The 71,393-nt window shown below is 46.7% G+C and overlaps 2 protein-coding genes across 3 annotated transcripts in view; one reads left to right on the top strand and one right to left on the bottom strand.

The window, feature by feature from the left end:
• DRGX (dorsal root ganglia homeobox) overlaps positions 1 to 329 on the top strand; it is a 32,452-nt gene extending 32,123 nt beyond the window's left edge. The window contains exon 7 of the mRNA XM_023230112.2: positions 1 to 329. This exon is cut by the window's left edge and continues 1,994 nt beyond it. The gene's annotated coding sequence lies outside the window, so the exon portion shown is untranslated.
• A 32,320-nt stretch (positions 330 to 32,649) lies between these two features.
• C9H10orf71 (chromosome 9 C10orf71 homolog) lies at positions 32,650 to 60,918 on the bottom strand. Of its 2 annotated transcripts, XM_023230202.1 has the most exons (4): positions 60,826 to 60,867; positions 43,824 to 43,927; positions 33,213 to 37,752; positions 32,650 to 33,180 (listed from the first exon to the last, which is right to left on the bottom strand). In XM_023230202.1, the coding sequence occupies exon 3, from the start codon at positions 37,603 to 37,605 to the stop codon at positions 33,298 to 33,300; it is 4,308 nt and encodes a 1,435-aa protein (XP_023085970.1). In that variant the 5' UTR covers positions 37,606 to 37,752; positions 43,824 to 43,927; positions 60,826 to 60,867; the 3' UTR covers positions 32,650 to 33,180; positions 33,213 to 33,297. The 2 variants fall into 2 exon arrangements, with proteins under 2 accessions (XP_023085970.1, XP_023085969.1); XM_023230201.1 differs by lacking the exon at positions 32,650 to 33,180 and having other exon boundaries at positions 33,298 to 37,752; positions 60,826 to 60,918.
• Between the last annotated feature and the right edge of the window lie 10,475 nt (positions 60,919 to 71,393).

Here is a 71,393-nt window from a genome sequence, read left to right as displayed (position 1 = left end):
GAGGACTTTCAGGAAATTACTTTTGATCGTCAATAACACAATTAAGTAAACTACACACACATTAGCATGAATAATTGATAAGAAATTATGTATTACCACGAAGCACTGATTTAATAATTCATGATGCGACACTCTAGTGACTGTGCAAAACTGGATCATATCGAAAAGTCTGCCTGATGTTACTGAAAGAAAGGAAAAAAAAATGAGCACCAAACCTCTGCAGAGATATTGAGTACTTAGTTTTGTTGTACAAAGGCAAAAAGTAACGATGCATGATGTAGTTTCTGTTTGTTTAAATACCCAAATAAATTTAGAGGAGTTAAAAGAAAGACCGAAAAAGCTCAGGTCCTCTCTTTGTTCCTCCCAGCCCTGAGGCTACAGGGCTGGGTGGAGTCTGCGCTCTTCAATTTTCCACTTTGGCCAATGTGCAAATGGAAACCTGGAAACTTCCAGGAGGAGGGCATTGAGGCCTTGGCTCAGGAACCTTTTAGTGGATGCTGGGACAAGATAGGGTCCTCTGTGCAGATCAGAGTCCTCCCCAAGTCATTGACAAGCACTGTCTTGCAGGGTCGTTCTTCCTGGAGCCCCCCGTAGGTTGCCCTGTCTGCAGGAGTTCATCACGTGACTGTAAAAGGCAGCTGGGCTTCAGTATGGGAAGGATGCTGGGGCCCCAGGGATTGATTAATTAATTATTATTATTCATTTATTAGTTGAGGCACAATGAAGTCCATTCCTTAATGCACTCTAGGCTTGGGTAGAAACCACTGAAGTTGTGACTGTGACTGGGGCAGCAGCCTGGCCTTGTTGGGGATGACAGCCTGCCCAGAGGAGGAGCAACTGTGGCATGGCAGGGAGTCAGGGCAGGCATCCCTGGCATGGGACTTGGGGCACTTGGGGGCTCCTCCTCCATTTCTCGGTGGGTGCCCAGTGTCTGATCTCTCAGTTGGGTGGAAAGAACTTCCTTTGACTCTGCCACTGTCTCATTTCCTGGAAACTTTACATAGGTTAGCATATTTAATTCCAATGATAAACCCACAATGTAAGTCCTACTATTCCCGTTTCACAGTTAAGGAAACCGAGGCATAGTTAGATTGGACAACTTCTGTGAAGCTACATAGTTGATAGCCTTTGATAGGAAGAGGGAAAGCTCGACTTCATTGGCTGTCACACAGAGAGTGGTTAATAAATGACTTGATGAGATCAGCTGGGCTCAGTCTTCAAGGCCAGGAGCACCATGGAGGCATATGAGGACCCGTTGGTCCCAGCAGGTTTCACAGATGGTGAGTCATGGTTTGCCTTTGCTCACTGTCTTTTGGGTTCTGTCCTGGGTGGGCCTGTGGGAGGGGAGGATGAACCACCCCAGCACCCTGTCAGATGTCTCCCTCCCCTGGGTCCAGCCTGGCTGGGGCAGGGGCCAGCCTGCCCCCGTTTTATCTGCACCTGGCCTTCAGGTGTGTGCCTGTCTAAGAGCAGGCCCAGCAACAATCCCTGAACTCAGTGGTGACCAGAGCTTCTGGGCCCCTCCGATGGATATAGCAAGACAGGACACCAAGAAGGTACCTGAGACTCAACCAGTCCACTTAATGGAAACTCTCTTTCTTCCTAATTTTCTGGCTTCACCAGAAAAAGTGAAGCCTTTACAAATTCAGAGCTTGGTTGAAGTTGGTTAAGAGCATGTTTCCCTTGTTCAGAATCCTACCCCTAAGGGCTGTGTGACTCTGGGTGAGTCACCTAACCTCTCTGTGTTTCAGTTATCTCCTACGTAATAATGGCACCAGCCTCCCGGGGCTCTTTGGAGATTAAATGAATGGATAGCTACATGGTGCCTGGCATGGATGAACTGCAGTATAAAAGCCAGCTCTTGTTCCACCAAGCCTCACACATGTCAAAGGCTTGAAGACCTTTTTCAGGTGAAAACCTCACTTTCTCAAGAAGAAAACGATGGAATGGCTCTCAGCTGTGCCTGAGCCGACAGAGGGAGTTGAGGGAGTTGGGATTGCCACACCCTTCCCTGAGCAAATTGTGTGGGCTGTAGGAGGGTTGATTTTCAGGAGGATGCGTGTGCCCAGGCACTTGAGCTTGGAAGGGAATCTGCGGTGGCCAGAGGCAGGGGTGGGCATGAAGGCTGGGGTAGGGGGAATGTCTTAGAGAGAGCTCTTCTAGTGGCAAGTACTGGGAAGCACTGAAGCCAGTTTATGTCAAAAAGTGCCTTTAGGAGGAGGATACCAAGTGATCTCATGGAACTCAGGATGGCTGAGACTCTAGTCCTGGGACCCCAGTGAGACAGGTACCAAGAGGCAGGGGGTTGTCAGGAACCTCCTTCATTTTCCCCTGCAGCGCGGCCTTCTCTGCTCTCTCACAGCCATCAGCCAGGCAGGGATCGCTGTGGCTTTCCAGCCTCAGCCACACCCCTTGGGGACTTGAGCCAGCAGACCCCTCTGGTCTCATCAGGAGTGGTCAATCGTGGCCACTCTGGCCCGGCCCTGCCCTGCCCTGGGGAGTGGACATGGCTCTAAGTCTCTGGGCTGGGGATCTGGGCCGACACCCAGCATATACCCCCATCACCCCCACGGGGATGGCACCAGAGGCAGAGAAGGGCACAGATGTGGAGAACACAGTTCCTGCTGAGGCAAGTTAAACCAAAGGATGATAGGTTTCCCTGAGACAGGGACTGTAAGGGCTTATATTTTTATTATTTTTAACTGATAATGCAGCTTCATTCTGGGCTCCACTCATGAACACTGTCAACCTACTTTACAGAATTCCACATTTGGCTATTTTTCTCATCAAGACTTGGCCAAATACCTTCTACAGAAGCTCCAACAAACTCTTGTAGGAACAGAGCGTGTGCCCGCCGCACCCAGGAAGCTCAAAGGCCCTAAGGCTGTGGAACACCCAGCTGTCCCTTTGAGCCGTTCCCAGCTGCCCGCTTGTGTCCAGATCACACTCCCAATGACAACAAAGCCTTGGACTCCGAATTTGGACACCCTTGGCCCCAGCACCACCAACTGCTGTCTGAGGGGAATGACATAATTAGTGTCGGACTGGCAGGTGCTTGGGGCCTGCAGTCCTTGAGGCCAAGAGCAGTGACCCCAACCTTCCTCCCAGCCTGAGCTGTTCTGGCAGAGCCGGGCCCCCGGCTCTCAGTCCCAAAGCAGAAGGCAGGGTAATGGGTTTGGATAAACCACAATCCATCCCCCAGCCCCCAGGAAGAGCATTTTAGAGAAGGTGGTTGCCTCTGCTCAGATATAGACTTTTCAGCTGCCTCTTTCTGAGCCACCTCAAGGCAAAGCGAGGCATCTCGGTGGAAAGCAGCTTCGACTGGTGTCCTGGAAGTGCCTAGGGCCTCTCCTACCCAGGTGCCCTGGAAGCGCCTAGGGCCTGTCCTGCACCCTGTTGGAGGGACCAAGAAGACTGGCCTGGGTGCCCACCCTGTGCTTGCTGCTCCTGCCTGCCATCTGCTCACCGGCCTCTTAACTGATGGCAGAGCCCCTGCCAGGCAAAGCTGCTTCTTGTCAGAGCCTGGCTGTGTGCAGGATGGGCCATTGCTCTTTAGCACACCTCCTTAGGTCCTGGGCACCACCCCCTCCGTCTTGCTGGGTGCATTGTCGGACAACGCTGGAGTTGTGGCTGCCTGACCCTGGCCTGGTTCAGCTGGGTGCACCAGATGCCACAGCAACCCCTATCTTGGGACCTCTGCTATGGCTGGGAGAGGAGGCTTGCCAGCTGTTGGAGGGCTGCCAACCCTGCCTGGGCCACACAGCGGTGGGGGGTTGAGTGGGAGAGGGCACTCATCCATCCTGAGCCAGGGTCTAGAGAGCAAAGGAGGATGGTGCAGGAGGAAATTACCCAAGCTGGTGGCCCACCAGGTCAAGGGCTGCCTGGCAGCTGCCAAGGGGGCAAGGCATTCCTTGCAGTCTCTGGTGGCCTCATTCCTCCACTCAGCAGAGAGAAGCAGCCCTTGCCCTTGCCCTGGCCCTGGAGACCCTCCTCTGAGGTGGAGTTCCCCATGCATGGTAACACTTCAGCAGGGTTACCGCTGCCTGGGGCGGAGGAAGCATCCCAGGCCTGGGAATCAGAGGCCTGACATTCCTAGCTATGTGACCGTGGGCAAGCCATTTAACCTCTCTGTGCCTCATTTCTTTATCTGTGTCATGGAAAGAATCATCCTAATTTTGAGTACAGAGGGTTATTGTGAGGAGTCAAGGAAATGATGCATGTGAAGGCAGTTTTTGAACCACTCTCAGGAGAACAAGGTCATTGGCAGCACATGGTGCTGTTTGAAGCTGCCTCCTGCTGCATCAGTGTGGCCTGGCAAAATGCAATCTAAGAGCAGAGAGGAGGCAGTGCCAGGAAGTGAATTGTGTGGACTCTCCCCAGGGCTTTGCCTGCCTCAAGGCCCCTCCTCCTCCCAAGGTCTGGATGGGGCAGCGAGAGGGAGCTAAGTGATTGTGTAATGGCCACATCTGTCAGCGCTGGCCAAATGTTTTTTTCAGGAGTCAGGGAGCTAATGGCCCTGCAGCCGGGAGAGGGTTTCTCCTAAGTGCAGCACTTTACCCGGGAACATAAGAGCAGCATGGCCTCAGGCCACAAGGACCCAGAGAACAGCTGCTCTGCTGCAGACTTGAATTAGTGCCCTTTCCCCACTGGCTTCCCTCACACCTGCTGCCAGAGGCCAGCCTGCAGGTGGCAGTCTGAGTGGTGGTGGTGGTGGGGAGCGATGGCAGCCCAGTGCGGGTGTCACCAGACCCAGCCTTGAGTCCAGGATCCCACACAAACCACCTAAGCAACTCTCCTGCCCTCTCCAAGCCTCAGTTTCCTCATCTGTAAAATGGGGGCAGTGAGGATTAGGTGGGATGAGACAGTGAGGGGCACTGTGGCCAGCACTCAGTGAGGTTGCTGCTGCAGAGGAGGGTGTGAGCTGTCCTGAACAATTGCGAGCGGCTTCAAACTGAGGGAACTGGAGAAGAATCCTCTGGGCAGAGAGAAGCCTTGTAAGTGAGAGGGATGCAGAATTCCAGCGACTCTGGGTCACTGAGCATATTGTGCTCCTGTTTTCACCAGGAGTGCACCTGGGATGATATGAAAGTCCTGTGTATAGAAGTCCAACAAGACCTTACACATGGTAAAGTGGCTTCTGTCTCCAAGGAGCTACAGAATATCACAAATTCTCCAACTATCAGATACATATTTTAATTTTTAAGAGTCAGGAAATAGTGGTACATATTTATAGGGTAAATGTGATATTTTAACACAAAAATACAATGTATAATGATCAAATCAGGAATATCCATCACCCCAAATCAACTATTCTTTCTTTGTGTTGAGAACATTCCAAATCCATTCCTCAAGTTATTTTGAAATATACAATAAATTATTGTCAATGATAGCTACCCTATTGTGCTACCAAACACTAGCTCTTACCTCTACCATCTAACTGTATTGTTGTACCCATTAACTAATCTCTCTTAATCCCGCCATCCTCACCACCCTTCTAAGCCTCTAGTAACCTTCATTGTACTCTCTACCTCCATGAGATCAATTTTTTTTTTTTTTTTTAGCTCCCACATATGAGATAATATGCAATATTTACCTTTCTGTGTCTGGCATGTTTAACTTAACATAACGTCCCCCAGTTCCATCCATGTTGATGCAAACAATAGAATTTCATTCTTTTTTATGACTGAATATTATTCCCTTGTGTGTATATACCATGTTTCCTTTATCCATTCATCTGTTGATGGATACTCAAGTTGACTTCATATCTTAGCTATTGTGAATAGTGTTGCAATAAATATGGGAGGACAGATGTCTTTTTTCAATACACTGATGTTTTTTCTTTTGGATATATACCTAGTAGTGAAACTGCTGGATCATATAGTAGCTTCATTTTTCATTTCTTGAGGAAACTCCATACTCTTTTCCTTGGTAGTGGTACTAGTTTATGTTCCCACCAACAGTGTACGAGTGTTCTCCTTTCTCCACATATATGCCATTACCAACTTTAAAAAAAAATCTTTTTGATAAAAGCTACTTTAACTGTGGATATATTTTAGAAGTCTTTTTATTTTGAAATAATTTTAGAATCACTTACAAGTTGCAAAAGTAGTACAGAGTTCTCATGTCCTTTTCACCCAACTTCTCCCAAAGAGAACACTGACATAACAATAGTACAATGATCAAAACTGAAAATGGACATTGCTACAATACTATTAACTAACCTACAGACCTTATTTGGATTTCATAAATTTTTACATATGCTCATTTTGGGGGAGGAAGGTAATGATTGCATGAAATGTCATCACATATACATTTTCCATCAGGATGCAGAACTGTTCCTTCATCTTCGAGAGATTCTCTCATGCTACTCTTTTGTAATCATACCCTCCCCAGATGTAACCCCTGGCAGTACTCATCTGTCTTCCATCATTATCCTTTAAAAAATTTTGAGACTGTTATATACATGAGATCACACAGGGGTGTATGTTTTTTAAAGAAGAGTGTTAAACATGATTGTTATTCATGGTGATTTAAGACATTAACTGTAGAGAGTAAACACTGACTACATATAACATGTATTAGTCATTTTGGGCTGCTATAACAAAATACCACAGACAGGATGGCTTATACAACAGAAATTAATTTTCTCCCACTTCTGGAGGCTGAAGTTTGGGATCATGGCAGCAGCAGTGTTGGTTCCTGGTGAGGGCTCTCTTCCAGGCTTGCAGACAGCAGCCTTCTTGCTGTGTCCTTAAGTAACCTTTCCTCATGGGATAGGGGAGGAGTGAGAGAACTCTCTGGTATCTCCTCTTATAAGGACACAAATCTTGTTGGATCAGGGCCCCAGCCTTATAATGTAATTTAATTTTAATTACTTCCTTTAGGCTACATTTCTAAATATAGCCACACTGGGGGATTGGGGCTTCAGCATATGAAGCCAGTGAATTGGGGGTGGGGACACAAGCATTCAGTCAACACAACATAACTTCTAAAATACTTTTTAAACACCTGAATCTAATTCTGCCAGATAGCATATAGTGACATTTATGAAACAGAAAAAACTTTTAAATTAAAAATATATTTTATTGTGGCAAAATACATATGATATAAAATTTACCATCTTGACCATTTCTAAGTATACCGATCAGTGGCATTAAGTTCATTTGCATTAATGTGCTACTATGACCAACATTCATCTCCAGAATTTCACATCTTGCAAAACTGAAACTCTGCACCCGTTAAATGATAACTCCCCAGTCCCTCCTATCCTTAGCCTTTGGTAACCACTATTCTACTTTCTGTTTCTGTGAGTTTGACTGCTCTAAGTACCTCATCTAAGTGGAATCATTCAGTATTTGCCTTTTTCTAAATGGCATATTTCACTTAGCATCATGTCCTCAAGCCATTCATATTATAGCATGTGTCAGAATTTCCCTCCTTTCTAAGACTGGATAATATTCCACTGTAAGTATACTCCACATTTAGCTTAACAATTCATCCCCCATGGATACTTGGATGAACAACCAAACGAGGGTTGCTTCTGCCTTTGGGCTATTGTCATTTTTGAGACCCTGCTTTCAATTATTTTGGTGTGTTTCCTATTCCCCAAAGTGAGATTACTGGATTATATGGTAGTTCTGTTTTTAATTTTTTGAGGGACTACCATACTGTTTTCCATAGTGGCAGCATCATTTTATATTCCCACCAACAATGCACAAGGATTCTAGTTATTTTTTATTTTTTACAGTGACCCTTCTAAAGGGAGTGAGATGACATCTCATTGTGATGTTGATTTACATTTTCCTCAGGATTAGTGGTGTTGAGCATCTTTTCATGTGCTTATTGGAGGAAATTATTTCTGATGTAGAAAAAGCTTTGCTGATGGGGATTCTTTCAACGTGTACAGGATTGAGTAGGACAATGCAAAATTGACTTTGGTGATGTCTTATCAACTTTTGGGAACAATTTGTCAAGAGGAGATGCAATGCCAGCCTACTTGTCTTGGTAGAGGAGTCTGTGGGAAGCCACAACGTAGCGTATGGACTCATGAATCTTTTCTCCATTTGGATCTGTATACTACAACCTACTCATGTGGTAAGAAAAAAACAAGGAAGCCTGGTGAATTATGTTGGATGTTTTCTCCCCATTGCTAACCTTCTCTCTTCTGGCTTCTCTCCCTAAAGATGTCCTCTGCTACCAGGTTCCTCGTACCCACCCAGAGACAGTGTATATGCATATCTCTCATTCAAACAAATAGTGGCAAGTCACACACACTGTTGGGTCTTTGCTTTTTCCTTCTTAAATACGTATTTTGGAGGGAGTCCTGTATCAGGGCCTAAGCTTCTGCTTCTGGAATGTTCTTTTGCAGTTCATTCTCAATCCATGCATCTCTATTCCCTCCATCCATGCACTTAAACTCTAGAAACTTCCTCTCTGTTTCCTCTTGACATCTGGTCGCTGCTCTTCTGGTTTGTTCCTTGCACAGATGGACACCTAGTGCCCAGACTGTTGCAGTGAACATCAGAGTGAAAGCAGTGGCTTGTTAGTAGCAGTGTGCTTCATGATTTATATTTTTTTCTGCTTTAATTTCTCCTTTCCCACTTTTTAAAAAGGTAATAAGGGCCTCTAAAACATGAGTCCTGCCCTTCAAGGCAAGGAGGACTGGCTAGCTAGGGCTTACAGCCTCAACTTCTGCCATGGACGATTCCCTCCCTACTCTCTTACCAATCAGCCACCTCCTCCAAGCTGTCCCTGAGGGATGTGTCTCGTCTGACCCAAGCACGGACATTCCATCTTTCCCCTATTCCCTATTGTATAGTGGAGCATGGTGGAGACCAGCTGGAATGTTCCATTGCTCTATTGCTGAGTGACAAATTATTTTAGAATCAGTGACTTAAGGCAACGCCAATGCTTTATTATATCTCTTGGGTCTATGGGTCAGGCATTTGGGAATGGTTTGGCTGGTGGCTCTGGCACCAGACCTCTCATGTGGTTGTCCTGGGGTGATGGCTGGAGTTGGAAGGGCAAGGGCTGTGGCAGATCAGGGGAGATCCAGCATTTTGTCATGTAGTCTCAGGGCCTCTCCCTGTGGTCTGACTATGTGAGCTAGTTCAGCTTCCTCACAGCATGGTGGCCTCAGACTTTTTATTTAGCCCTGGGTTACAAAGAGAGAAACAGGTAGAAACTGTATCACCTTTTGTGACCCAGCCTCGGAAGTCACATAGGGTCACTTCCACTGTACTCAATGAATGGAGGCAGTCACAGAGGCCCATCCAGGGGAAGGCAGGGGAAGAAACATAAACTCTGTCTCTTACTGTGGGAATGAAAAATTTCCAGGAGAGTATGTGGGATGGGAAATAATTTTGTAGCATTTTGGAAAATACAATCTGTCACATTCATCCTACAGGGAAGTGGACTGCAAAGAGACCTATGACCCAGGGCCATCAGAATACAGGGTACTACACCTTCAGTTTGGAGGCCACCATGGCTGCATCCTTCCTCTTTTTGCTCCACTTCTAACCTCCACCAGAGGCAGCAGCTCAGCAATCCCCACTGAGGACAGTCTGTGTCCTCAGTCAAGGTCCCAGGAAATGAGATCTGAGACCCAGGCTGACCTGTCTCTCTGTCCCAAGCCTTCCTTTCAAGGTCACTTCCTGTCTAGGGATCCACCCCTTTTGCTATGATTGACACCAGGATCCCCCTCTACCCGTGCCCCTAGGAAAACCTGCTCTAGCCACAACCTTATGTACTGACACTGTGTTCCACGTCCAGGGAGTGCTGGTCCAGCAGCAGAGGCAGCTTCATCCTGGGGCCTACAGAGTGTGCTGACCCTCTTGCCTAACAAGTCCACAAGCAGTGAGCAGGGAGAAAAAATTCTTATTCCTTTGTTGTTCTGAGAGTTTCCCCAGTGACGTCCATTTTCTTCCCCCTCCCACCTGGCTCTGACTGTGAACTTCCTCACTAGCTCAGGGCATGTATCGGTGGGGGCATGACTGGCATGCCAAGCTGCTCCTTGGTTTCTTCATGAGCTCCAAGGGGCCTTGAACCCTGTTTTGTGACCGGTGGTCTACCATCTGATGCTAATCCACACTCCTGTCTTTCTGCCTGCCGTCCTCCCTCCCTGTTCCCTCCCTCTCTCCTTCCCGTCTTCCACATATGTTTACTGAGCATCTACTATGTTCCAGGTGCTTTGGATACAGCAGAGAACAAAACAGACAGAGATGCTTGCCTTTTTTTTTTGGCTTGTATTCTTGTTGAGAGAAAAGAGACAATAAATGGTAGACTCAATTTAACCCTAAATTATGGGGTGCTATGGCTTGGATGTTTGTCCCTTCCAAATCTCATATTGAAATTTGATCCCAAAGTTGAAGGTGGAGCCAAATGTGAGGTGTTTGGGTCATGAGGACAGGTCCCTCATGAAGAGATCAATGTTCTCCCTCCAGGATGAGTGAGTTCTTACTCTGTTTGTTCCAACAAGAGCTGGTTGTTGAAGAGCCTGGCACCTCCCCTTCTCTCTTGCTTCTTCTTTCACCAAGCGATCTCTGCAAAGTCTGGCTCCCCTTTGCCTTCTGCCATGAGTGGAAGCAGCCCAAGCCCGTCACCAGATGCAGATATGCAATTTCAAACTTTCCAGCCTTCAGAATTGTGAGCTAAATAAACTTCTTCTCTTTATAAATTACCCAGTCTCAGGTGTTCTGTTGTAGCAACACAAACTAAGACACATGGTATGTTGGCAGGTGATAAGCACTGGGAAAAAAGTAACGAAGAGGAATAGGGGAGGGGAGCCTGGCAGTGCTGGGATGATGGACTTGGGTGATAGGAGACAGAGAGGCGGTGAGGAATGGGAAGCTCTCATGGGTGGGGGATGCTGGTGGCCATTGCAAAGCCTGGTATGACACTTCCCATGCCAGGAACTCTAGGAGTCCCAGTCCCTCTGACTTTTCTCACACAGGTGCTGTGCAGTCCAGGGCCTGCCTGGGAGCTTCAAGCAGAGCACCAGCCTATATCTCACAGCCAGCATTGCTCACAGACGGCATGAGGAGGTTTTCTGCTCAGGGTCTGAGCCCTGAGCCTTGAACACCATCCCCAAAGCAGAGATGCTCCTCAGAGGCCATGGCCACTTCTGCCAAGATTGCTTCACCAGATTATGTTCTTGGAGTTGGTGCAAGGAAGGAGGGAGTAACTTTTTCCAATTAAGCCTCATTCACTTGGTCATCTGAATCCAATTCCCCTTCAGTCCTTCAGTCTAGGTGTTATCCTTTATTAAACTTGGGCCTTCCCAAGTTTAATAAAGTGCGTGTGAGACTCCAACTGCAGCTGCTGCAGAATCCAGAGCCTCCACTGGGTGCTGAGAGGCCCTGTGCTCCTGGAGGTCTTCTTGCAACTTTTTCAGGCTTGTGTTGTGGGAGGAAATGCAGAGAGCAGTGACCTTCTCAGCCTCCAGGAATGGGAGGGGTCCTGCCCCTGACTCAGCCCTGCTAGGCTCTCAGTGCCATCACTGGACAATAAAACTCTGCTGAGCAGTGAGGGGCTGTGGCCAAAGGAACCAGAAAGTGATGGTGACAGTGCCTGACACTTATGAACATTTAGTGGGTACCAGATCCTGGGCATACTAACTCACCTAATCCTCATTGCCATTGTATGAGGTTGGGATTAGAATGATCCTCATTTTACAGATGAAGATACTGAGGGTCAGAGTGGCCTGCCCAATCACTGAGTAAGTGGTAGTCCAGTGGGAATGTGAACCCAGACAATCTGATTCTAAGCCTGTGCTTTAGCTCCTCATAGGTGGGGCTTCTCTTTGGTAGTGACTGTGAGTGGCCTCTGTGGAGTAGGAGTTGGGTAATTGGTATGTTACTCTGGCATGCTTTGGTTGCATGTCTTGGGGGATCTCCTTCAGTGGGAGGTGGTGGTTGGGGGATACTTCCTCTCAGACCCCTTGACTGAGGAAGGCCAGACAAATGCTGCCCCAACAAATGCTGCCCCAGCTGACATCTTGCTTCAATCTCGTGAGTTACCCTAACCCAGAATATACAGCTAAGCCACTCTTGCATTCCTGACCCTTGGTAGTATGAGGAAATAAGGTGGCTTTTTAAAAAGCCACTATATTTTTGGTATTTTGTGATGTATCAGTAGATAACTAATACAGTGTTTGTATGAATTAATGTTCTCTCAAGCAGTCTACTAGAATTCCCATAACTCCCTATTCTTGTCAACACTTGGGATTGTCAGAATTGATTTTTCCAATCTGATGGGTAGGTAATACTGTTTTATTTAGACTTTAATTTGCTTCTTGAACTTTAGAGCTCTGTTGTTAGGCACATGCACATTCAGGATTGTTGTGTTTTCTTGATTAATTGGCTCCTTTATCATTCGGAAATGTCTCTATTTATTCCTTGTTCTAAAATCTACTTTTGCTCTTGCAAATGAGAGGAGCTCATTCTTTTTATGGCTGAGTACTACTCCATAGTGTATAGGTGCCACATTTTGTTTATCCACTTGTCTGTTGATGGACGCTTAAGTTGCTTCCAAATCTTGGCTATTGTGAACAGTGCTGCATTAAACATGGGAGTGCAGACATCATTTCAATACACTAATTTCCTTTCTTTTGGGTACATACCTAGCAGTAGGATTGCTGGATCTTATGGTAGTTCTTTTTTTAGTTTTATGAGGTATCTTTAAACTCTTACTCTATAGTGGTTGTACTAATTTACATTCTCACCAACAGTGTACATGGGTTTCTTTTCTCCACATCCTTGCCAGCATCTGTTATTTCCTGTCTTTTGGATAAAAGCCATTTTACTTGGGGTGAGATGATACACCATTATAGTATTTTGGTTTTTTTTTTTTTTTTTGAGATGAAGTCTTGCTCTGTGGCCAGGCTGGACTGCAATGGCACGATCTCTGCTCACTGCAATATCCACCTCCCTGGCTCAAGCAATTCTCCTACCTCAGCCTCCCGAGTAGCCGGTACTACAGGCACATGCCACCACACCCAACTAATTTTTGTATTTTTAGTAGGGATGGGGTTTCACCACTTTGGCCAGGCTGGTCTCAAACTCCCGACCTCAGGTGATCCACCCACCTTGGCCTCCCAAAGTGCTAGGATGACAGACGTGAGTGACCGCGCCCGGCATCACTGTAGTTTTGATTTGCATTTCTCTGATGATCAGTGATATTGAGTACCTCTTCATATGTCTGCTTGCCATTTGTATGTCTTCTTTTGAGAAATGTCTATTCAGATCTTTTGCCCATTTTTTGATCAGATTATTAGATTGTTTCCTATAGCGTTGTTTGAGCTCTTTATATATTCTGCTTATTAATCCCTTGTCATATGGGTAGTTTGCAAATATTTTATCCCATTCTGTGGGTTTTTCTCTTCACTTTGTTGATTGTTTCCTTGCTGTGCAGAAGCTTTTTAATTTGATGTGATCTCATTTGTTCATTTTTGCTTTGGCTGCTTGCGCTCAAGAAATTTTTGCTCAGATCAATGTCCTGGAGATTTTCCCCATTTTCTTGTAGTAGTTTCATAGTTTAAGGTCTTAGATTTAAGTGTTTAATCAATTTTGATTTGATTTTTGTATATAGTGAGTGACAGGGGTCTAGTTTCATTCTTTTGCATATGGATATCCAGTTTTCCCAGCACCATTTATTGAAGAGACTGTCTTTTCCCCAGTGTATGTTCTTGTCACCTTTGTTAAAAATGAGTTCACTGTAGCCATGTGGATTTGTTTCTGGGTTTTATATTCTTTTCCCTTGATCTAGGTGTCAGTTTTTATGCTAGCAGCATGTTGTTTGGGTGACTATAGCTCTGTAGTATAATTTGAAGTCAGGTCAATTGATTCCTTCAGTTTTGTTCTTTTTGCTTAGGATAGATTTGGCTATTATGGATCTTTTGTGGTTCCTTGTACATTTGAGGCTAGGTTTTTCTATTTCTGTGAAGAATGCCATTGGTATTTTGATAAGGACTGCATTGAATCTGTACATTGCTTTGGGTAGTATGGATATTTTAACAGTATTGATTCTTCCAATTCACAAACATGGAATATTTTTCCATTTTTTGTGTCCTCTTCAATTTCTCTCATCAGTGTTCTATAGTTTTTGTTATAGAGATATTTCACTTCTTTGGTTAAGTTAATTCCTAGGTATATAATTTTATGTGTGGCTATTGTAAACAGGATTATTTTTTAAAATTTCCTTTTCACATTGTTCACTATTGACATATAGAAATACTACTAATTTTTGTGTGTTGATTTTGTATCCTGCAACTTTAGTGGATCTGTTTATCAGTTCTAGTAGTTTTCTTGTGAAGTCTTTAGGTTTTTCCAAATATAAGACCATATCATCTACAAACAAGGATGATTTGACTTCCTCATTTCCAGTTTGGTTGCCCTTTACATCTTTCTCTTGTCTGACTGCTCTAGCTAGGACTTCTAGTACTGTGTTGAGTAATAGTGGTGACAGTGGACATCCTTGTTGTGTTCTAGATCTTAAAGGAAAGGCTTTCAGTTTTCCCCCATTCAATATGATACTAGCTGTGGGTCTGTCACATATGGCTTTTATTATGTTGAGTTATGTTCCGTTTATGCTCAGTTTTTGAATTTTTATCATAAAAAGGTGTTTAATTTTATCAAATGCTTTTTCAGCATCAATTGAAATGATCAAATGGTTCTTATCCTTCATTCATTGATATGATGTATCATATTGATTGATTTATGTATGTTGAACCATCCTTGCATCCCAGAGATAAATCCCACTTGGTCATGATAAAGGATCTTTCTAATGCATTGTTGAATTCGATTTGCTAGTATTTTGTTGAGGATTTTTGCATCAATATTTATTAGAGATATGGGCCTGTAGTTTTCTTTTTTTTGATGTGTCTTTGTCTGGTTTTGGTATTAAGGTAATACTGGCCTCATAGAATACATTTGGAAGTATTCCCTCCTCTATTTTTTGGAATAGTTTGAGTAAGATTGACATTATTTCTTTAAATGTTTGGTAGAATTCAGTAGTGAAGCCATCAGATCCTAAGGTTGTCTTTACTGGGATACTTTTTATTATGGCTTTGATGTCATTACTTATTATTGGTCTGTTCAGATTTTGGATTTATTCCTGATTCAGTCTTGGTAAGTTGTATGTATACAGGAATTTGTCCATTTATTCTAGATTTTCCAATTTATTGGTATATGGTATATGGTGAGCTCATAGTGGCCACTAATGATCCTTTGAATTTCTGCAGTATCGGTTGTAATGTTTCCTTTTTCATTTCCGATTTTATTTACTTGGATCTTGTCTTATTTCTTCTTAGTTAGCCTGGCTAAAGGTCTGCCAATTTCATTTAACTTTTCAAAAAAATCAACTTTTTGTTTGATTAATGTTTTATATTTTTTCATTTCAGTTTCATTTATTTCTGCTCTGATCTTTATTATTTCTGTTTTTCTAATCTTGGGTTTGGTTTGCTCTTGTTTTTTTTGTTCTTTAAGATGCATCATTAGATTGTTTATTAGAAGTTTTTCCTCTTTTTTGATGGAGCCACTTACAGCTATAAACTTTTCTCTTAGTGTTGTTTTCGCTATATTCCATAGGTTTTGATAGGTTGTGGTTCCACTATCATTTGTTTCAATACATTTTTCAAGTTCCTTCTTAATTTCTTCATTGATTCACAGGCCATTCAGGAGCATGTTTAATTTCCATGAATTTGTGTAGTTTCCAAAATTTGTGTTGCTATTAACTTTTAGTTTTATTCCATTGTGGTCAGAGAAGATGTTTGATATTATTTCAATTTTTCTGAATGTTCTAAGACTTGTTTTGTGACCTAACATATGGTCTATTGAGAATTATACATGTGCTGAGGAAAAGAATGTGTGTTATGTAGCTCTTGGATAAAATGCTGTGTAAATATCTATTAGATCCATTTGGTCTATAGTGCAAATTAAGTCTGATGTTTATTTGTGGATTTTCTGTCTGGAACATCTGTCCAATGCTGAGAGTGGGGTGCTGAAGTCTCCAGCTATTATTATATTGGGCTTATCTCTCTCTTTAGCTCATATTATACTTCCTTTATATATCTGATGCTCCTGTGTTAGGTGACACTTCTCAAAAGAAGACATTCATACAGCCAACAGACACATGAAAAAAAGCTCATCATCACTCTCCATCAGAGAAATGCAAATCAAAACCACAATGAGATACCATCTCACACCAGTTAGAATGGCAATCATTAAAAAAATCAGGAAACAACAGGTGTTGGAGAGGATGTGGAGAAATAGGAACACTTTTACACTGTTGGTGGGACTGTAAACTGGTTCAACCATTGTGGAAAACAGTGTGGCGATTCCTCAAGGATCTAGAACTAGAAATACCATTTGACCCAGCCATTCCATTACTGGGGATATACCCAAAGGATTATAAGTCATGCTGCTATAAAGACACATGCACATGTATGTTTATTGTGGCACTATTCACAATAGCAAAGACTTGGAATCAACCCAAATGTCCATCAGTGACAGACTGGATTAAGAAAATGTGGCACATATACACCATGGAATACTATGCAGCCATAAAAAAGGATGAGTTCGTGTCCTTTGTAGGCACACGGATGCAGCTGGAAACCATCATTCTCAGCAAACTATTGCAAGAACAGAAAACCAAATACCGCATGTTCTCACTCACAGGTGGGAATTGAACAATGAGATCACTTGGACACAGGAAGGGGAGCATCACACACTGGGTCCTATTGTGGGGAGGGGGTAGGGGGGAGGGATAGCACTAGGAGATATACCTAATGTAAATGATGAGTTAATGGGTGCAGCACACCAATATGGCACATGTATATATATGTAACAAACCTGCACGTTGTGCACATGTACACTAGAACTTAAAGTATAATAAAAAATAAAAGAAAAAAATGATAAATTAGACTTGAGCCAAATAAAAATAAATTGCTTTACAAAATATACCATTACAAAACCGAAAATACATGCCATGAACTGGGAGAAAATATTGGCCAAACATATCTCAGGTAGAGAGATATGTTTGTATACAAAATAAAGAATTTTCAAAGCTCAAAAAAAAAAAAAAAAAAAAGAAAAAAAAACGGTGCATGTATATTTAAAGCGGTTACATCCTCTTGCTAAATTGATCCCTTTATCATACTGGTTTCTCAGTATGTCTCAAGCTCCCCCAGTCCACTGTCTCTGGGTCTGGTTCAGCACCAGGCCTCACCTAAAAGTTGCAGTCCTTATGGCATAGACTGCCTTTCAAGTTTACTTGGAGACACAGAGTAGTGTAGCCATCAGTAGTGAGGTTTGCAGGGACTCACGTTTGGACTGCTGCGGTAGGCAATTCCCCTCCGGCTAGGGCTGGCTTAAATGCTCCCTCTGTGGGTGGGTGTCAACTATGTTTGGTCTGGTTTTCCTTTCTGTTCTAACAGAATAGCCCGAAGTTCAGTGCCTCACAATTGTTATGTTCTTCCTCCCCCAGGGCCCAGAGAGGCTCTCTGTGCCAAGCCACTGACAGGGGTGGAGGAGGAGTGGTGTTGGCAATTCAGGACGGTTTTTTCTGTCTCTTCAATGTCTATCTCAGTGATATGAAGTTAAAACCAGGTACTATGAGTGCTCACTTGATTTTTGGTCCTTAGAAAGGTGTTTTTTCTGTGTAGATAGTTGTTAAATTAGTGTTCTTGCAGGGGTGATGATCAGTGAGCTTTCTATTCTGCTATCTTGCTCTGCCCTTCCATCTCTGCTATTGATTTCTAATTTAATTTTCTTTTGGTCAGAGAACATGCTTTGTATTGTTTGAACCCTTTAAAATTTACTGAGATTTGCTTTATGGCCCAGAATATGGCCTATCTTGGTAAATATTCTATGTGCACTTGAAAAGAATACTTTTATGATGTTGGTTGAAGTGCTATATAAATGTCAATAAGATCAAGTTGGTTAATGGTGTTTTTCAAGTCTTCTATATCATTACTGATTTTCTGTCTACTTGTATCAATTATTAAGAGACTGATGTTGAAATCTTTGTGATACGGTTGGGATCTGTGTTCCCACCAAATCTTATGTTGAATTGTAATCTCCAGTGTTGCAGGTGGGGCCTGGTGGGAGGTGATTGGATCATGGGGGCAGTTTCTTATGAATAGTTTACCACTATCCCCTTGATGCTGTTCTTGGGCTAGTGAGTGAATTCTCATGACATCTGATTGTTTAAAGGTGTGTAGTACCTACCCCCAAACTTTCTATTGCTCCTTCTCCTGCCATGTGAGACATCTGTTCCCCTTTGCCTTGTACTGTGACTGGAAGCTTCCTGAGGCCTCTCCAGAAGCAGAAGCTGCTATGCTTCCTGTACAGCCTGCAGAACCATGAGCCAACTGAAGCTCTTTTTTTAAAACATAAATTACCCAGTCTCAGGTATATCTTTTTTTTTTTTTTTTTTCTGTTTTTTTGAGATGGAGTCTCACTTTGTCATCCAGGCTGGAGTGCAGTGGCATGATCTTGGCACACTGCAACCTCTGCCTCCTGGGTTCAAGCGATTCTTGTGCCTCAGCCTCCTGAGTAGCTGGGATTACAGGCACATGCCACCACACCCAGCTAATTTTTGCTTTTTTTTTTTTAAGTAGAGATGGAGTTCGGCCATGTTGCCCAGGCTGGTCTTGAACTCCTGGCCTCAAGTTATCTGCCTGCCTTGACCTCTCAAAGTGCTGGGATTACAGGTATGAGCCACTGCGCCCAGCCTTCAGGTATTTCTTTATAGCAGTGTAAGAATGGACTAATACACTTTGACTACAATTTTTTAAATTTATCCTTGTCAGTTTATAAGTTTTCACCTCATGTATTTTGAAGCTTTGTTTTTACTTAGGACCCCTACAACTATATTATCACCTTCACTCTTTGTAATATTTGTTTCTCTGAAGCCTGTTTGTTCAATTCTGATGTAGGCAAGTTAGTTTTATTTTTATTGGTGTTAGCACAATATGTCTTTTTTTATGCTTTTACTTTTAAAACTGTTTGTGACTTTACATTGAATTTGAATGTCTATTGACAGGTTATAATTGGGTTTTTCTTTTTCAATCCAATCTGACCATCTTTGTCTTTCATTTATATTTAATATAGTTATCTATTTTGGATTTAAATCTACCATCTTGATATTTGTCTCATATCCTGTTTGTTTCTTTTTTCTGTCTTTCCCTATCTTCTTTTGGAAACATTATTTTCTATAATTTCATTTCACTCCACTGTTGGTTTAATCTCATGGTTTTTTGTTTGTTTGTTTGTTTTGTAGTTGCTGTAGAATTTACAATTTAATCCTTAATTTAAAACAACCTTCCAATAATATTATCATACTTCTTATAAAAACCTTACAACAATATTTTTGTCTACCTCCTTTTATCCCTTGTGCTGTTGTTGACATATATTTTACTTCTGTTTACATAAATCCCACATGCATTGACATTATTTTTGCTTCAAACAATTATCTTTATCTCTAGTGTATATTCAGATTCTCAGCTTGCCATCAGATATCATTTTCCTTCTGCCTAAATAGCTTGCTTTTATATTTCTTGAGGTACATATCTTCCAGAGATAAGTTGTCCTAGAATTTTTTGTCTGATTTTATTTAATCTTTATTTTTGGATGACATTTTTGCTGACCAAACAATTATACATTGACAGAGTATTTCTTTTAATACTTTAAGATGTTGCCACACTGTCCTCTTACTTGCATAGATTCTGGTGATAGGTCTGCTGTGATTCTTATCTTTGATCTTTTGAATGTAATATGTCTTCTTTTCCTCGAGCCTCTTTAAAATTTTTCTCTTAATCACTGGTTAGCATGGTTGTCTTCAGATTTATTCTGCATAGCATTTGTTGAACTTCTTGGATTTCTGGGTATATATTTATTACCAAATTTGTGTTATACCATTCTTACATCACTATAAAGAAATACCTAAGACTAGGTAATTTATAAAGAAAAGAAGTTTATTTGGCTCACAGTCCTGCATGCTGTAAAGGAAGAATGGCACCAGCATCTGCAGGGCTTCTGGGGGAGGCCTAAGGAAGCTTACAATTATGGTGGAAAGCAAAAGGTAAGCAGGCACATCACATGGCGAGAGCAGGAGCAAGAACGAGTCGGGGAGCAAAGGTGTTACAAACTTAAATGACCAGATCTCATGAGTACTCACTCACTCACTCACTCTACTGTGAGGATGGCACCAAGCCATGAGGGATCCGGCCCGTGATCCAATCACCTCCCAGCAGGCCTCACTTCCAACACTGGGGATTATAATTTAACATGAGATTTGGAGGGGACATCCAAACTATGTCACCAAATCTGGAAAAAATCAACCATTATTTCTTGAGTTTTTTTCCTTATCTCTTTCTTCCTCACTTTGATTCCAATTAAGTGTATATTAAACCCATTGATATTGTCTCACAAGCCATTAATACTATTAACTTTTTAAATGTCCTTTTCTATGTGTCTCATTTTATATAGTTTCTCTTGCTGTATCTTCTAGTTCACTGGCATTTTCTTCTAATTGTCTAATCTGCTGTTAACTTGATCCAGTATATTCTTCATTTCAGATATTGTAATATTTATCTCCAGAAGTTACATTTGGATTATTTTTTATGTCTTACATTTGTCTCCTTATCATGCTCATGTTTTCCTCTACATTCTGGGATGTGTAGAACATGTTTATTATAGCTGTTTGAATGCCCTTCTCTGGTTGTTCATTATTTCTTTCATTTAGGGTACGTTTCTATTGAGTGAATTCTTTTACCTGATTATGAGTTGTATTTTTCTGCTTTTTGCATGCCTGGTAATACTTGATTGGCTACTGAAAATTGCTGGATTTTGTTGTATTATTCTAAATGGAGTCATATTTTGTATGGTGAACAACTAAGTTACTCGAAGTTAGTTGGGTCCTTTAGAACTTATTTTGATAAATGTTCTATAATCTGTCCAGAAAGATAGCCACTACTCACATGTGTCTTGTGAACACTTTCTGTTTAGCTAGTACAACTGAGTAACTAAACTTTGAATCTCATTTAATTTAAAACAGCCATATTTGGCTAGTGGCTACGCTATAGGACGCTGCAGATTTCAGGTTTGCTTTCAAGCTTTCTAAAAGGTAGAGCCAGTGAGCCTTTATTCTAAGACTTATTTAGCTTAACTCCAAAGTGACACCCTTCTGAATATTCTAGTCAGTGACCTGTGTCTTGTGAGGTATTTCCATTCTGATGGGTGGGACGTGAACTGTTCCCAGCTTTGTATGAGCTCTGGGGATTATTTTGTGTATGCATTACTGGTAGTTCATTTCTTAGCAGTTTCTTCTCAGATATATGTGTACCACTACTCAGCCCAAGACTTGAGGAGAGCCCTCTGCTCATTTCCAAAGCTTTCCTTCGGTGACGCTTCCTTCTCCCCAGTATTCTGCCCTGCAGATTCTGGCTTTTTGGGTCTCTTCAAACTCTGATCTCTGTGGCTACAAAGACAAACCACCAGGCTCTTCTTGGGTTTCCCCTCCCTGCATTGCAGCCTGAAAATTTCCTTCAGATAATAAGGTGGTAAAATCCTAGGGCTCACCCTGTGCTCGTGCCCTGTCTTCAGGATTCCAGTCCTATGTTGCCTATTGCCCAAAATCTAAAAGTTGTTTAGTTTTTTCATGCAGAAGAAAGGGAAGACAGAAGATACATGTCTTCATGATGTATAGTTCAGTTAGTTATGGTGGTTAATTTTAGTGACTGGTAAATTCAGCTAAGAGCTTATTCATGGAGTATGATAAAATTATTCATATTCCTTTTGATATAAAATTTCCATTAAAAGTTGAAAAGGCTTTTGGTGTAAATCAGAATGACCCAGTTTGATGGGTCTACTGATGATGATACCTTGAAAGGACACATCTCACCTGGGTTGCTGGAGTCCCTGTCTAAGTGGCAGAGAGGAAGGACTCACACCTAGTAAATCCTCTCTACAGCCATCAACATAGGTCTTAGGTTTGCTTAGAGAAACCCTTACCCTTAGCTTCTTAGTCCATTTTGTGCTGCTATAACAAAATACCACAGACTGGATAATTTGTAAACAATAGAGTTTATTTGGCTCATAATTCTGGAGGGTAGGAAATTCAAGATCTAGGGACTGCATCTGGTGAGGGCCTTCTTGCAGCATCATAGCATGGCAGAAGGCATCACCTGGCTCAGGGGGCATGTGTGTGAGAAAGGAAAGGGGGACACATTCATCCTTTCATCAGGAACCCACTCCTGAGGTAACAATATTAATCCATTCATGAGGGTGGAGCCCTCATGACCTAATCACTTCCTAAAGGTCCTACCTTTCAACATAGTCACATTGGGTATTAAGTTGCCAACACGTGGACTTTGGGGACCACAATCAAACCATAGCCTTTAGCATCTTCTGCCAACAGCCTGAGAAGACTGAGACTGGATTCTAATATGATGTGGGCATTTTTGGGAGGGAATTTCTTCCTACCTTCTCCTTGCTTCTGGTGGCTTCTGCCCCACCCCTGACCCTTGCAGAGTGTGAGAGGCAAAGGTCTTTCCTAGGGCTGGGTGGGCCATCCCTGTCAGCAAAGATAATATGCTGTAGGAACACAGAGTGGTCTGGGTTCCTTCAACAAATTCATTTAGCTGGGTCAGCTGGTTTAAAGTTTTTGGAGCCTCAAGAATGCTCAAAGGAAGCTGTTGGAATTTTCTTGGACATTAAAAACTCTTAGTGGCTAATTTGACTTCCTAAAAGCCACCTGATTTGACCTTTAAAGCCACCTGTTTCAAAAACTCATAGAAAAATTGATGGAGATATGAACATGTAAAGCATCCTTTGGATGCTCTAGAAGTTTTGAAAGCTCCTCTATGCTTCATAATGTTTAAATTCTACCCACAGATTTAAACATGGATGTGTGGATGTTTCGGGTAGTGATGCTATTTGCCTTTTGGAGCCATTTTTTTGTGTGATAATATTTATTTCTCCATCTATGAAACTAAAATTAGACAGATTCATTGGATTGAGGGGAAATGAGAAGAGAAATAAAATAACTATCTTAATTTACCCTCCAAGTCCTGAAGAATAGCACCCCTGTTTTTTCTTAGGTGACTTAAAAGTTAAAAGCACATCTGTACTAACTTGGCCTTCCCACCAAACACAATGGAGACTGTAGTCTGCAGCTGAATTATCCCTGTGGTAATAAACACAGAATTCAGGCATATCCACCACTTTTACTTAATACAATTTGCCTAATGTCCTCGGCATTACAAAACCAAATAATACTTCAGTTCTAATTTGAGCTTTGGATGTTGTTGTGAGTGCTGGGCAAGCCTTTTGGCCTCCTTTTGTTGGCAGGCATGAGATTTCTCATCAAAGAACATTAGTTAGATGTAAGTACTTACGTAAGTGTTACATTGCAGGACCCCTGTTCTTGGATACCTGAGATCCCATCTGTGGGGCTCAGTCTAGCCACCACATGGGGGTTGGGGGGAAAGCACTCACCGTGACTTGGAACTGGAGCTCATCTACATGGTGTCCAACAGCTAGTTGGGAAAAGTGAAGAAACACAGTCAACATGGCATTGGTTGCTCTTCCAAAAAATTCGTTTTACTGGTTTCAACCCAACAATTTAAAATAAGAAAATAAGAACTCAACATAAGAGTTGAAAGATGTTTACTACTTGCCTGCCTTGTACCTGGCACTGGGTTAGCCTCTGGGGATACAACAGGATGTGGATAGGCAAGATTTCTCCCTCCAAAACTGACCATTGCCTGGGTTAGGAAGACAAACAGTTAAATAGGCAATGACAATATGTCCAATGATGGGAGGAGTACACAGTGCTAGTGGACTAAGAAAGTGAGGTGTGTGGTTAGGAGTTAGGGCATCAGGGACAGCCTCCTAGAGGGACATGGTATCTAATTAGGGTATTTTAAGGTACATAATAGATATACAAGAGAAGGTTATCTGTTTTGGGTCTCTAGAAATTAGAAAAGACTGCAAGGTTAAACTCTGGAGGAATTAGATAAGAGAAGGTTATAAGGTTGGGATCTGTAAGAATTAGGCAGGAGAGGGCTGTAAGATTAGGATCTGTAGAAATAAGACATTAAAGACTGTAAGGTTAGGATGTGCAGAAATTCCACAAAAGGAAGCTGTAGGGTTAGGATCCACAGGAGGTAGAAAAGAGAGGGCTATAAAGTTAGGATCCTTAGGACGTAAATAAGAGAAAGTGTAAGATTAGGGTCCATAGAATTTAGGCAAAAGAAGACTGTAGATTAGAATCCACAGGGAACAGACAAGAGAAGGCTGTGGTTAGAACCTACAAGAAGTGAACAAGAGAAGGCTGTAAGTCATGACCCACAGGAAGTAGTCAAGAGAATGCTGTAGGTCAGGCCTCACAGGAAGTAGTCAAGAGAAGGCTGTAGGTAGGTCAGGACCCACAGGAAGAGGTCAAGAGAAGGCTGTATGTAGGTCAGGACCCAGGGGAAGTAGTCAAGAGAAGGCTGTATGTAGGTCAGGACCCACAGGAAGTAGTCAAGAGAATGCTGTAGGTCAGGACCCACAGGAAGTAGTCAAGAGAAGGTTGTAGGTCAGGACTCACAGGAAATGGACAAGAGAAGGCTGCAGGTCAGGACCCACAGGAAGTAGACAAGAGAAGGCTGTAGGTCAGGACCCACAGGGAGTGGACAAGAGAAGGCTGGAAGAGTGTGGGGTTTCAGGGATTGTGTGAGGGTAGAGAGGGAAAGGAGACTGAGAGAAAGAGAGGGCTCTGGTTATCTGTTGCTGTGTTATAAAGCACTCCAAAACCTAGTGGCTTAAAATAACAACAATCTTCATTGCCTTTCACAGCTTTGCGAGTCAGGAACCTGGTCTCTGTCAGCCCATGGATGGAACTGAAACAGTGTGGATGAGCATGCCAAACTGGCTGGCCACCACTCCTTCTGATATGGTTTGAATATGTGTCCCCACCCAAATCTCATATTGAATTGTAATCTTCAGTGGTGGAGGTGGAGCCTGGTGGGAAGTGTTTGGGTCATGGGGGCAGATCCCTCATGGCTTGGTGTTGTCTTCATGATAGTGAGGTCTTGTGAGATCTGGTCACTTAAATGTGTGTGGCATCTCCCCCTCCACTCTCTCTCTTGCTTCTGCCTTTGCCATGTGATGTGCCTGCCCATGCTTTGCTTTCTGCCATGATTGGAAGCTTCCTGAGATCCCCCACCCCGCTGCCCAGAAGCAGATATACTATGCTTCCTGTACAGCCTGCAGAACTGTGAGCCAAATAAACTTCTTTTCTTTATAAATGACCCAGTCCCAGGTATTTCTTTATAGCAATGATCACACCTGTAATCCCAGCATTTTGGGAGGCTGAAGCGGGCAGATCACTTGAGATCAGGAGTTAGAGACCAGCTTGGCCAACATGGTGAAACCCTGTCTCTACTAAAAATACAAAACTTAGCTGATCATTGTGGCTCCTGCCTGTAGTCCCAGCTACTTGGGAGGCTGAGGCAGGAGAATCACTTGAACCCAGGAGGTGGAGGTTGCAATAAGCCGAGACTGTGCCACTGCACTCCAGTCTGGGCAACAGAGTGAGACTCCTTCTCAAAAAAAAAGAAAAAAAAAAAAAACCAAACACACACACACACAAAACCTGCCTATTACACCCTCTCATACATATGGTCCTAGGGCCCCTCCAGACCATCTTTCCATATGGGCTGATGTGGCTTTCCTTATGGTGGAGTGACCTAGGATACACAGACTGCCTCTGTGGCCACTGGGACTTCAGGAGTGTGTATCCCAGAAGACCAGCGGAAGTGGCATGGTGTTTTCCCACCTTTGAGGGAGGGGGTCAAAGTTTCTCACCTTCTGAGGCAGGGGGGTTTTAACACAGCCACAGAAGAAAGGGCATGTGGAAAGGGCTGGAAATAGTCTGTTTGGTCATCTTGGAGAAGCTCAGGGAAGCTGAGGTGTAAAGAGGCTCTAGGGATAGGCAGGTGATGAGGCTGGAGAAGATGGAGACTCCAATGCATGATGACTTTGCACGCTGTGCCCTGGAGCCCGGCTCTATCCTGAGGTGAGCAGGAACATTTTGGTACTTCCTGGATCAGGAAGGTGCATTAATCAGGACCTCAGGCTACCCTGTGGGAGCAGTTGGGAGGGAGGTCATAATAGAAGTGGGAGCAGTGAAGAGATGCCAGCAACAGTCCTGTGAAGGATGATGGTGGGTGCAGATGGATGATGGACTGATAAATACCTGGAGGCATAATTGACAGGTTTGGGGCCTGATTGAATTGGGGGCAAGAGATTGGGAACAGGGTGGATGGCAACCAGGGCTATGGCTTGGACCACCAGGCAGTGTACAATTTCTCTACACCCTTGCCAACACTTGCTATTTTCCATTTTCTTTTTGATAGTAGTCATCCATTGGGTGTGAGGTGGTATCTTATTGTGGTTTTGATTTGCATTTCCCTAATGACTAGTGATGTGGAGCATTGGTCAAAAGGTTTCAATCAAGAGGTATCCACCTTTTGGGGAACTAGCACACTGGACAGTGGAGATGTGGTAACTGTGTGTAGGTCAGAACAGATTGGAGATCCAGTGAGATCACCTTGCCCTGTGCGTGGAGACATAGTAACTATGTGTGAGTCAGGACAGATGGGGAGACCCACTATCACCTTGCCCTGTGCATGGAGACGTAGTAATTGTGTGTGAGTCAGGACAGATGGGGGGTGGGGGCACTGAGATCACCTTGCCCTGTGCAGGGGTCACTCCTCACACAAGTACATGAGGACTACAAGTGCAAGAAAGCAGTAACAAAGTCTCCACTTCTGTCAGCACTGGCTGGCAGTCTCTGCTAGCAGCCAACCATTCGATTAACTATTGACTTCGCCTGCTGACTCTTCCAGGCTACATCAGTGAGGAGGAATGGGCTGGTGAAAGCACGGGAATGCTGAAGGAGACCGACCACATATATGACCTTTCTAAATGGGAAAGAGGACCACACGAGCCAAAGGTTTCCATATTCAGAGGAAAATACAGGAATGATCACGAATGACAGGAAGGCAGGTGCTGACAATGTTCTCATGCAGGGGCCTAAGGGAGGGCTCTAAAGCTCAGGAAGGATGGACACAAGGGATGGGAGTTAGGGCTGGGACCCAGGAGCAGGACCGATGCCAGGCAAGGACCCAGGGAAACGGCATCCATGTGACAGTGCCTGGAGCAAGCTGAGGCTCGAGAAAAATTCTGAGACAGTGCGAAGACTTAAAAACTAAACCACAGTTTGGCAAATGATGAACACAAGAAGGTTAACTCTCTGCTTGGAGATAGTGGTCAGTGGAGCACCTTCACCCTCGGACATCTACTTGCGTTGGTCAGAGCCCCAGGCTTCACCCAGTTGAAGGTGTTACCCTCAAGTGTCGCACCTTGACATGCTGAATACTTTGAACTGAAGAAGCAGCCCCAGAACCAAGGTCCCTCTGACCTTCTCTCGACTCTGTCCCTTGCCTCTTTGCTTCTCCTGAAGAGCAAGGAGGAGCTTTCTTGACTAAGGGAAGCTCCTTCAGAAGGAATGCAATTGTCTTGGACCCCTCTCCCTAGCCTGTCAAACAGAGATGAACTTACAGGAAAGAAGACTGGAGTGTATACCATATCCAGGACCCAGGGGAACTTTGCTCTAGGCTGTTGCCTGTTTTGGGACCATTTATCTTCCCTAAAAAATCACTTACTCTTCCTCAGAATTGCAAGTCCCAATTCCTTCTCCTCTATGAAGGGGGCATTTAAGTTTCACCCATCTGGTTCTTCTTAGAGTTTCATATTTTGTGCAACTCCCCTGTGCTTGCATGTTAATAAATTTGTAGGCCTTTTCTCTGGTTAATCTGTCTATTGTCACTTTATCTCAGCAGATTCAATTATGGAACCTTCAGAGGGAAAGTTTGAGTTTTCCTTCAAAGGGAAGTCTTTATTTCTAACAATGCTCATCCTCCCTTCTGTGGAAGAGTAGCCCCCGACAGAGCTTTGGAGCACACCTGGAGGAGGAGAGAAAGTTGTGGCAGCAGGAAGCAGACAGGCCAGGTGGCTCTGGGCAGGGCTGGAGGCTGCACTGGGTTGCCCTCGAGGGCTGTCATGCCTTTCCCCATTCACCACTTCTACATAGAGAAAATAGTGCCTCTGAGTTCTTCTTGCCCCAGGTCCTTCCTCCACATAACCTTCCACAGGAGGGTGTCCCCTGGGCAGAACTCTGGGCCTGGCAGTGCCTGGCCAGTATGTGGGGTGCAGGTGTGGAACTGTGCTCTGGAGTGGCATTTGTGAGACTGGGTGAACCAGAACTTCTCGGGAACTTGCACCTCTACAGTGACTCTTTCCCACACTTGGAGAATCTGATGAGGTGAACTGGAAATAGGGCTGGGATAATAACAAGTGTTTATAAGTGCACAGATGATTCTGAGGCCCAGGCAGGCTGGAACATTCTGCTGGGAGCCAGCAGCTAAGGGAGGAGCCCACCCTTCCACCTGGTGGAAGGGGAAGAGCCCTCTGCTCAGGTGGCTCTGTGAGGTGACACTGAGGAAGCCTAAACAAGACTCTGGTGGTGACAGCTCGGGAATGTGGCTCCGAGTTTGCTCCACTCACCTTGGACTTCACATCTGAATGATTTGGAAGACCTGTACAGACAGGCGTATCCAACTTCATGGTGTATCTGGGCCAAAATGTTTCCTACACGCACAGAGTTCAGGTTTTGCCACAGAGCTCCCCTTTTGTATGCAAATGTTTTACATCGTGTGCCTATGGCCACTTCCTGTTGAGACCTTGCATCCTTGCCACTGGCATACCGGAGCCCCAAAAGTAGCCTGGGGTCCGAAAAGATAGTTAGGTCCCTTCTGATATCTGAATCCATCCTTGTCTTAGGAAAGGGGTCATCAGCTTCCATTGTACATTTCCATTGGTAGGGAGCTCAGCTATCCCTAGCGGTTGATGTAATGTCAAGACGATGCTAGTGGCTGGATATGGTGGTTCACGCTTGTAATCCCAGCACTTAGGGCAGCCAATGTGGGTGGATCACTTGAGTCAGGAGTTCAAGACCAGCTTGGCAATATGGCAAAACCTCATCACTTCTAAGAATACAAAAATTAGCCAGGTGCGGTAGAGGGCACCTGTAATCTCAACTACTCAGGAAGCTGAGGCAGGATAATTGCTTGAACCCGGGAGGCAGAGGTTGCAGTGAGCTGAAATCATGCCACTGTACTCCAGCCTGGGCAACAGAGCGAGACTCTGTCTCAAAAAAAAAAAAAAAAAAAAAAGATGATGCTTGTCTGCTTGTCCTCAGAGGTGCCTTCCTCACATTGAGTGTCAATCAGCTCCCTGCAACTCCCCCACATAGATGTGCTACTCTCTTTCTTTGCACAAGACATCTGCTGTGGAGACATGAAGACATCCAACGCACCTCCCTAAAATTTATCCAGGCTAAGCAGTGGCTGACAGCACGTAGAATTCAATGCACAAATGGATCAACCACCCAGGGAAGCTTGTGAAGATGGAGGTAGGGATTCTGAACTTCTCACAAGCCCCTGGTGATGTGGAGGCTGCTGCTCCAGGGACCACACTTACGAAGTACTGGCTGAGCATTGAAAAGTCCACTTAGAAGTAAGAGGGGCCCAAGTCCCCGGTGTGGCCCCTCACTTAGTGGCTCTATGATCATGGGCAGTTAAATCCCATCCTGGCACCTTTGTTTCCTTTACAGTAAAATGTGGCTAATGAGGGTATCTCTCATGGGTTTGCTGGGAGGACTGAGTCCAGGCTCAAGCTCCCCACTCATGGGCCAGTGCATGGTACATGCTTGACGATGTGAGCCCTTGGTCATGTTTAGCTGAATAGCCTGGGACCTTCAACTGTTCCCTGGAGGTGCTCCACCTCCATGTCCTCTCCCCAGGAGACATTTAGAGGGGTTATACTCATAGAAAAGTGCCAGGGCACTACACAGAAGATGCAGACAACACCTGTAATTTTCACAAACAACGTGTTCTCATAAATCTCACCACTGTCCTACTAAACACAATGGCAGAAAGAGTGGTTTTGCTGGGCAACCCCTGTGAGTGAAATATCAATTCAGAAGCTGAAGGACATATCAACCAAGGTCTATCCTGTGAGGCCACACCGGTTCAGCTTTTGTGCTGATTAGAAATGCTGATGAACAATTAGCTAAATTAATACACTTTGACATGGCAAGACAAATCTATTAGTATTTAATCAATGTCATCTTTGATAGATTAAAGCTGGGGATATTCTGAATTTTTTCATAAATTAATGGACAGCTTTGTGTTTCTTGGCTTGGCTCAGGTGCCAACTCCTGGAGCCAGAGCAAGTTAGGTGTTCCTCAGAGCAACCTATTAAATTACTTAACATGTGGGATTGTAATTGTCTTTCTTCTCTGTTAGATTTTAACTCCTTGAATGCAGAGACCAGATCTTATTGTCATGGTACCATCAGCACCCATCAAAGTGCCTGGTACAGTGCAAATGTTTGTAAAAAGGAGGGAGGAAAGAAGAAAGGCAGAGAGAGAAGGAGAGAGGGAGGGAAACAAAGAAGGGAGAAAGAAGGAGGAGTGAGGAAGGAAGGAGGCATATATGACCTCCCTCAGAAGCAAATGGAAAGAGGAAAACATCACTGGCTAGTGAGTTGGGCTTCACTGGATGGAGACTCTCTGCTTGTGTTCTCTGGAGGCATTATCCGCTTCAGGAACACAGGCCCATTGCTGTAAGGGAGTGAGGTGTCCTTCTAGCTGACTTGCTGGGAGCAAGTCTTTATGTGCTCAGTTCTACCCGCAGTCTTGCCAATATCGGTTCTAAGGAAGAAGATTGCTTCCCCAAAATGAGTTTCCCAAAGTAATATTTTCTCCTGTGGGGACATAGTTACTGTAAGTGTGGTTCTTATTGAATGGAGGGACTCTTCCTTTGTTAGATAATTCTTTTCCTCGGGTCCTGAGAATTGCAAAATGAGTTATTCCTTCTCATGTTTTAGTGAGATGAAAACAAAGTGGAGAGGATGCTTGAGGTAATTTGGAGCCAGGGTCAAAATGCAACTTTGTTCTTGTCGCTTGCACCCAGTGAGTGACTCATGGGAACCAGATTTTGGGATAGTGGTCTGCCTGCGCTCCTGGCTGGTTGCCTGGCTGGCAACAGGTGTGGCCAAATTGAATGGCATTGGCTGGGGGGAAAGGAGGGGGCGTTGTGTGGTATTTTCACAATGAAAATCAGGTGTGGCTGCACTTGTTGGGAAAACAAAAAGATATAAAATCTCGAATCCAAATCATGACCTGAACCGTGCTCAAAGCCCCTGTATTTGTGTGAGTCTGGGACTTGGTTTACTGAATGCCTCCTCATCCTTCCAGTGTGGAAACGGTGCCTTTGCCAACAGGACAAGGACGATGCATCTTGCCTGGTCCCCTGAGCCCTGGGCAGCACAGTCCTGGCAGCTGCTGAGGTTTCTAAACAAAGAGGGAAGCACGTTTTGCCCCTGTGTTTCCAGTAGAACAAGCATTAAGAGGCTTCTGTAGAAGTCATGGTGTGGAAACCTATCAGGACCCTGGGTGCTGGTTTTGCTCCCTAGCCGGCTGCCTGCAAGAGGGCACCTGCTCTTAAGATCGAGCAAGGACCCCTCCCCAACCATGGAAATACACGAAAATCTTGGCTTCTTTCAAGGGAAATTCCAGGCACTTAGCCAGCCCTGAGAAGCAAAAGATCAACTTGATAAGCAGGAAGGTAATAGTAACCTAAAACAACAGCCAAGGAAGCCAGAGTCCTGGGATGTTTGGTTCCCTCTGGAAATTAAAGAGAACATCTGAACTCGTGACTCTGAGTTGTTTTTCAGAAACCTAGACTCCCACCAAATGGATCCACTAGCAAAGAGACCTCAGAGAAGAGGGAACTGAGGACTGAACTCTGAGAACGGCTCTTTGTTCTAAATTTCTTCCTGGGGGAGCTGGGGGAAGTCCTACCCACAAGCCAGAGCTAGCATTCCTTTCTGCTAACCCAAATTTTAAAACAAAGCTTCTCTTCCTTAACCAATTGCAATTCAGAAAATGTTTGATTCCACCCTATGACCCATAAGTCCCTAGTTCAAGATATCCTGCCTTTTTACGCCAAACCAACGTGTACCCTCCATGTGCTGATTTACAATTTCATCTGTAACTTCGGCTTTCCTGAAAATTTCCCTTGCCATTAAAAAATCCATGCTTGCAAGCCATGGGGGAGGTCAGGTTTTAAGTATGAGCTGCCTGATTCTCCTTGCTGGTGCCCTGTAAATAAACACCCTCCTTTCTCCCACTGCAAACCTCAGTGTGGATTTTGGCTTTACTGTGCTGGGCCAGTGGACCTGTTTCGTTAGGTAAAACTCAAACTCTTGAGTGAATCCCGACACTTCCCTCCAAATCCCCAAAGGTCAGGAACTGACAGGGGGTGAGGGGGTGAACACACTTCCTTTTTAAGTGGAGGGCACAGGTACTGGTCACTAAATTGGGGCAGTCAGGACCTACTGGACGGCCTGGCCCTGCAAAGGCATGGACAGGTGTTGGAGGGACAAGGTGGGACGCCAGACTGTGGTCGATAGGGAAGTGGCTCTGTCAGTCCTGACCCCCACTGCCCACAGAAGGAAGACAGGAGTCCAGGGACACAACCGTATCTGCAAACTTGTTTCACTTTTTAAAAACTGGGCCTTTTCTTGATCAGAAAATAGCTTTCAGAGGCAAGTTTCTCCCTGTGAAGGAAACCCATTCTACGCAAATGATCATTTCTGCAAAATTGCCCTGCGCTGGTCCTTAGCCAGTCTGCCTGAGGTGACCTGAAATGGCTGCTGAGTCTGAGCTGGGGGCCTCAGGGGTTTTCTCATCAAGGAGCCTACAAGTGAGTGGGTGGGTGCAGGTGCAGAGGGACCCTTGGGACCAGGTGGTGCCCTTGCCACACCCACCTGGTTGGCAGGGCCAGGGAAGAGCAGGGCAGGTCAGGAGAGGGAGGAAGGAAGGGATGGAGAAGGGCTGGAGTAGAGTGCACCTGGGAACTGGCATGGAGGGGACCGGGCCAAGCAAGCAGCGCCCCTCCATCAGAGGAGAGAGGTTGTCTTGGGATCCCTACTGCCTTCTGGATTTTACGGATCTAAAAAGGCCATGTGTTGACGATCATGTGTGTGTGTGTGTGTGTGTGTGTGTGTATGCGTGTGCATGTGCATGTGTCTGCATATGTGTGTGTGTGTGTTGCTTGTTTTGGGAGAGAGGGAAGTAAGCTCCTCTGGGTTCACCTGGGGGTGGGGCTCAGCCTGCGGTAACTCAAGAAATGCCTTCTGTGGCAAAGTCCTCTAGGTCGTCGGTGGAGATGATGCCCAGGCCTGGAGCTTCTGCACCCTCCTCTTCTGGGCTCTGGGGAGGCCCATGAGGGCGCTGGCCTGTAGAATGCGGGGTGCAGTCACCATGAGGCCCTGAAGCCAGCTGTAGTCCAGACTCGTGGACACTCTGGGGCCTGGCACGGGCCGTGGAGGCACGAGGGCCTTGCCTGAGGAAGGTGGGTGCGGAGAGCTGAGAGGAGCACCGCAGTGGCATCAAGGCTGTCACAGGCACTGGCTGGAAGCCGGGGTACAGCACATAGGGAGCGGCCAGGGCATCTGGTGGGGTCGGCTCTGGGGAGGCCCCCTCGGAGGATGGGATGGAGACCTTGACATACTTGCCCGTCTCTGGGTCATAGAAGGTCTTGATTTTCACCTGGAGTGGCAAGTCGAAGACAAAGTACTCCCCGGACTGCGGATCCTGGAGGACCTTCTGGGTGGCAGGGTACGCGGGCAGGGGTGTGAGGGACTGGGGGCCTCCGGGCTGCCTCCCAACAGGCTCCGAGAAGCCAGACACAGAGTGGCGGTGCACGGGAGGGGGCAGGGAACGGACCACAGGGAAACTGTGTCGGAGCCTCTCTCTGGGGCACAGTGGCCTTTGCTGTGTCTGCTCCAAGTCCTCTGGGCAGGGTTTTCCCTCCTGTGACTCGCTGTGCTTCTCTTGAGCCTGGTCAGTCTTCCTCCTCTTACTTGCCAGCTTCTTCGCCCGCCGCAGGGCTTTCTCTGTTTTGGGTGGGACTGCAGGTGGCTTGCTTGCTGCCCTCTCTAGCTGTGCAGGAAGCTCAAGTCTCCCAGGGGTGCCTGCTGGGCTGGTAGCCACATCCAGCAATGAACCTCTTGGAGAGAGGGTTCGGAGGTCTTCTGCCGACAGCTCAAGTAGGGGGTCAGAGCCACTCTCCCACATGAGGGCGTGGGTCAGGTCCTCCCTCCTAGTGACCCTGGCAGGACTGGAGCTGGCCCAGGGGCTGGCTTGAGGAGGCTCCTCGGGCAGCAGCTCTGGTCCTCCAGGGGCCTGGGAAGCCTCATCCCAAATGCTGCTGGCAGCAGGGGAGCAGGCACTGCTCTCCCCCGGGGAGCTGAGGTTAGGGGAATTTGCCATCTCACCAGGGACCAGTCTTCTGCCAGGGGGCCCTGCTCTGGGTGTGGACAAAAAGTGACTCTTGAAACCTGGTGTCTGCTCTTCCCAACAGGTTTCAGGCTGCCATGGGGGTGGCTGGTCTTCTAAGTCGCCCTCGGGTAAAGTGATGGTGGGAATGTGCCGTGGGGCTGCTGGCTTCCCTGCGTCTGCGGAGCCGCTCTTGCAATTGCTTGTCATGAGGCCATGTGCAGCATCTGGTGGTGGCTTCACCCTGTCCCCCTCTCCCACCAGAGGCATAGATGGGAAATTCCCCTTTGGGGCGGGCTGAGAGGCCTCCATCCTGGCCATGCTGGACCCCTGCCTGGGGTCCTCCATGACCTCGTTGGCCATGCACTTCACACGTGTGCTCAGCATGTTAGTGGGTGTTGATGTACCAAGAATGTCCTGGTTTTCAGGGGCACAGAAACCAGGATCCTCACCCCATTCTGGCCTTGGCAATTCCTCCTCTTTGTGGCCACTGCTGAGGGAGTCCTCCAAGGACAGGGTCCTCAGGAGAGGCAGCATAATAGGTTTAATTACGGGGGTGGCTCTGAGGGTGTTGTCTTTAATGGTAAACAGCATGTGCCTATTTGAAGCAGAAGATGGTGAGGGAGTAAGGTCTTTGGCCTGTGAAAAGGTCGTACCCTTATTTTCCCCAATCCGAGAGCCTCTGAAATTAGCTTCCTCTGCCGATGCCTTCCTGGTTCTTCCTCCAGGCACACTTTCCCCTTCTCTTTGCAATGCTTCCCCCTGGCTGCAGTCTTCCAGGCACGCGTGCCCATTGCTTAAGGCGCAGTACTGCGGCTCTTCCTTCCCCACCATGTTCTCCTTCTCATCCTTCTGACTGTCACCTGCACTCACATCCTTCCTCCTGTCTTCCCGCTGGTTCTCAGTAAACCACGTCTTCTGCTGATCATCAAATGAGGCAAAGGATTGATCTGAAGAGCTGGTGCTGAATTTGGCCTTACCTTTGAGGCTTGGCATAAAATCGGATTGGCTGTCACTGTAAAACACATCTTCCTCCTCAGGAGAGAGGGGCCCTGGGGATAATTTCTGGTTCAAGTGTGTGTTCTGAAGTCCTGCCTCCCTCTCAGGTTCTGTCTCTTGGGACACAGATCTGGAGAGCCCATTCGCTAGCTGGTGGGTCTTCGTTTTCTCTGTAGCCCTTCCAGGCTCAGGATCCCTACTGCAAAGCCTGAGGGAGAGGTGTTTCCTGGGGCGGTGCTCCCTGGAGTCTGGACACCAGCCGGATCCGGCAGGACCCATCTCCATCTCTCCTTCCACCTCGTCATTCTCGTAACTGCTCCTCTCAGCAGCCTCCCCGTTAACATAGAAGGGGACTTTGGTGATAGTCGAAGCTGCGCTAAGAGTTAGATAGCTGTCTGCAGAGGGCTCACTGGGGTCAGCTGTAGGGCCCTTCTGGGGATTGACATGTGATGCAGTGGGGTCATCAGCGGGTCTCTCCTTAGAAAGCTCGTTTGGAGGGCTTTCCTCAAGCCCATTGGGTAGGATGACACCATTGCTCACAGGTTCTTGCTTTCCATCAACCTTACCTCTAGTTTTCTCATCAAGCCCTTTCAAGAGAGGTGAGGAACTGTATGTGCTCTTAACACGCTTCCGCACGTCCTTGAGGTTAAACAGCAGGCTAGGGGCTTTGGACTTGTAGCTGTCTCGAGACTGACATTCACTGGGCTCCTTCTCTTGGTATCCGTTTAGCTGTCCTGGGGGTGATGGGGTTTGCTCTGCCGGCTGGTTCTCTGCTGAATCCAGGGTGTGCTTGCTGGGTATGATGGGGGTCAGGAGCTTACTGATGTTAAAGGGGGGATCATAATGTTCATTGGGTTCCACAGGCAGGTCAAGAGCATCATTTTCTGGAAACTGTCCCTGGGGGTTGTGTTTTGTATACAAAGGTGGGCCTCTCCTGCTGGTCTGTGTCTTTTCTTCCGAGGTATCTTGTAGACTTTCTTTCCCTTTTTTGCCAGTCTTTGGCTTCCTCCATGGGGGCTGGGCTGGCTTCTCTTGAGAATCCGGCTGTGAGCTGGGAGCTTTTCCTTCCACAGCAAATACCTGGGATCCTGGATCCCTGCACCCCCAGGGTACGGATGTGGACAGAGCCCCTGCTGTGAGTCTGTTCTCTTCCTGACTGCAGCAGGCCTGCACCTGGCAGGGAGAGACTGTGCACTCAGGGGGATGGGGTTCTCTTAGTAAGGTCGTGTCCCCATAGCGCTTGAGAGCTTTGCTTTCTGGGACGGTTCCAGCCGCGTCCTTTCTCTCCAGCAGCTTTGGTTGGTGGGCATTCCATGACTCAAAAGCACTATTTTCACTGTGCAGAAAGGTGCCTTTGCCTCTCCCAGGCTCACCCGTGGCTGGCTTGTGGTGTGGAGAGGGGAATTTTGACTCAGATGAGGTGGCCATGTCGTCGGCTGCCGGGAGGAAGCTGCTGGAGCTGTGACAGGCCGTTTCTGGGTTCTTGGAGGACTCCTGTTCTCCCTGCTTCCTGCCTGGCTGGTGGCTCTTCTGATGGGTGTTGGAAACTTCAGCAGGCACCCTCCTGACTGTCAGAAATGCAGAATCAAAGCAGAAGTTGACACTGCTTTCTGGAAGAGGAGCGAATTTGGGGGGATTTTTCAGAGCCGGAGGCTTGCTGGTAGTGGGCCTGCTCTCACAACGTTGGCTCTCAGTCCTGTCGAAAGATTTAATTAGTGTTGATACTTTGGAGACCGGCTTGTTGCTGCTCCTTAGGCCAGAAACTGGCACCTCCAGTCTCCTCTGGACTGGCGTTGGTGGGGGGCTGGTTTTGGGGTACTTTTCCTCTCCCTGAAGGTACTTGGGTAGCTGTCGGAAGGTGGCTGCCCAGCCTGAATGTTCCGTGCCCTGTGACGGTAACTGGCTCCAGATGCCACTTTTCCTCTGGGTGTGGCTCACTGTTCTCTGGTGAAAAGTCCCAAACGCCTGTCGGTTGATATCTGGGGACACGGCCAGATAGGAGTCATGGAAGGATGTATCTTCTGAGAGGCACAAGCTCCGGAATGCCCGGTCTGTGAGGCTGCTCACTTCCCTGTCTGCATCATCCAACACGCTGCCGATGCTGGAGGAGTCACTGAATCCATCTGTGCACTTCTTGTTTCCCTGCATCATCTGTTGGCTCCAAGAAAGCTGCCCTCGTCAGCCGGCAGGTGTCTCTGGTGATGATTCTGGCAAGTTTAGGTGTTTCCCTCTTCCCACAAAACTGGAGCTTCTCATTCACAGATGCAATTGCAAAGTGGGGAATTTTTGTTTTTTACTCTGCAAAAGAAAAAGATGCAGTGTGTGAACAGGGTATACTGCTCTACGCAAGAATATGTGCTGGTCCAGGTGGAAAATGGTGCCTGTGAGGGTTAATTTTATGTGTCAACTTGGCTAGCTTGCTATACGTCTAGACTGTAGACCAGTCTAGCTGTTTCTGTGAAGGTATTTTTAAGATGTGATTAACACTAAAATCAGTAGACTTTAAGTAAAGCAGTTTATCTTTTATAAGGCAGGTGGTCCTCATTTAATTAGTTTAAGGCTCTAAGAGTAAAAAGGCTGAGTTCACAAGCAACACAAACAAAAATAGACAAGTGGAATTACATCAAGTCAAAAGCTTCTGCACAGAAAGGGAAACAATTACAAAAATGAAAAGGTATTCTACGGAATGGAAGAAAATGTTTTCAAACTGCATATCTGATAAAGGCTTAATATCCAAAATACATGAGAAACTCCTACAACTGAAAAACAAACAAAACAAAATGAAACAAAACCTCAAACTCTCTGATTTAAAAATGGGTAAAGGAAGTGAACAGATACATCTCCAAAAATACATCTCCATTACATAGAAATGGCAAACAAGTATATAAAAAGGTGCTCACCATCACTAACCATCAGGGAAATGCAAATCAAAGCCACAATGACATATCACATCGTGCCTGTTAGGATGGCTATTATCAAAGAAAGAAAAGATGACAAGTGTTGGGAAGGATATGGAGAAAAGGGAACTCCTGTACACCATGGGTGGAAATGTAAATTGATGTAGTCACTGTGGAAAACAGTATAAAGATTCCTCAAAAAATTAAAACTAGAACTACTATATGATCCAGCATTCCCATATCTAGGTACAAGCCCAAAGTAAATGAAATTAGGATCTTAAAGAGGTATCTGCACCCACATGTTCGTTATGGCCAAGACACAGAAGCGAACAAAATTTCCACTGATGGATGAATGGATAAAGAAAATGTGGTATATGCATACAATAGAATTATTCAACCTTAAACAAGCAGGAAATCTTTAAATTTGTGATAACATGGGTGAATCTGGAGGACATTTTGTTAAGAGAACCCAGTCACAGAAAGACAAATACTGCATGATGTCACTTACATGAGGAATCTGAAACAGTCGAACTCATAGAAGCAGAGAGTAGAATGGGGGTTGTCAGAGGCTGGGGAGCAGGGAAGGGGGGAATTATTTGTCAAAGGACGTAACATTTTTAGTTATGCAAGATGAATTAGTTCTGGAGATCTGATGTACAGCAGGTGTCTGTAGTTAACAATACTGTGTTATGTGCTTGAAATTTGCTGAGGATAGATCTTATGTTAAATGCTCTTATCACACGTACACAAATAATAAATAAAAGAGGTGGGAGGAAATGTTTGGAGGTGATGGATAGGTTTATGCATGGATTGTGGTGATGGTTTCATGGGGTGCATTACTTATCTCCAAACTCATCAAACTGTACACATTAAATATGTATAACTTTTTGTATGCCAGTCATACCTCAATAAAATGTCTTAAAAAAACACAGTCCCTCAAGGAAGAGAAACTTCTGCCTTCAGATCGTCTTTGGATTGGAACTGTCTTATGAACTCTTTCTGGGTCTCCAGCTATTCCCATTTTGGACTTGCCACCCTCCACACTCACTCCAGCCATTTCCTTAAAATAAATTGCTCTCTCTCTATAGCCATGTATCCTATTGGTTCTGATCTTCTGCAGAATCAGACCCATACAGTGCCTGAAGTTCAGTGGTGTTTTTGCAGAGTTCTTCCCTGATATTCCATGGACATTCCCTCCTTGCTCATCTCTCTCACTGTGCATGGTTTTTTTCTTCATGGTACTGAGCATGATTGAAGATTAAATTTACATCTTTGCGGCCTAGGCATGTGGGGACTGCTGGGTTGTCTGTTTGCTGATTGCCCGTCATCCCAGAACCACCCTAAGAGACGATCCTGAGAGTCTGCATCACCTGGGCGCCTTACCTCTGGGACCAGTCTGTGGGGGTGGCCAGTGGAGGTGCTTGCAGGAACCTGGAGGGAGGGGGAGCCAGCATCCCTGGCATTTCTCCACCCCTCCTGCCTTGCTTGTGACATGGGGACCACAGTCCTCTATAGCTATGGTCCCTCCCCCAGTCTCTGACTGGGCTCTGGCAACATGCCCTTGTACCCAACTCTACATCCCTGGGGTCTCGCTAATTCTCCATTACCTCTGTTATAGCCCCTTCCTTTGTTTATTAAGTGGCAAAATGCACATAATATAAAAATTTTCATTTGAATCAATTTTAAGATACAGCTCAGTAGTGTTAAGTGTATTCATGTTAACATGCAATCGATCTTCAGGACTTTTTCATCTTTCAAAACTGAAACTCTTTACCCGTTAAGCAACAACTTCCCATTTTCCCTCCCCGCTGGAAGTTACCACTTGACTTTTTGTCTTTATGAATTTGATGACTCAAGGAACCTCATAAAAGTGCAGTCATACAGTATTTATCTTTCTGTGACTGGCTTATTTCCCTTAGCATAATGTCCTGGAGGTTTATCTGTGTTGTAGCATGTGCCAGAATTTCATTTTCAAGGCTGAATAATATTCCACTATAGGTGTGTGTGAGATATACATACATATATATATATATAGTGTGTGTGTATGTGTGTGTGTGTGTGTATATATATATATCACATTTTGCTTATCCATTCCTCCATTGATGAACACTTGGGTTGCTTCCAACTTTTGGCTATTGTGATTAATGTTGCTACAAATGTAGGTGTGCACATATCTCTCAAAGACCCTGCTTTCAATTCTTTTGGGTATATCCCCAGAAGTGGAATTGCTGGATTATATGGGTGTTTTATTTTTAAATTTTTTAGGAACTTCTAGACTGTTTTCCATAGTGGCTGCACCAATTTTCATTTCAACCAAGAGTGTGCAAGCATTCCAGTTTCTCCATGTCCTCGCAACACTTGTAGTTTTCTGCCTTTTTTTTCTTTTTGATAGTACCCATCCTGGTGGGTGCATGGTGCTGCATGACATTCTCTGGTGGATCCTGTCTGAGGATGCTGCTTCCTTCTGGAATACTTACGGCTACCCCTGGGACATATACCTCCCATTGCCTAGAACATTGCCTGGCCTAAGGGAGGGGATTAGAGAATGGGTATATAAAAAGTTATATAAAGTAGCAAGTATTGACCCCAGAGCAGGTGCAAGTGAGGGGTGTCTGGAAAAGTGGTCATCTGGTAGGGTACTGTTAAGTGTTCAGCTGGCAGATCAAACACTGCCAGACAACTCCCATTCACAGCAGCAGAGCTGAGCAGCCTATGCTCTCCCTTCCTTGCTTGGCTGGCCTGAGTCACTGCCAGCTCTCCAGGGGATGGACGGTGAAGGCACTCCCATCAGGGAGGCCTGGCCACATGTCAGAAGCCCCAGATCCTGCCTGGCTCCACATCCCCTTGCTGAGTGACCATGGGCTGGCCACCAGCAGCCTCAGTGCCTCTCTGTCATCTGCATCTGTGCTGTGAGATGGCAACCATTCTCTTTGTTTCTGTAGAGTGGGATCATGTGGCCTCACTACAAGGCTCCAGGAGATTGGGGGTAGCATCCCGGCATAGGCTCAAAGCTGCTGGGCTGTCAGTAATGTTTGTCTTTCATCCTGGAGTCCAGGCTTCATTGGGGTCTGTTGTTTCCATGTCTTGACCACAGCACTCTGGTAAGTTAGCAACGCTGATTCATCGGCTGATTGACTTGTTTCTGTGAAAGACAGAACTAAGCTGGAGAAAGGATGGGACCTGAGTTCTAGTGGACTGAATGAGCTTATGAGGAGCTAATGACCTACTCTGGGAAGGCCTCTCTGCACATGCTCTTCAGCCCTACCTTGAAAGGCAGGCTACTGGCTCCCTGGAAAGTACACGCTCATGGCAGCATATGCTTTTTAGAAGGCTGCATACAAGGGGAGATCATCAGCCTGTGTGATGAGTAGGGGAGACCCTGAGGGCTGGCCAAGCTCACGCCTTCCCCAGTAGAAGACACACGCTTGCTCTTCAGACTCCCATGCAGTTAGCATGGCCAGAGGACATGGCTGTGATCACAGGGATGGAAGCAGCCAGCAGTCTGTGAAAGTTCCTGCCTCTCTAATCAAAGGAGCAATTCCTGTTGTTTCCACTCTGTCAGTGCTCTTCTTCCTGCCTTGAATGCAGACAAGAAGCCAGAAACTGCTTGATTTCTTTGCTGGGGCTGCCGTAACAAACGATGGCTTAAACATTGAAAATGTATTACCACACAGTTCTGGAGGCTGGAAGTCCAAAATCGAGGTGTCGCAGGGTTGGTTCCTTTTGAGGGCTGTAAGGAAGAATTGATCCTAGCCTTTCTCGTTGGCTTCAGGACACCCGTCTTCTCCCTGTGTCTTCACATCATCTTCCCTCTATGCTTGTCTCTCTGTCCACAGTTTTCCTTTTTCAAACTTTTAAAAATTTTCTAATTATTAAAAAATTTTTTTTCATTCTGTCACCCAGGCTGGAGTGTAGTGGTATAATCATAGCTTACTGCAGCCTCAACCTTTCGGACTCAAGTGATCTTCCTGCCTTGGCCTACCAAATAGCTGGGACTACAGGTGCACTACACCTTACCTGGCTAATTTTTCTGTTTTTTGGATAAATGGGGTTTCACTATGTTGCTCTGGCTTGTCTTGAACTCCCAGGCTCAAGTAATCTGCCCACCTTGGCCTCCCAAAGTGTTGGGATTACAGTCATAAGCCACTGTACCCTGCCCAAATTTTCCCTTTTCATAAGGACACCAGTCATACTGGATTAGGGCCCACCTTAATAACCTTGTCTTAACTAAGTACAATACATCCGTAACAGCCTTATTTCCAAAAGGTCATACTCTGAGGTAATGAGAGTTATGATTCTTTTTAGGGGGGCCATGATTCAACCATAACATTGAATTCACTTTGCAGCCCTGAGAGACAAACAACCTGCAGAGGATGGCAGGGTGGACAAGTGAGGAGCCCAGGTCCTGGCCAGCACTGCTAAGCTGTGAGCCCATGGCAGCACCATCCCACATGAATTTATGTTATTGAGGCTGGTGTGGGGTTTGATGGAACCTGAGTGGCACTGACCACTATGAGTCAGGTTTTCTGTACCCTGAGATCCTATCAAAACAGTCCGGAGTCTCCTGATGTCCTAAATGCTGGGATTCTGATCTTGGCAATGGCTGAACTCAGTAATATTGGGGGTTTCTACACTTTGAATGAAAATAAGATAGTTTTCATTAAGATGAAAATAGGTTAGTTGGAGACCTAAATTTAGAAGCTTAGATAGAGTCAACCAAGCAGCCTCTAACCAATTAAACACACCCTCATATTAGTAGGTATTTGCTATTTGTTTTTTGAATACTCAGCTTGCATCCTCTGAGAAAAAGTACTTGATACTTTGTGGGAAATTTCCTCACCCCTTGGTTTTCAGTCTCGGTGAAGCTGAAAGTCAAGGTGCCTGCAGAGGCTCTCCAGGGCCAATAGCAGGTGTGAGACCGAGGACAAGCCCATGGACTGTAGCAGTTCTCCTGGAGCCACACAAGGAGGGAAGCATGCTCAGGCTTCCTTGCTGGTGGTAGAGCTTTCACTATGCTTAAGGACACACCTGACCCCTGACGTTTCCTAGCCTGAAACTTTAGCCGTCACCTTGAGTCTACAAGACCTCCATTTTTCTTTTAATACATATGCATTTCTACCTCATTTGTTCAGTTTCTGCTTCTGTTGCTCGTTGAAGGGTTGAAGAACCCTACCTGATCCTGGGTTTACATCCTCATTCCAAACAGTGGTGAAGGATGTTCATTGATTTTTCAGAGCATTCAGAAAATAACTACATTGCTTCTGCCTCAAGGAAAAGAGAGACTCCCTCCCCACCTTGCTAGCTTTATTCAGATAATTTCTTCAATTCTGATTTGATATACCTGGGGTCAGATGGGACAGTCAGAAACTTGACCTCATTCTCCCCCCACCCCCAGCCCCCATTGTACCTTTCAGCATAATGGCCAAAAACAGAAGGTGTTTCTAGATGCCTGCTCTTGGATTAGTTCCATACCTGTTAACAGTACTGGAAGCTGCAGGTGCCTGGCGTGCTGGGTTTCAGGATGTGTAGTTTTAAAACATCTTTTTATGCTTATATTTGGTATCATCACTGCCCATCTAGAAAGAAGAAAAATAATTTCAGCGGAACCCCACTGACCAAAGGGCCAAGCACAAGTTCAGTGGAAAAAGTATCTTTTATTTTATTTTTTTGAGACAAGGTCTTGCTCTATCGCCCAGGCTGGAGTGCAGTGGTGTAATTTTGGCCCATTGCAACCTCTACCTCCTGGGTTCAGGCAATTACTTGCCTCAGTCACCCAAGTAAACAGGTGTGCAACACCATGCCCAGCTAAGTTTTGTATTTTTAGTAGAGACAGGGTTTCACCATATTGGCCAGGCTGGCCTCGAACTCCTGACCACAAGTGATCTGCCTGCCTTGGCCTCCCAAAGTTCTGGGATTACAGGAGTGAATCATCACACCTGACCCAAAGTATCTTTAAATGACAGTTATACAACAATGTAATTGGCCTTCAAAAATGAAAAAGAATCCGTACTTGAGCTCAACAAAATTCTAAAAATAGGCATATTTGACCATAAGGTCAATTTATATCCCTCCTAATATCCATTAATTTGTCCATGGTCCAAGACATTTTTAGAAACCTGTTTTAAGCTTTTCAGTTTTCTAATATGATTGACCCAGTTGTGAATTATTTTTTGCTAATAAAATCTGACCCAAGGCCCTTTTCCCACTGAACTGATAAGTTGGGTTTTGTAGCAAAGAGAACTGGAGCAGTGAAAGTCAAATCCACTCAGCAAGTGGCAGCACAGTGTTGGATTCATTGTTGGCAGAAGGCTTGAGACTTCTGACAGCTAAAAGAACCAAAAAGCTGCGCAGGAGGATTTTCAGAATGCTCAGAATGAAGAGTGAACTAATTAAAATAAATCCACTCTGCACATTTTAAATGCAGACCTTTGGGGTTTCTATAAGACCTTTCCCAGCTTGTAGCTCCTGGATATTAATCTAGTTCAAGGTAGTTTATTAATAATATTAATAATCATAATAGTTTGAATTTGTGGCGTCTACTTCTTTGGAGAATCACAGAGGTGCTCTGTGTCTGCCACCATACGGCGAGGCCCTATCCCTGACTTCCCAGGCTGGCTTAGATGGGCCTCCTTTGTGTTCCCAAAGCATACTGGGTTTACCTTTTCCAAAGCTCAGCCGTGTTGTCCACTTCATACATCATGACCCATATGTTTCAGGAACTGATGATCACTGCTTTCTCTCCTCAACTAGAAAGGAAGTTCCTTGAACCAAGGAAGGGAGTCTTGTATACCTTTGTATACTGAGCTCAATAAATAGAAGCTCAATCACTGTTTGTGGTAATGCTCTGAATTGGGTTATCTTTATTCTGATTTTTTTTTTTTTCCTGGAGGGCAAACTGAGACACAGAAAAGAAGGGAAAAGATAATATGAATTTTGTTGAGAAAGACTCCTGGTCTTGCGTCTTATGGCCTACCAAAAAATTCAGATCGATCCATTTGCATCTCTAAATAATAAGGCCACTCCCCTGCCCGCAGCTCCACTGAGATCTGACTTAGGGATGAGGATGAAACACATCTGGTGTCACACACTGATGAGACGGAGGTGCAGAACGACATAGTGGCATTTATTTTGTGAATGGTTAGGACACCCCTCACCCTGTGCTTAGGCTTTCCCCCTAGGCAGTTGCCTCATGGACTCGCTGACATTGCTGCTGGAATGAATTTTCCAGATGCCAGTGGAAAAACTCTCTTGCTCACCACTTTGAACCATTTGAAGGAAGCCACTCTGAACTGGCGAAAATTCTTGCTGGTAGAGCACTTTGCCAGTGAAAGGGTGTGTTCCCTTCAGGCAGCATGACGGATGATACAGGCATGCTGTATCATGGCACAGGCAGGGCCATGTGCTAAACAAGGTCTTGGAACCTCGTCATGAATGCATAGAAATAAACATCAATATTTAATCATGACCTGGTCAATTCCTATTTATGTCTGTGGCCTTCAAAGACTATTCTCTTAAATGCTTCTTATCTCCCCCCTCCATTATTTCCTTTCCCGTCTCACTCGGCCTTTAGCGTCTGGCCCCCACTCCTCCCTGATGGATCTTCTGATGGCACTTTTGCTCCTCATCTGACTGAACTTCTGGACTGCAATCTAGCCTAGTGGCCACCGTCTACTTGAGATACTCTCTCACTTTGACTCTTTCCTTCTCCCCTCCCTGTCTGGATGTTTAGTCTCTTCCTCTCCTTGACTGCTGGATTTCCTCTGCTCCCAGCCCTGGAGCCTCTTCTCTCCTCACTGTACAGTCTACATGCAGGTGATTGTCCCCACACCATGGTCCCTGCAAGCATCCACACACTGAGGCTGTGTCCAGGCCAGGCCATTTGCCTGGCTGCAGTCCACGCCTCTGCCCACCCACCAGGCAGCTGGGTGCCCCTGTCTCACAGCCCTTCCAACCCACACGTTTAAAGCAGAGTCCATGAGCCTTCTGCAAGCCCACTTTCTCCCTGGGGACCTCAGAAACCTGATGTCACTTTCAATTTCCTCCTCCTGTGCCTTCACCTATGACATCCATTTCCTAGTCCCATGAGTTTCATTTCCGAAGGTCTCTTCCTTACACACTGGTCTCCATCTCCAGTCACCGTGTGGACCAAGCTGCTGTCTCACATCCCTTGGCCACTGCAGCAGCCCATTCCTGCCCTGCACCAAGAGGCAGCTTTCAACACTCAAACTTGTTCATATCAACCTCTTGCTTAGAATCCCTTGATGGCTTTCCAGTTTTAAGGAATGAAGATCAATCTCCTTAACACAGATCCTCTCTTTCCATCCACACCTTGTGCCATCTTTCCCCTCATGCTTGGCTTTCCAGCCACCCTGGTCTTTTTCCAGTTTTATGCCATCCTACTTCCTGCCTCAGGGCTTCTGCACATGGTGTTCCCTCTGCCTGGACTTTTTTACTTCCATCCTTTCATCATTACCTGGTTAACTCCAACATGTGCTTCAGAGCCCAGTTCACATGTCCCTTTGATGATGTAGCTTCCTCAGGCTATTCCAAGTCTGCTCATTACATCCCTTTATCATAGGCTGTACCCATTATTTTGCAGCACTTACCATAATTATAATTAAGCATTTAACTGGGTGATTTGTTGTTTAATGTTTGTTCCTCCTGCTAGCCTGAGTGCTTATTGGTGGCAGGGTCCACGTTTGTGTTTCTTTTTCATGTAGCATAGTGTACAGTGCAAGCAATATCTGTTCAATAAATGAGAAAACCCTTCCACTTGCCATGATATTACTCACGCTGTTGACAGGCCTAGGAGGACTTACTTTATTGACAGTCGATTATAATCCAATAATTGCAGAATTATCACAAATTTCAAATTAGTGAATTTGAATCCAAGTGGATTTTATTTACTTTTTGATTCCACATCCCTCAAATATGTAAAATTCCCCCTTGGTAAGAAATGGAAACAGGTGGACAGGATTGTTCTTGGAGACTATTGACAGGCTGGCTCTGGGGAAGGCATCCCTCAGCAGCGTGGCATGTACTGTTTATGCCCGGATTGCATTTCTATCGGGGGAGATGAAAGAGACTTCATCGTGACTTTGCCATTTCCCAGTTGGTCTCTCACACTGCTCTCAGTGCTCTAAGTTGGGGAGTGGCTTTGATGCCTTCTGGAGGGCCAGCGTCCAGCAAACCTCCATGTACTGTTGAGTATATTACCCGGGGCTCTGTTTACAGCCACAGTGTGAATGGTCATTAAGTGATGCGTTATCTAAATTACAGGGTCAGCGGATGAAATGCTGGCTTTGCCCTCTACCTCCAGGCGACTGTGCAGGCCTCAACAGCACTTCCTCCACCGACCCAGGCCAAACTTGCATCAGGTGGAGAAGGTTCTGCAAAACACCAGAGCACACTAGGGGAAACAGGATCCCCGGGCAGGAATTTAAAAATGGACTCTCCAGTTGATCCCCTGGAGAAGAGCAAAGGGTCTGCCATGCCCACTGTGAATATGCGCATGGGTGAACTGGTGGTGCCCTGCAGCCTTGGAGCCCCAAGAATTACACTTAAGGATGTGTATTTTCTTCTCCTTATTGTAGGGTCATCTTTTTGAATCAGAATACTTCAAACAAACTCAATTTGAGCATGTATCCTCATGAATCAGCTTTTCCTTGAGATGAGCACTGAAATACCCTTTGCGCAGTCATTGCTAAATTCTAACTCTTCCAAAATGTTTTCTCACATGATGCTTTTTTTCCATGCCACGCCTCGTGATGCTTTTATTATTGACTGGGATGTGCTGCTTTTTGCGGATACAATTCTCTCTCCCTCCTAATCCTTTACAAATGCCTATGCATGACCTTCAAGTCCCTCTTGGCAGGGGAGCTCTGCCTGCTCCCACACCCTCCTTCCTCCAGGCCTGTGGTGCCCTGTGCCAGGGAGGGGCAGGGCCCATGTGTTCTGGACCAGATTCCTCAAGTAGTAGTAGTCCTTGTGCCTGGAATGTCTCTCCCTGTCCTCGGCCACAACTGCTGACAACTTCCTCCTCTGTTCTGTTTCTCGTAGAATCTTTTCTTCCCTTTTTATCACTTACATTGCTTTATTCTTCCTGCACTGAGGTGAATCTATCTCTCCCACTAGACTTTGAGATCCTTGGTGTGAGGTCCCTGGCTTGGTTAATCTTTTATCTACAGTGTGCCTGGTGCACCCTGGTCACTGGGAAATGTTTTCAGCTCTGGTTGCTGAGTGCACATCTTGGACCCTGGGATGTGATAACAGAGGTTTACTGCAGTGTGCAGAGGGACAGAGGTCCATGTTCCCCTTGTCTTCCTCAGGGCTCCTGGCTGGCAGCCAACCCAGGCCTGAGAAGGTCATGCAGTCCACCTTCTGCCGATCTACCCTGGACGCTCATGTGTCCCAGGTTGTAAGGACAGGAAGTGTAAAGGGAGAAGACTCACAACTCCTACATGCCAAGCCCTATTGCAGGTGTTCCCCACATAACTGAGGAGCGTGTCAGGTCCACAGGACCAGAGCCCCACTTGGTGATGCTGGAGGGCCCAGCTCAGGGACCACAATCACCCATGAGATGAGACAAAGAGCCCTCAGAGGGAGGACCCAGATATTCCATGTCTCACAGCTGGTGATGGAGTGGGCTTGGGGCCAGGTCTTGGTGGTCCTGGGGACACTGCACAGAGGGAACAGTTGGTGGTCTGGCATGGCCAGGCTGCTAGATTGAGCAAATTAAAAATACAGGACGCCCAGTGAAATGTGAATTTCAAATAAACAATAAATACTTTTTTAGTGTAAGTGTATCCCATGCAATATGTGGGATACGTTCATACTAACAAAATTATTCATTATCTGAAATTCAAATTCCACTGGATGAGTTCTTCATCATCATCATCATCATCTGGCTACATGAGGGTCTCATCAGCTTTTAGCACTCAAAGTGGATCACAATCAGAGGAAGTCAATGCGGTGAGTCAATACTGAGATGACACAGTGACAGTCACGGCTCAAGTGTATGCATCACTCTGTAGTTCATGACACACTTCAGCATCGTGATCTTGTTTGATTCTCATGACTCCTCTGAGGCAGGTTGAGTGGGCCTTGTTGTCACCATCTTCTAGGTTGAGAAACAAAGGCACAGAGAGGTGCAGGATGTTGCTAAGTGCCACACAGCATGTAAAGACAGGGAAGAACTGGGGTTGAGAGTCAGCCTGGGCTCACCACCTTACCACCTTCTGCTTTCTCCAGGATGAAACCCTGAACCTCTGGCCTGTGGACTCAGGCTCCCATTGGCATGTCCTGGGAGGTGTTGCCGGCCCCACTCTTGGCTCATGGGAGAATTGGTGGCTCTGGGGGAGAAAACAAGGGTTTCATTTCACTTTTATGTCATGTCCTAAGGATCTTCTCGGCTGAGTTCTCCCAGACATCCACAGAAGTGAAACTTTTGATTCAGCCCGTAAACATGAGTCCTTCCTGTTTGGGGAGGGCTCTGGTGCTGCGGGAGGCTCAGGCAGCTGGACTCTGCAGAGCTGGGGCTCCCCTGCAGGCCCAAGGTGCACCCCTGAGCTGCTGAAGATGTGTTCCATTTTCCTCCTCATCCTTGCCCATCTTTCCACAGGAAGCCATTGGGGTTTGCTTCGTTGCTAGGTTTGACCACTTGCCGGTAGTGTGGTTTTTGAGCCCAAGATCTTCGGGTGAATTTAATTACCTTAATTGAATGGTGCTTTCACTTCTTAGAGAAGGGGAAATAGGAAGACAGTGGAGATGGCAGGGGTTGGCTTTATCACACCCAGAAGGCTCTAACAAATTGGAATTGATTCCTCTTGCTCTTCTTTCTGGGTTGGTTTTCTGAGCCATCGACTCAGGCATGTCTGAGGAGCAGTTCAGTGGAGTGAAGTGTGACAGCTTCTCCCTTTCTATGCACAGCCTGGAGCCCTGCTCACAGATGGTCCTCCACCCGCAGATGCACAGCACATACAGCCTCCACCACCCCGTGCCACAGGGTGCCTTGCTCTGAACCTGCAACTTGCTGGTCAGTTTTGGGCCAAACTGTGCAATTCTAACAGCCCTCTTGTTTTAGAGGGGAATGGCCTTGTCTATGGCCCATGCTTTATGAGGAGAATGTCTTAGCTTGAACTAAAATATCATAGGCTGGGAGGCTTAAAATAGACATTTACTCCTCACAATTCTGGAGGCTGGAAAGTCCAAGATCGAGGTACTGGCAGACTTGGTTTCTGGTGAGGGCCCTCTTCCTGGATTGTAAATGGACATTTTCTTGTATTCTCATACGTCAGGGAGTGAGAGTGAGCGTGCACATGTATAAGCAAGCCCTCTTGTGTCTCGTCTTATAAGGGCACTGATCCCATCACAAGGGACCCCACCCTCATGACCTAATTACTTCCCATAGGCCCCACCTCCTAACACCATTCCACTGGGGTAATCTCAGTGAATTTTGGAGCACACACATTCAGCCCATAGCAGCCAACAATGAAATGGCAAAATTTACTTCCTCAGTTGAGGTCCTTCAGGTGAGGGCAGCAGACATGTGTTGAGTGTCTGTGAAGCAGCAGGTTGACCCCTGCACCTGCCTGTGCTCACTTATTCCTTGATAACACTCAGCATGCTAGGATCCCCTCATCATCTTACAGCTGATGAAACTGAGCTGTAACTGGCTGGGTCAATCATTGGTCCCTTGTTTAAAGCCTGGGAGTGCTGGGCGGGGCCTCACCCAGTCCTCAGCCTCAGTGCCCTGCTCTCTGGTTCCAGGATGATGCCTCCTCAGCTCCTCCCGTGTGGCGCTTGCTGTGTCTTTGTAACCCCTTTTGACTTTTGGAAATCAGAAATTATAAGTTCATTTAGACTCCTAGAAGAAAGCGTAGGATCTCATAAGCATGACTTGAAGCTCATTTTTGTATTGATTCATTCAACAACTACTCATTGAACACCTGCTTCATGTCACCTGTTTTGGTGCTGGAGATATAGCCATGTGCAGGGCTGACCTGGGCCCTCTCCTTGTGGAATTGGATGGATCCTGGGAGGTTATTGCTTTGTAAAAGCACAATTACCTCTGATTGCCTTAGATTGACTTCCACTGGGCAGTGCCTCTTACGAGTGTAAAGCAGAGATTTGATTTGCATAAGGGTCACTGTACATCTGGCCTGGCCATTTTGGCTCCACTAGCCTGATATTTGGGACATGGGAGAGGGGTGTCAGCCTGTAGCCTGGCCTGGCTTGACTGGACCCAAACTCAGGTTATAGACTGGGAAAGCCAAACGCTCTCAAACTGACTCTGATGCCACTGTGCCCTGGGAGAGAACAAGTTTGGCTTTGTCCAGCCCCAGGAACATGATGTGGTTGGGTGCCATGATGGCAGTGTTGGCCTGGCGGGAATCTGAACCTTTTACAACCACATTACACGTACAAGGGCCTCTAAATCCTGTAGCAGGTAGAAGTCAAGGATGCCCCAGGGGTTGTGGTTGAAGAAACCAGCTTGCCTGGGCTTGCCAGACTGGCTACCCAGGCCAGAAGTCAACTTCAGGCTGGGCTGAGCTCACAGAGAAAGTATCTGTCCTCCAGTCTCTCCCCAGTGGGCAGCAGCCCCTGCTACCCATGCTCACCTCCAGTTCTGTGGGTCTGGCAAGCTTCCACGTGCTGCTCAGACCCAGGCTGTGCCTGCAGTTAGAGGCCAGGGAACCAGGCACAGGGAAGGCTGGGCTTGATCTAACCCAGGACATGAGGGTGCCCAACACCTGGTATCACAGACCCAGGGAAGGACCCTATGGCAGGAGAAACAAGAAGTCACAGGAGAAAAGAAGACAGGAGGAGAATCGGGCTGGGTTCAAGCAGTCTCCCACAACCTGTCCCCTCCTGGTTCTTGTTCCCTGATGACCAGGGCAGGCCAAGCGATGTTTAATAACCAGCTCTCTGGGGCAAAAAGCACTGGATTTGTAGCACCAACTGATTTCTTGCTGCTCCCCTGACATCCCAAGCAGAGTTGGGATGAGCTGTGCTCAGTGGGCCTTGCGGGGTGCAGGGGGCTCTGGTGTGCCTCTGAATCCCAGCAGGCTCTGGAACTTGCGCTGCTTAGACTTGGGTAGAGTCTCACTCCACAAAGGCTAACCTGCGAGCTGTCAGCAGCACCTCTTTGCGAAGTTTCTGACCACTTCTGGAGGTGGAGCATTATGGAGGATCACTCCTTAGAGCTCCTGGTGGCCAGATGGGCTAGACTCAGCCAGACACAGTCTCTGGACAGTCCCTTCCACCAGGAAGGAGCTCAGGCCTGGCACTGCCAGCTGCTCCATGACACTCTCTCATGTGTTCTCTGCAGGCCTCAAGGGGCCCAGCCTCAGCAGCCAGATGCTCCCTGAACAAAGGACCCTTGGCTTCTCCTGGTGAGCTCAGAGGTGCTTTATAGGAGTAGCCATGCCAGCATTACAGGTAAAAGTAGGAGCAGGAAAGATCTGGAAGGGAGAGTGTGTGATCCCAAACAACTCCGTTCACCCCATCTTCCTCTCCCAGGGCTAGGTGAGTGCCAGTCCTGCTCCACTGCCCAGGAGCAATTGCCTGAGGGGCAGAGATTTTGGGAGAAAGCAGGGTCAGCCTGGCAGCCATGGTTCTGCTGCTCATCCTTCTGACCCTTGCACCTCCTTGTTGTAACCAATCCAAACTGCAGGGCCACCCTGACTGCCAGGCCAGTCAGGGGGCAGCTGCTGAAGGATGGACACACGGCTCCTTCAGGAGCACAGGGGCCATGCAAATGGTGGGTGCCCCTGGGATCTGGGAACAGGTCCTAGTGCTGCTCTGTGCACTTAAGCCATGGTTGCTGAGTACAACCATGCTCAAGGGACATGGCATGTGAGAGCCTTTCTCATCTGCAAGTGGACCCCATGCCATGCACCTGGCACAGGGGCTCCCAATAGACTTTCTAAGGCCCCATATCACTGGCGCTGCCTAAGTCTCTGGGCAAAATCACCCCTGGTTGAGAATCGCTGTTAGAGAATCAGGGAGGGAGCACTAACTAGCCCAGCACCAGGCTCTTCCCGCCTTCACTTATTCATGTATTCACTTGCTCTTCCCCTTCACATTTCCTAGGAACATCTTGCCCTGGATTCTGGAAATGGCATGACCTGACATGAGAATCATCAAATAGGCAGTACTAGCAGTGGGAAGAGCGGAGACCCAGCTCTAAAGTGCTGTTGTCATGGGTGTCACTTAACTGCTACACCTGGAAAAAAGGGATAATAAAAACCAGCCTGACAGTGCCTGCCCCGGGACTGACCACTCCCAAGGTTGCTCCCCATGCTGGACACAGGAATTTTCATGAAATCAGTCCCTGTGGCAGGTACTGCTTGAGAGTCTCCCCATGTTGGGGTCAGCCAACCCACCAGGTCCTGGGTCCCAACCACAGCAGGGAGGATGCCTGGACTAGAAGGAGGTTCAGAAATCCCTGACCATTGCAGCCCCGCACCTCACCTGCCAGGTCACCGGGGAGCAAGTGAATGGCATGCACATCCTCCTCTCCGTGTCTCTCCACAGAGCAGAGGTTTCTCCTCTACATGTAGTAAGAAATACATTTACATCATGGCACAGAACATGCCTGGAGGCATATGTATCAAGGAAAACTGGACGAAGCAAAGCTTACCCTTCTTGTATGTACTGCTCCATCCTAATCTAATCTGTTCTATTCTTTCATCAGAAAAACCTCTTCACAACTTAGTAAGTGATTTCAGGACTCAGTAATGACTTATGATCTACAGTGATTAAATAAACTCTCTGAGACCAGAAATTTTAGGCATCCCTAATTAGGCCCAACTTATGGGTGCCCTGTTTCTGGTAGTGCTAGATTTTCATCTGGATGGAGAATTGGAGACCCAAGGCCCAAACTCAGTAACTGATCAGATTCACTTGGGGAGGGGAGGAGACCCCACCCCCTGGGCAGATCCATGGTCTGGGCCTTGCCTTCCTCCTCTAGGTTATGTTTCCTGTCTCCACACAGTGCCTATGCCTAGTATGGGGCCATTTATTTGCTAAACAAGTGAGTGAGTGAGTAGATGACAGAAATTTCTTTTATCCACTGAGTGGGGACTGAGTACCTGGTATAAAGGTACTTTATAACCTAGTATTATTAATTAATATTTATTATTTAATTAGTATTCACAATGGCCTCATTACACAGGAGTTACTCTTGTTCTTTACAGAGGAGAAATGTGTGTAGTGCAGAATTTAACACCTGGTGGTGTGGGGCTGGAACATGGGGCTGCCAGAGAAGTGGTCCCTTTCACCTGTCTTTAGAGAGCCTCCTGTAGCAGCTTCTTGAATGCCAGCTACAGGTTAAGAGTCTCTGGTCAGCACCACACTGTGCCTTTGGGGACCCACCTGCCCCTGGCTACCTTGTAGCCTCCATACTCCTGGTTCTTACCCACAGGTCTCCTTAGAGTTCCTCTTGAGACCTGTGACCACAGGATGTCCTTCTATTCCCCATACCCCATCACACCTGGGATTCCATAGCATGGGGTGGAATTATTCCATATGGAAATATTCCATAGCAAAGAACTGGAAACCCTACCCTGGCCCTTACTTACTGGGGCATACAGCTCTCCAGTTAAAAGCTTCAGAATCAGACAGCTTTTGGACTTGCCACTCAACTTGTGTGAGCCTCAGTCTCGCTTTGGTGACCTTGGGGCAAATGGAAAGGCAGATCCAGCAGCCTGATGCTTGTGGAAACCCATTATGGATCAGGAAGTGGGTGGCGAAGGGACAACTATAACCTACGACAAGATTCCACCTTGGAGAGCCTTGTCTAGACAGAAGCCCACTTGAGGGCTCCCGGAGGAAGAGGCATTTGTTTTTGTTGGGATTGGGGTATCCTCTCAGGAACCATCCTCTCTCCAGCCCCTGGGAAGGGAGCCAGGCACTATGGGGAAGGGAACCCCCTGAAAGCAGCCCTGGAGAGTGCCAGGCTTGGCAGAGTGATGAGGTTCAGGCAGAACTCCTGAGAACCATGGGAGGGCAGGGTTTCTACAGAGTCCATCGCATCGTCTATAGACCAGGTCCTCCATATGTAAACTGGTGCCATGAGACTGCATGACACAGCCTGAGAAGCAGAGCTGGAAGAGCTGTCACCAAGCGTTAGCACCCTGGCAGTCCCAGGCACCCATCCTGTTCATGGAACTCCTGCCACCTCTCCCTCACTCTATATCCATGGCCTCACTCAATGGGTGCAACAACTAGCAAATTGAGTAGGACTGATGCCGAAGGAATTTCAGGTGGAGAAATCGAAGGTCAGAGAAGTTGAGGAAGGAGCTTAAGGTCACACAGCCAGAGAGCAGCAGAGCCAGGATTCAGGGCCAGGTCTCTGCAGAATGCATCGAGGCAGAGAGTCAAGAGATGAGATGGTCTTCTATCTGCCACAGGTTTGTGCAGGGTGAGGAGTGGGTAGCAACCTCTCTCCTAGCAAATTCTCACCTCTCTCTCTCTGAGTCTGGTCCCACCAGGGAGCATTTGCTTTAGTAAAGCTAGAGAAGGTATGTGTAGGACTTGGCTCTCCTGCAGAGGTCATCTTCCCTGCCCTGGAAACCACGAAGCTGTGTGCATCTGGGATAAGGACAAGGGGGCCTCACACAGAGCACCCCTGGGAGTTCCTAAACCTCCCACATAGGTCTGAAGCTGTGCCTGACTTTCTCCTCATGTCTCTGCTGGAGGCTGGGAAGTAGCTGGTAGATGACCGCTGTTCTTTCTCCAACCAGCGCAGCAGGGTTGAGGCGGCTTGGCCAGGGGAAGGAAAGGGGAGAATAGGCTCCTGCAGTGCAGTGTAAGGAGCTGACCAATACCCAGCTGCTTCATGGAATTCCTCACGGCAAGGAAAGCCATTCAGATGTGGCCAGCCTGGTTCTCCTTTTCAAATTTAAAGCTGAAAGATGCTCCTCTAACAATCATGTTTATTTCAACCTATGGCTGTGTTTATGTGAAAAACTTGGCTCCTTGGAGCATCTCCTGTTGTGTCTGAGAACAGTGCCAGCCCCTTGCCCCCCTTTCCCTTCTTAAGGAAGCATCCTCACACTTTTCAGAATGCCCTGGGGGCTGGCTTAACAGACAGCTCTTAGTCCTGCTCAGGACTCAGGAGATCTGCTGGCCCTGAGACCACACCTGGAGAAAGCTGATCTGGGTCTTGAGCGGTGGGTTTCCCCTGCTTCAGGGAGGTTGTACTAACAAGTCATAGTCTCTTGGGCTACTAGGGTCTGATGCTTGTCAATGGCTGTGGTTTGTGCTGTGTCTGCCCTCGTACTGAGCCTGGCTCCGAGGTGGGAATATTACTGTCCCACTCAGGCTTGATCTTCCACCCACCCCACGTGCTGAAGATGCTCAGATCCATGACCTCTTCCGCACAAAAGGGAAGGTGATCACCATTCATGGTCACCGTGGGGCTACGATAGGTCCTGTGTGGTGCCAGCTGCTCTTCCACTGAGTCACTGAGTTGTGAGCATGAACCAGCTGAACTCTGAGGCACAGGACTTTCTCCTTGGTGACCTCTGGAAGGTATAGGCCCAAGTTAGAGTTTAAGTGGGAGGGAAAAAATCTCCAAATAGGGCAGTGGAGTGAGGAGAGCAGTTCTTGTATTTCTACCACATGCTGGGAACTTTTCATACATTTGCTCAGTTAATGCTCGCAGGACTGTTTGATGTGGGAGCTGTTATTATTCTTCTTTTACGCAGGAGAAAGCTGAGGTCCAGGGGCCTTGCTGAGAAGTGTCAGGGCTGACCTGTGAACCCAGATTTGCCTGTCCTGTGGCCCCTTCAGAGCCACAGGCTTCCCAGCACAGTGTGGAATCCCTGCGGCACCCTAGGCAACTTCCCGAAGTCCTGAGGAGCTGGGGTGAAGCCTGTGTGCCTCTCTAGGCATGCTCGGCTTTCCTAAGGGAGGTTTTGACTCTTTGGTGATGGGACAGCCCCGTTTCTAGAGAATCTGTTGGGTGGTGATGGGAGCTCTAGGTATCAGGAAGCAATGAGGACAAGACATGGGCATTGCATTCAGATCTCAAGCCCCTCATTCACTGGGCATCCTTAGGCAAGTCATTTAACCTCTCCAAGCCTCAGCGCCTGCCTCCACGAGGGGGCTCACAAGACCTACTGTGCTGGATGGTTGAGAATGAGACCAGATACTCCAAAGCTGTGCACACAGGAGGTCCACAGCCAATGATTTCCACAGGGGAAATGGTGGGCAAACTGAGGGCAAGAAATGGCTCGCATCTAGTGGGTGCAGCCCAGGGGGCCTGAGCTGTCACCCCTTGACCTCTGCAGTCTTTGGGCTTATCTGCCTCTGAGGGTGGCAGACACGACCAGGTGAGAGGATGAGCTGGTGGTGCTGCTGTGGCCTGGCAGCCCGGGACAGGGCAAGCCGAGGGCAGTTCCAATGTGACCTGGCATGACCTGGCCCTCGCAGGCAGGCTCAGGGGTGCCAGGTCTGGAACCAGCCTTCTAACACAGTGGGGAGTAGGGAGAGAGCCTCAGAAACTACTTCAGAGGCTTCTCAAGCAAATTGGAGAGCCTCCCCTTCCCCCTGCCCCCTGCAAGCTTCAGGTGAAGGCTTTGAGATGGGAGATATCCTAGATTAAATCCTTCCCTCCAGCCAGCCTTGCAGCCGCTCAGTAGCTCAAGCCCACCTGGGAAGGGGGTTTGTAGTGAAAGAAGGGACCAACTGAGGCAAGGGAAGACAGCCCAGAGTGGGGGGAAGCAAAGGAGCCCCTGGGATTGGCCAAGCAGAGAATGGAGGATGTAAGGAAGGCCTGCCCATCTGCCATGTGTCATGGCCCAGAAGAACGTCCCTTTCCCCTTCATCTAAGACAGGGAGGTGTCTAAGTCTGGGGAGGAAGCTATTCATGGTTGACTGGTTGTTGGGATTTTCTTTCTGTCAGATTCCCTGCAGGCCGTCTGACCTGGGCTTGGAAGGGAATGCACTTTGCACTGAGCTGGCTTCAGTCTTTCCCCTGAGAACCCAGGTCTGCTGAGAATCTGCTCTGCCTCCCCTTGACATTAGGAGGCTGTGGATTAATCACGCTGTGTTCTTCCCACAGGCAGCCCATTCCAGGTTCCAGAGTGATACCGACGAGTTACACTGGGAGTGACACATCTGAGCATCAGCATGTGCTCTACACGCTCCATGTATGGGTCCTGATAGGCCTCCACTGATCCCTTGTCCTTCCCGCTCTGTCCCATCCACCAGCTCATGCCATGCAACCCTTGGAAACCAAGTTGAAATGAGGAGGGTGTCAGATTTTTCCAATTAACTAAATGAAGCATATGATTGAGTTAAGGACTCAATCATATGGACTATGGACTATGGACTGGCTGGATTTTGTGAAATGACGTTTAAACTCTCAAATGGAAATAAAACCCAAAATCCACTCCAGCCTCGGTGGGCCCTGTTGGGGAGCAGCAGCCCTGTGTGCCCCTGTAGCATGGCCTTCTCTCGAAGCCCTTTGCTTCCCTCCAGTAACCCAGGGCATATGGAGTAAAATCCTGAGAGCCAATGAGGAAGTACTGGTGCCACCAGTAGGCTTGGGTTCCTGAGATTTCTGGCAGAGACTGGATGAATAGGGCTATTTCAAGACATGAGCCTTCCACTCTTCAGTAAGGGTCTCCAGGGCTTCCTTAGGGTCAGGAAAAGACAAAGACACTTATTTCTGCCCTGGGAAAAAGGAATCAAGGTAGGAGGGTGCAAGACCATCTCTGGCCTTCCTGTCTATTCTCAACAGCTCTCTCTCCCCGGGTTCCAGGAGACCTGAGCCCCTCTGCTCCAGGACACAGCATTCTACCAGCCCCCTTTCTACCCACTGCACACAGCTGTTCCCTTCCCAATGAGCTTCTTCTCCCAAAGAGCAGACAAACTTGTTTCCATCCCAGAGACCCAGGGGCAGATGTGTGTTGGACTTGGGTCACCCGGGGAAGGCTATTTATAAATCACCCCGATAAGCACAATCTGCCCTGCTCGGCCCAGGCCACATGGACACGCTGTGTGTCTGGTGATTCTACTACTAAGCTAACCCTCCCAGCACCAGGACAGCAAACTGGACATTTCCTGTACCAGTCAGGCCTGAAAAGTGGGCTCTGGAAGGTGCAGGAGGCTCAGAAGCCAGCCAGCCACTGGTCCTGAAGGGTCTGGCTTGCAAGCTATTCTAACAGCAAGAACTTTCACTGCTTTTTATTTTTTTGTATTAAATTGACCCATCTCCAGAAGTGTTCTTGTAACACAGTGGTCAGCAAACTTTTTCTGTAAAGGGCCACATTGTAAGCATTTTCAGTTTTGCAGGCCATATGGTCTCTGCTGATATAGTGTAGAAGCAGCCTTAGACAATATGCAAATCAATGAGTGTGGCTGTGTGTCAATAAAACTTTATTTATAAAACCAGGTGCTCAGACCACAGACCAGAGTTACCAGGCACTACTTTAAAGGGAACTCAAATGCTGGAAAATGGGACCTCATTTACTACACACATCTATTTAATCTACTCCCAGCTTCCTATCTTATTGAGCTACCCAAAAGACCTACACAATGATTCTTCTTAAGGCTATCTAGCTCTCAACACACACTGACCACTGCCGTTCTCAATGATCAATTTTTCTCCACCAGAAAAAAAAAAGAGGTAATTCTAGACTCAGTCAAGCCTACCCTGTGGGAGTCTGGTGGGGGCCCACCCAGGGTGTGTAAGAACTGGTAGCCTGTGGCATGCTTTGTTTTGGGGACACACATGCTCACAGAGCCCACAGGCCAGAATGTCTCAGTCACCAGTTTTCCTCTTTGTTACAGCTGGTGTGTCCCTGCCTGGCCCAGCGCTGGGGGAGCCAAGACAGCCAGCCTCCCTCAGCCCTGACTGCCGAAAACCTGGGACCATGGGGTGCCCCCCATTTGACAATGCAGTGGCCTGGGCACATCTGTGCACCCACTCAGCCATGTGGGAGCAGAGATCCCTGACAGATGACACCTAAGGACAAAGTCACGCATGTACACAGTTCCCGGTAAGTGGTCCCCAAGGCCCATCCAGCACACCAAGAACCTCAGCCCCAACACCAGTGGGCTCTTGGCACACACATACCACCCTGCACAGCACCCTGGCACCAAACTACTTCCCCAGCACAGCACCTTGGCACCAAACTACTTCCCCAGCACAGCATCGGCTCAGCGGGAACGTCCCTTCCGCCATGAGCGAGCCTCCCTGCCCACGCTAAGGAGCCAGACAAGTGTCTGGGCTGTACCTTCCGCTCTCTGCGTGTTCAGCTGCTCAGGCCTCCTCGGGAATGGGAGAGAACCCCGGCTCTGCCCAGCAGCCAAGACTTCTTCTTTCCTCTTTAGCCAGGCTGCCCAAAGGTGATAGGAGAGTAGACTCAGGACCCAAGCCTCCTCTAGCGCACAAACCTACACACCTGAGGAAGATCAGTGACCAGAAGCTGGCCAGACACGGGAAGTCCCCGAAGCTTACCTAAATAGAGACCCAGCCGGGGGGAAACCAAATGGTGTTCTTGGTGGGGAAGAGGCAAACAGTCCGCACTGCAACACCCGCGTGGTGTCAAGTAACAGTCAGATTAAACAAACAGCCTCAGCTGCTATTTTTACATCCAGATCAGCCACGAGTAACAGATCACTTGGGGAGTGAGAAACTGCTTGCCGCTTAGCCGGACCCTAACCATGATTCCAACTTCAACCCAGAACCATTGCTAAAGCTATTCCAGCACCTAGAGTCAAATAAAAATATCCCAAGGTTGGAAGGAAAACATTTGTTTAGGGAAACATTAAAAACAGGAGAGTGTGTGCCTTGGAGCCAGCACCCGGAGCCCTGCTGATGTCCCGGGGCAGAAATAGCCCGTTTCATCATCGGCTCTGGACGACCGCCGCCCGCATTCCTCGAGTAAGGAGCCGTCCTCTGCTGTGCTTTTGGAGCAGAATAATATGCAGCTGGGGGAAGGCCAGGCTGGGTCTCAGGGTGAGAGTTACAGAAGGATATGAAATAATCGGGGAAGAGGCAAGGTAAGTGTCTACTTGGTGAGCTTGGCTACAGCAAGCCCAGTTGTTTGCAAAGTCCAAGCACCAGTGGACAAGTCCCGTTCTGCTAGGCAAGGGATCCCCTCTCCATCTCTGGGAAGGGCTGGCCTCCCCGCAAACTTGAGATGGGATTATGCCTGCCTTCCTGATGGCTGCTTTCTGTCTCGGCCTGGGGTCACCTGCTCCCCAAACTTCCCGCAGACCCCCCAACTTTTTCCACTGGCTTTTCTTTGGCTTGTGCCATGTCAGCTCCCAGAGTGCCTTTCTTACTCTCCCAAGCTGGCCACAGGATAGTCTGTTTGCTACCAGGATTTAATGCAAGAGTGTTTTTTTTCCCCCCATTTCTTTCCAAGATTCTTTTTTATGCTTCCCTGCCTGCGGCCTGAGAAAGCGGAGATGACTGGCGCCCGCTGGGTGTCCTGCTCTGTGTAGCACTCAAAGCCTCTGCAAGTCTGCAGTGCACTGTGTCTTTGGGTCTATTTGCAGACTGTCCCCTCTGCCCCTGTGGGCTCTTCAAGGGCAGCAACCTGTGTCCCAGCCCCAAGTTGGGGCCTGGCACCACCTCCAGCCTTGAACCGGCTGACAGCCAGGGTCATGGGGACCTAGGTTATGTACTTTTGTCTAAACCAAGTCAGAAAGAACAGGTCCTCCTTGCCCTGCAGACTAAGTTGTGAGATCCCAACCAGCAGGAGCATTCAGACCCGCCTCCTCCTGGGAGCCTCAAGACTTGCCTTTTGCCCTGAGCGCTTCAGAACCTCGCTGTGGGGATGACTGCTTGCTGCTCTGCACTCAGAGATGCTTTGAAGGAGGCCCAAAGTGAACCCCTCAATTTTACCCACCCACCTCCCTACCTCCCCTTTTTGCCAAAACACACACATGCCAACAGGGCAGATAAAAACCATCAACTTTAGATGGGAGCCAACATTTAAAAAGTACACAGGATTTTGAGTGCTGGCTCCATTATTTCCTAGCCAGTTGACATGTCACATACTTACCCTTCCTGAGGCTCAGTTTCCCCATCTCTAAAGTGGAGAGAATGCCTGTGCTCTGTGGGCTTCAGGGTCAGAGGAGCTCATGTACATGAATATGCTTGTCTATTGCAAAGCTTCCCAAAATGTTAGTCATTTATTTGTTATTTTTTCCCATGATTTTTGCTACACCTCAACCATCTGTATCAACATTTACTTACTATTTTCCTTTAAAGAAAATTTAAATTGACTTGCTTTTTGTCTTGAACAGAAGAACTTTATGGAAAACGACAATACTTAATAGATCATGGATTTGATATATTTGTTAATTTCCCTTCCCCCATTACACATTGAAACAAATTTACAGTCAGTTCATATGTCATCTGATGTTAGAAAATGTTGCATTACTAAATCTCATTTTTATAGAGGAGTTCGCTTTGGGGCGTGAGTGACGCGAGCTGAAAGCTTCGGCAGGGCCCCTGGTCTTCCTAATTTGCTTTCCTCCCCTTCTCAGCACCTTCCTTCCCCAGCTTACGTTTCATTCTTCACAGGTGGAGAGCATGACCTCATGTCTTGTTTAGGATCCTAGGAACCGCAAGCTTTGCTCTGCAGCAGGGGCGAATGGTGTTTGCTTGAAGTGGCTGATTGAGGAAAGAGCACCGTGGGATGGCTGGGGAATGTTCCGGGGGCTTGGTAGTGGCGGGTAGCTTTGTCAATGACGTCAGCAGGAGGGGTCGGGAGAGAATAATAAAACACAGTTGACCCAGCAAGAGCCTGTCCTGGGAGCAGGCAGCCCTCAGAGCTTGGCTGGAGGCTCCATCCAGCAAGCCTAAGCATAGCTGACACCTGCAGAATCTGATTTTTCTTGGAAGTGCCCCCATCTGCCCCATGTAGTAGACCCCCATGTCTGTGCCAGTTACAGTGGTCATTCTGATGCAGACCATCCCCAGCCGGAAACACAGCTGCAGAACTGAGCCCAAGCTCCAGACCAAGAACACTCAGGGTCTGCATGGCCGAGAGCTGGCATCTGTCCAGGGGACTGGCCCAGGCAAAGTGACCACTCTTGTCCAGTCCAGGAGCTGTGAGCTGCATGGAAAGAATGTGAATGAAGACACAACTCTAAATGTGGAACCATGGATGCTATGTGAGCCAGTGTGCTCCCTAGCCGTCCAGAAAAACAAGGCCCACTTGTACATTCTGCAAGAGCATAAATAAAGCTGTCCTCAGGCGGCGTGCTCTGGTGGCCCATCCTTGCAGTGGCTTCACTGGCTGCACCCCTCAGCAAGGCCTCTGGAACGCTGTGAGGGCAGCACACCCACCCAACAGTGTGGGTAAAAAATAGTCTAGCTATGGCCTTGCCACACGTGGTGATCGCTAACTTAATTTTGCAGCAAATGTAATCTGCTCTGTATTGGTATTAATTAGAAATGTTCAAAAGCTGGTAATAAGGGCAGTGCCGAATGGGTCCTTCAGGCCAGTTTCTGGTTCTGGGTATTTGAAGCTCATATCCCTGCAAATGATAGGAAGCCACTCCACTGATTCTTTTAACTTTGCATCCTGGTTATATGTGACTTCCTGTCGGGGAACGTTTCTTTGTTATCACCCAGCTTTCTTTAGTAGTCATTTCTGCAAAGTTCTTCAAGAAGGTGGTGCATTTCCATGGCTTAAAAATAATAATAGCAAAATGAAAATGCTAGCCAGCACATGTAGAATGCTTACTTTGTGCACCACATGGTTCTAAGTCCTCACATCAATTAACCCACACCGTATACGCTCCTGATCACAGGTCCCCGCATGATTCTGTCCCATCCCTATGAACTGCCATCCATCAGGGAGCTAGGGAAGGATGAGATATGGAGAACTGATATTTCCTGAGCACTCATTATGTGCCAGGAAAACACTTTCTGCGCTTTGTTCCACAAAATCCTCAGTCTCCCTGTACGATGGCAGTTAATGTTTCCTTTTTAAGGATGAGGAAACTGAGGCTTGCAGAGGTCCCAGGATGCCATAGCTAATAGCAGCACAGAGGATGCAGATGAGGGCTCACCTGCCCACCTATCCAGTTAGTACTCTCCCAGCCCAAGCGCAGGACACAGCCTTATCTGACCCACCTGTTCTCCTTGCCTCTCCCTGCAGAGAGGGCAATGCCTGCAGGGCACCTCCTCAGCTACTGATTTGTTATGGGGATTCTGTGTCCACTGTGAGCACAGCACGAGTGTGTTTCCAAGGCTGACAGCAAGATGGTGCCTCACTGGAGACGCTCTCACTTCGGGGGCTCAGGCCCAGCTGTGCTGGCTGCCTGCCGAGGGGCCTGAGCAGGAGGACCTCTCTCAGGAGTGCTGGGTTGGTGGGGTGTTGCCTGCTAATGTGTAGCTCAGAGGGGCTAGAATTATGGGGGCAGGGCCCTGTTTGTAGCTCACAGCCTGAAAGAGCCCAGGTTGCTGAGGCCCCTTCTACAGGGCTGCCCTTCTCCCCATCTGACCAGCCTGGTGCTGGGATGGCGACTGTCACAGTCAACTGAAGGTCACCCTGGCTGAGGCCGCTCCTCAAGGCTGTTCCTTTAGGATTCTTTGCTTAGGACTTTACAGTGGAAGGCTTAGACATAATAAACAGAATCTGAAGGAAATCCAGTTTATTAAAGTGCTACCAAGTCTCAAAACAAAGCCATGGCAACCAGCTGGGAGGTCGGCTTCCTGGTGGATCTGGGTGCAGTTGCTCATTTCTACACACTCAGAGAGATCTGGAAGCCCAGTGTTAAGAGCAGCTACTCCCTAGAGCACGAGTTGACAACCTTTTTCTGCCAAAGGCCAGATTTTCAGCTTTGCAGGCCATCGGGTCTTTGTCAAAAGAGCTCAGTTAGGCCATGGTAGCATGAAATCAATTAGAGACACTCTAAACAAATAGGAATGACTAACACAGTAAATAAAACTCACTTTCAGGGTTTAAAAGAAGAAAGTTGATTTTCATATAATTCCATGTATTACAAATATTCTTATTTTGACATTTTCCCTCCAATTATTGAAGTGTGTACAACCATTCTTAGCTCACAGGGCTGTTCGGAACAGACAGCACAGGGATTTGGCTCATGGGCAGTTTGCCGATCTCTGCCCTAGAGCCATTTTGTCCACTTGAGTGGCCACCAACCCTATGTAGCTAATGAGCACTTGAAACATGGCTGGTCTGAATCCAGATGTTCTGTGAATGTAAAACGCACACTGGATTTCCTTAGTGCAAAGAAAACCTTGTAAAATATCTCAACAATATTCTGTATCGATTACATGTTGACATGACAACACCTTGGCAATTCTGGATTTAATAAAATATATTGTTAAAATTTACTTTCACACGTTTCCCCTTTTGGAATGTGGGTCTAGAGGATTTGAAATGACGTATGTGGTGTGGGCTGTATTTCTATTGGACAGTGCTGGGCTTTGCTCCTGGTCAAGGACCCTCACCCTCATTGCCTGGTATGTCCATTAGGCCAGACTCAACTTGGGATCAGGGCTGAGCTGCTCATGGTGAAAGAGTTTCAATTTCTCCATTGCGATTGCTCTGAGTTCAGTTGTTAAGCAGAAACTTTCGCAGATGTATTCCTAGATCTCAGGTATTGTTGTTCCTATTTGCTTCCACCATTGTCTCTAAAATATTGGGCCTTAAAATGAGACTTTATGCACATGAAGAAAAATATGGTGAGCATTGCCATTTTCCAAGCACCTCCAGAAGCTGCATGCTGGGTTAGCGGTCTCATACGCAGTGCAGATTGGATCTTCACAACCATTCTGGGAGGGAGGCATTCTTACCTCCATTTCCAGATGCAGAATGAGGTCAAAGAGGTGAAGTCCCTCACCCCAAATTATGTACTTGGCAGCAGAGCTGGTGTCAAAGTCAGGGTTCCCTTTCTTCTCAGACCATCTTTTCCTTGGTGCCATGTCACTAACATGATGGTGGAAGCAGGGCCTTCCTGAAAGAGGTGCTTCCCCCTCCAGTGCAGAGGCAGAGGAGGGATTTCCTAGATCAGCCTGGCTGAGGGGAAAGAGACTCTCAAGGCAGGGCTGGAACGCAAAGCCCAAGCGTGCTGTTGCTACTCTGCACCCCAGGTGCCACCTGTTCTCTTTCCTGTAAAGAGAATAGGGAGCAGGGAGAGGCAGACCACTGTCTACCTGTCCCACACCCACTGTGGCTGCAGGGTTTGGTGCAGGATTGTTTTAGCCTTAGAGGTGGACCAAGGTAAGAGTTACCAGCTCCAGCCTCATGGGCTCCTTGCCCCTCTCTGCATGCAGCTCCACCCTGCCCCAGGGCCTTTGCACCTGCCTATCAGATCCTCTGCTTCGAGTGCTCTGCCTCGACACTGACATGGCTGTTTGCTTCTCACCGTTCAAGCCTCAGCTCAAGTGTCACCTCCTCAGAGAGACTTTTCCTGGCTATCCCATCTAGAGACCCTCACCCCTACCCCAGCTGACCTCTGTCACACTCCTCACTCTACTCTTCATGGTCATGATCACTAACAGAAACCATCCCACTTCTTTGTTCTTGGGCTGTGCTCTGTCTATGCACTCCCTTCTTCCAGAAAGCAATTCCAAGACAACATCTACTTTGCCTGCCTCATGTTCTTCCATGAACCTCATGTGCAATAAATGAGTGTGAGCATTGGTTTTCAAGTCCCCCAAAGGAGGAAGCACCGATTGCTGGGGCCCTCCCTCAGAGTTCCTGCTTCAGTGGGTCCTCTGTGGGGCCTGGGCATGTGCATTTCTAATAAGTCCTCAGGTGATGCTGATGCTGCTGGTCCAGGGGCCACCCTTGGAGAAGAAAATGCATCTGTTCCTGGACAGGCTGCACCGACTCTTCCACACTTGCTGTGGATGATTTCCTGGGAGCTGCTGTTTAAGAGTGGCTTTCTACTTAACTTGACTCAACAAATATTTACTGAGCACTTCCTGTGGATCAGGCACTTCTGGTTGCTTTCTCATTTGTAACCTCCTTTTCTCCTCCCTACATCTCTGAAGTGGTTTACAGGCAAGAGAGCTGAGGCTTAAGCGGTTGAATAAATGGTTCAAGGTCAGAGAACTAGTCATAAATGGGGTTTGGTCTGGTTGCAGGGGGTTCTGGCACTCAGCTCAGGTGGGTTCCCATCCTGCCCTGTTGCTCTCTGAGGTCTGGCCTCCCAGGAGCCTTTGGGTATGGCTCACAGGTGCCAGGTAAGTCCAGCCATCTATTTTCACTTCTCTGTGTGCTGCTGGGCAGAGCCACACAGAACTCCAGGTGGTACAGCCAGGAGAGTCTGTAGCTGAGCTGCTAAGTTTGTGAATTTTGGCCGCAGGGTCTTAAGCATTGCACTCTCAGATCTATCTCACACCAGCTGTGTGACCTTGGACATATGACTTGATTTCTCCAAACCTGCATTTGGTACCTACATCATATGACTGTTGCAAATATTAAATGGGATGATGCAAGGGCTTAGCATGGGTAGGTACAATAAGCTGATGAAGTCATTTTGTCATAATTGTGATTGCCTTGGCTCTCTCGTGGTTGGGTTGGAGGGCAATAGCAGGTCTGAAATGATTGAGAACTTGGGAGCTTGGGACTAAGGAGGCGGTGAGTGGAGGACCAAGAAGCTGGATACCTCCCTGTCATGCAGCACTACGCAGCTGTAGAAAGGAATGAAGACTATCTCTCCATCCTTGCAGGACGTAATTCCCAGGACAAGGGGGAGAAACATGGGCACATTGTGTTTACCATTCACTGAAGGAGATATTATATATGTATACCTATTTATATGGATTTTCTGATATTAAAAGAAAACCATAGAATAATTAAAAAATGATTATGGGGAAGAAAGAAAACAGGCTGGTGGGATATGGAAAAGGAGCTAGGTCTCCCTGAATCTACCATATTTTTTGGGTAGATTTGACTTGGACCCATGACATACCTTCCAGAATTTTAAAACTAAATTAAATAAACAATTTTAGAAAAGAAGCACCTAAAAACTGAGAGTAAAATGAAACAAATGAACTTAATGCATAGGTGGCATGATTTCACAAAAGGAAATTATATCAAATGCTTTTCAAATAAGTAATTTGATTTAACCCATAATGGGAATATACCCGAACATAAAATTATTAACTTTTAAATAAAATCTTAAACTGTTCTTAGAAATATTGATAGATAACAGATAGAACAAATAGGTAAGTATGGTTTTTTTTTTTTTCTTAGAAATATTTAATGTGGACTTACAAACAGAAGGCATGTCTGGGTCTTGGGTGGTGACAAGACAAGATGATAGATTCCTGTGCCCCTACCCCCAGACTCAGGGCTCATATACCACAGGGGAGGGGTGGCTCAGGAGGGATGTGTAAGACAATTGAAGTGTGATAACATCAACGTTATTTGACCTAAGGGCAGGATTTACAGTCAACTCAAGGAATAACAGTTAAATGAGAAATCTTAGAGAACTTCCTGGAACAGGGGTTCATCAGAAGTCGTTGTGGTGGATTAGCTTAAATTGGTAAGTATGTTCATGTCATTCAAAGCAAGATTTTTTAGTGTTAGAGAAAGAAGATGCAAATATAAAACCAAAATATTAAGTAAAACTCTATGCATATATTTGAGTATCAATATGAAGTCTTGATTACTTTCTCTTAAAAAAAAATTTCTTAACTGATAATATCTAGAAGCCATAACCAACACAACAGCAGTGAGCATCGTTTATACCTAGATTTTTGTCTCTAAATACCATGTCTCATTAAAAAGAAGAGAAAATGTGTAAGAAGAGTCTGGAACTTTGGCCTCCCCAGAAAGGCAAGCAGGCTGTGAAAATCTCCTGGGATCATGTGATGAGAGCCAAAGAGTTGACTTTGGGAGGCTCCCACTAGGAAAGACGATGGAACACTGTGTACAGCAGTAGGGATGAAAACCGGAATGAATAGAAAACACATTCAATGTGTTCAACCCGTGAGTTTATAACACTACTAAGAAAAATAACAGCTCAGATAGCATTCCATGGTCCCTTAGCAAGACTCAGGGAGCAGCTCATTCTCCTGGGAAGTGGGCCAGGGTTGGGAACTTAGCCTGACTGCTGTGTTAACTGTATCAAATAGTCCAACCTCTCAAGTGATGGATGAACGAAGGTTTCTCTAATAAGTAAAGATAAAGATGGAAGACAAACTAGAATATTATAATTTTTCAAGTCTCTAATGAAATCACAGCTTAATACAATAATTGCTACTGGGTTACCTATGAAAATACACAGGAAATGTTCTTGCCAAAACACCAAATCTCAATCAGAACAATCCTCTAAACCTTGATTTAATTCCTAGATGACAGGAAGAACAGGAACAGAGGAAACAGATAAATGACACCATAAGGGAGTAATTGGCAGGATCCAGGAAAATTGGAAAAATCTGTGGAAAATTCTGCAGGACAAGAGCCAACTTGTATAACAAATATGTTGAATATAAGGCAGGTGAGATCTATTGATTAAAAGACGCTAGAGACACATTGACCCAATGCTATACATAGACCCTCTCTGCTTCCTGATTCCCACAAAAATTTATAAGACAACCAGGGATATGTGAAGGCTGCCTAGGTATTTGATTATATTAAGGAATTGCTGCTAATTGTTTAGAAGTGATAGTAGCATTTTGTTGATAAAAGAGGCTTTACTGTACAGAGAGACCTACACTAATACTTATGAATGAAAGTCAACACCTGGGACCTCTTCAAAGTAATGCAGTGTACGGAGAAGTGGTTTGAAGTATAGTTGAAGCAATATTTTTGAAATTGGTCATTTGTAGTACTATCCTCTTTACTTTTGTGTACATTTGAAATACTCCATAACTTAAAAAATGGAAAATTCCCTGGGGCAGCGAGGACAGAGAGGGTCAGAAGGAGCTGACAAGGAGGCGGGAGCTCCCAGGAAGGAGAGAGATGCAGCCAGGGAATCAGAGAATGTGGGTGGGGCCCTGCGGCCGCCAGGGTGAGATCTGAGGCTGTCCCTCAGGCCACATGGCAGAGGAGGTGGCCTGTCCCGCAGACTCCAGTCTGTCTGGTCACCTCACTTAGGGTTATTTGATATAAAGTGGCTTCAGGGAGGCCAACAGCCCTACAAACACTGGCAAGTACACAAAACATCAGGAAAAAAATTAAACATTCAACTTTAGAGATTGGTTGCCTGGGGCTGACCTTATAAATTAAAAACTTAAAAGAGGAGAAAGTATTTATGGTAGATTGTTAAGTAACCAAGTAAAAAATGGAGGTCATATATTAATGTAAAAACATGGGTATTCATGCAAAAATGTATTTATGCATTAAGATAGCCTCAAATACTGTATCACCAGGCATTAGAGAAAAAAATGCCTAAAACAACAAATAGTGAAGAAAAATATGTGTATGTGTTGATTTCTCCTTTGAAAAAACAATGCATTTTTCATTGAGGTGACTTGCAGCAGAGTGAACACCTGGTCTTTGGACGAGGGACACTTTCCATTTCCCCATCCCACAAGGGTCCCTAGGTTTTTCCTGCTGGACCCACGTGAAGGTGAATGGCTAATTTCACCTGTGATGTTAATGCCCCTAGAATGGATGTATGGGATGGTGGGCATAAAAATACCCCCATGCAGGTGGAGTTTCTCTAGAAAGTCCAGAGCTAGCTACTTTCTCCCAAGGGCTGGTCACTGGACTTTCGGGGCCAGTGCTGTGGGCTGGTGACCTGTGTCTGGGGTAGGGAGCTGCCTCTTGGAAACTTGCAGGTCCCATGTTTCCTTTATGGCACCGTCTTTGCTTCAAAGGGTCACCTCGGCCCCAGCACGGAGGCAGAGGTGCTTGTGTCCACAGATAGGCTGCCCAGCTCCTGCACCTTCCACTTTGTCAGAGCTGAGGGGCTTCCTGCTGGGGAAAGGAGTATGGCAATACCCCTGCCCTCACACACTAGAGGAGGTTCCTTTGCATTTTTCAGGCCAGTTTTAGAGTAGGAAACAGATACATCAGGATGGGCCTTGCATGCTGTGCAAGGTCAGGGCAGAGCCAGACTGTGCCCCCTCTGATG

Source organism: Piliocolobus tephrosceles, chromosome 9, assembly GCF_002776525.5.
Source record: "Piliocolobus tephrosceles isolate RC106 chromosome 9, ASM277652v3, whole genome shotgun sequence".
Lineage (NCBI taxonomy): Eukaryota > Metazoa > Chordata > Mammalia > Primates > Cercopithecidae > Piliocolobus > Piliocolobus tephrosceles.
Note: the sequence above shows the minus strand (reverse complement) of the source record. Positions and strands in the feature narration are given on the sequence as shown.

Bases quoted from the DNA above. Each gene is read 5' to 3' on its own strand.
- C9H10orf71 (XM_023230201.1), bottom strand. From the start codon at position 37,605: ATGATGCAGGGAAACAAGAAGTGCACAGATGGATTCAGTGACTCCTCC.